The 72089-nt window shown below is 47.6% G+C and overlaps 1 protein-coding gene across 2 annotated transcripts; it reads right to left on the bottom strand.

Annotated features, from left to right (window-relative positions):
- Nucleotides 1–6238: 6238 nt before the first annotated feature.
- LOC311132109 (AT-rich interactive domain-containing protein 1A-like) lies at nt 6239–54042 on the bottom strand. 2 transcript variants are annotated; one of them, XM_084165304.1, is made up of 19 exons: nt 52898–54042; nt 36656–36883; nt 35216–35833; nt 34922–35038; nt 20029–20269; nt 19666–19755; nt 19253–19423; nt 17276–17600; nt 16210–16370; nt 15943–16043; nt 15456–15665; nt 15031–15235; nt 12689–12821; nt 12298–12455; nt 11713–11977; nt 11395–11491; nt 10297–11143; nt 9943–10073; nt 6239–9650 (listed from the first exon to the last, which is right to left on the bottom strand). In XM_084165304.1, the coding sequence occupies exons 1-19, from the start codon at nt 53804–53806 to the stop codon at nt 7788–7790; spliced, it is 6870 nt and encodes a 2289-aa protein (XP_084021430.1). In that variant the 5' UTR covers nt 53807–54042; the 3' UTR covers nt 6239–7787. The 2 variants fall into 2 exon arrangements, with proteins under 2 accessions (XP_084021430.1, XP_084021429.1); XM_084165303.1 differs by having other exon boundaries at nt 15934–16043.
- Nucleotides 54043–72089: the final 18047 nt, after the last annotated feature.

A 72089-nucleotide genomic window follows, 5' to 3' on the forward strand; every position in this document is an offset into this window, starting at 1 on the left:
GTTAGCTAGGCTAGGGGTTAGGGGCTAGGGTTAAGGTTAGGAGTTAGGTTAAAGGGTTAAGGTTAGGAGAAGGGTTAGATAAAAGGGTTAGGGTTAGGGTTAGCTAACATACTAAGTAGTTGCAAAGTAGGTAAAAAGTAGTAAGTAGTTCAAAAGTTGCTAAAATGCTAAAGTTGTCCATGATGAGATTCAAACACGCAATCTTTGGGTTGCTAGATGTTTGCATTATATGCCCACTGATCCACTCCGACCAACCACCTGACTTTCGTTTTTGCCTTAAGTAACCATCTGTCTTATGTAGCCATACCAAACGTAACATATCATACTAATTTCAATGGCCCGAATTTACATTTACTATGTTACGTCTAGTCTATGAGACAAGGCTGCCCGATTACATCCCTACTTAAGTAAATATGAACGTAAATATCTGCATGTATGAGACAGGGCAAGGTGAGACGCTCAGGTATATATTTTAATCAATTCAAGATAGGAAAGCGGCGGCGCTTTTGATTGGCTGCATACGGAGGTGTGTCTGTGTGTTTGTGTTCAACATACGCAGACAGGGACGGCTTGTTCAATAGGGCGATATGGGCGACGCACTGCCAAACGGGAAAAGGAAGGGATTTTTTTTCTAATCAATTATAAAAAAAAAATAATAATAATAATATATAATTTTTTTAAATAAATTTATAAAAAATTATATCACGGCAACAGCAGTTATCAGTGTTCACGTCTGATCTGACAGCCACTAAATGTCAAATCAGGCTAAAGTCGTGCTTCAAATGGCCCCGCCCGTTTTTTGGGCGATTTCAGTCAGGTTGAAAATCTCTCAGAAGTCTCTCATAGCCTGTCATGTAAAATCTATTTTTTTCACATTTCAAAGCTTTCAATACATTCTCTATGGGTGTCTGTGGGCTTGCACTTACGCGCTTTCGTCATACATAACGTAACCACGAATGAACGTAACTAAGAAAAGACCAGGTAGCAGCCTCAATCAATTCACTACTACTATCAAAATGGCTAGGCTTCAGTCCAACTCGATTGTGTCTTTGAAAGAAGTTCCTTTTTGTCGGCGAACAAATTAAGATAAATTGGCAACGAAACAATTAGGACCTCCCAGACCAAATTTAATAATTCAACAGGTTTCTACTAAAGGCGGAAAGTCCTACACCCGAGGATTTTCCAAAAATTGGTACGAACGAAAAAAGACATTGCCACTCACTCAACTGGATGACGAGGGATACAGGCTAGCTGTCCGCCGCCACAACGATGAGGTTAGTGTTGATAATCACAAGTTTACTGGATGTGGATATGGTGTAATAAAGGCAGTTTATTCAGAGGTAAATATATCTGGAATCGCGTTCACGGACCCGTTCGTCAAACTCTTAGGGAGCTATAAATTAAGCCCCATTACTTACCATATCAGATAAGAGAAATTGCTGCAGCTACATATATTTTACATCCTGGCCCTACATAGTTCACTATTTGCATCACTTACCAAAATATTACATGTGGTCATATATGCTTGGAAAGTGGAGATGCCATAGAACGTCAAAAAAGTAAACATTGCTGGAGACACATTGTCGTTTTGGAGAAGACATCGCGTTTGCTAGCGAAGAGATTTGTTGTGGCAAATGAACTTGGCCTGGGAATTGCCAGGAACCTCACGATAAGATATATGCATCAGCATTGCGAGTCTCATGATTCTATACGTATTGCGATTCGATACTGTGATTTTATTGCGCACCATATGTCTGTTGCAGAGGGATCAGAAAGCCATGATAACGAGTTTTGATCAGTCATGGAAATAAAAGTGCTGAAAACTAATTGGCTCCCAATGTGAAAAGATTGAGAACAAGCTATGAAGGAACAATAATGGTGTTTTGGTGCAGGTACAGCCAACTAGCGCTAAAATATTGCGATATTGTCAATACAGTATATCGTAAAGTATCACTATGTAACTCAATTTCTTTCACCCCAATCCCTCAAATTAACGGTAAATAACTGAATTGTTTGCCCCACATTTAGCTAAGATGATTAGCTAGCCAGCTAAAATGTTTTATTTAGTTAGCAGTCGCATCTACAATAGTTTACTGTCAATAACATGTCTCCAAAAATGACGTGGTGTCTCCAATTGTGTTGACATTTTACAATTGCAATGCGCATCCATGAGTATCCACTTTCTGTAGCTCAGCTGGTAGAGCATGGTGCTTGTAACGCCAAGGTAGTGGGTTCGATCCCCGGGACCACCCATACACAAAAATGTATGCACGCATGACTGTAAGTCGCTTTGGATAAAAGCGTCTGCTAAATGGCATATTATTATTATTATCTGAAGAGAGCCCCGAAACATTGTGTGCAGACATTTTATGCAATAAATGAAGTAGGTTCAATCTAGTAGTTCTGATCTTCTGATTGGTCCTGATGAGTTGGGCGAGGTCACCTCCAGGCTACTGTCACTGTTGCATTGGCTCTGAGTCGGGTTCTCTGTCTTCAAATGTTCAGCCTAAGAGAGGGGATTTTTGTGTGTGTGTGTGTGTGTTTAACAGTGATGATGTGTGTGTGTGTGTGTGTGTGTTTAACAGTGATGATGTGTGTGTGTGTGTGTTTGTGTGTGTGTGTGTCCTCAGAGCAAGAACTTGTGAGTTGGAAGAACTGAGAGGCCTATGGCGTGGGTGTTGTCCTTGGCCACCTGCTGACAAGGCTGACAAGATAGGACCCTTTTGTCCATTGTTATTGGATAGGAACAGAACTTATAACCAGCTCCTGACCTAAATAGATCTTAGCACAACATTTTACTCAACATATCATATTCCATATTCACTATAACAAATATATTTACTACGACATTAGCAAGAACCGCCACATCCTCAGCCGGCTAATCCAGTGTGTGAAGTTTTGCGGAGTGTTTGAGTTAGCTTTGCGAGGCAAAGATGAAACTGAGGGCTCCACCAACCCTGGTAAGCCAACACTTTTGAGATCAGTCAATAAATGCTTCTGGTATTGACTTATATGCTGCCCCTGTCTTCATGTTGTTGCTGGACATATCTTTTTTTTAAATGTGTGTAGGTCACCTAAATCATCAGAAAAATTGCCCCTCCTGAGAATTTTTTCAGGAGCCGCCACTGCGCAGCACACTATGTATGAGATATGAATGAACTACTAGCAGCATGAAGGAGAACCAACCATTAGATTTGTCATTTCACCTTGCTTAAAGGTAGACTCCGCGATACGACGTAGATGCAGAAAGTAAACAACATATTGTTGAAGCACTAGGCTCAACTTCTCCGATTTTTCGGTCGCCTGGCTACCACGCTGTACACAGCGTGACGCAAACCCGTGCACACGCGCAGATACAAACCCGTGCACACGCGCAGATACCGTGTGAGCGCGAAGTCAAAGACAGTGCAGTATGAAGATAGAAATCCCCGAGCACACTTGTAGGTGATGTCATGGTGACGTTGGTTATCTAAACTCATGTTTAGAAACTTGTCATCTGTTCTAACAGTCTCTCGCACCGAACCGCGCATGCGCAGGCCGTCAAATCAAAGGCACACCTTTAATATAGTTGGTTTTGACAAAAATGAAAACGTGTCAGTTTGTCACTTTCACGAGGTTGGAGTAATAACATGTTCAACTACTTAAGATATTGGCTCAAATTTAGGTTGTGCCTTTAGATTTCGAGAAAATGAACAAGGAATAATTTTGTACTTCTCTCATTGACTTCTCAAACGACAAACCTCGGCCTGGTCTGTTTCACAAGCGTTCCCTGAAGTCTTGCGATTTTGCGCCTCTGGGTTTAGAAACTCTGTGGCGAAGTGTTGAATCTGGCGACTACCCCCTCTCACTGAAGACACGGAAGTTCAAGGCCTACCGCAGTACTGCAGGCATTGTTAGCAGATAACAGGATCCCCCATTATAGTGAATGAAAAAATGCCAATCTTCGTGGTCAATCTTTGTGTAAATAAATAACACATTTGAAGACAATCATGGTAGCAATAATATATTCGAATACACCCAACGTGTCCTTGAACCGATTATCTTTTAAATCGCACACAGAATAAGTTATAAGGATAGTTTAGTTGCTAATGGCAGCCTGCAGTACCCTGGTTGGCTTTCAACTTACATTTCTCAATGAGAGGGGGCAGCACTGAGCTAGCCTGCAATGTCACTTCCTGGAGTAGCTCAAACTGCACATGTTATGTCTCCATGAGACCCCATCTTAACGGACTTAATTTGGCTTCAATGTGCTGTTGAGTCTTCACATACGAATGATGTCACGTGATCGATGGCTTTGTCCATTCATATATAGTCATTGCTCTTCACCAACTTCATCCTGCAGCCATCTCCTGCATTGTGGGAGGCTCTATTGTCAATCAATCATTAGGGTGTTTTAGTTTGACCCACGTGAACATGACCAAAAACATGACTGAAACAGGAACCAACTGGAATGCAGTGTTTGGTTTTTGCCAGGCATAATGGGACCCATGCCATGCAAAAAGTTATACTTTTGACTCATCTGTCCATAGAACATTCTTCCATGAGTCTTGACAATCATCCAGGTGCTTTTTGGCAAACAAGTCAACATTTTGGGCGAGACTGGTCCCATTATGTCTGGCGAAAACCAAACACTGCATTCCACAGTAAGAACCTCATACCAACGGTCAAGCATTGGTGGTGGTAGTGTGATGTTTTGGGAATGCTTTGCCTTAATTGAAGGAACCATGAATTCTGCTCTGTATTAGAGAATTCTACAGGCCATCCGTCTGTGAGCTGAAGCGCAGCAAGACAATGATACAAAACACACAATCAGGTGTACATGAAAATGGTTAAAAAACAACAAATTTGACATTTTGGAATGGCCTAGTCAAAGTCCAGACCTAATCCCAATTGAGATGTTGTGGCAGGACTTGAAGCGAGCAGTTCATGCTTGAAAACCCACAAATGTCGCTGAGTTAAAGCAGTTCTGCATGCAAGAGTGGGCCAAAATTCCTCCACAGCGATAAGAGAGACTGATCAACAACTACAGGAAGCATTTGGTTGCAGTCTTTGCAGCTAAAGGTAGCACAGCCAGTTATTTAGTGTGAGGGGGCAATTATAAATTTTTTTACACAGGGGAATTTGGTGTTTCATAACTTTGTTAATTAAATGAATAAAATAACTTTTTTGTTGTGTTATTTGTAAACTCAGGTTCCCTTTATCTGATATTAGGTTTTGGTTGAAGATCTGATAACATTCAGTAACAAAAATATGCAAAAAATAAAATCAGAAAGGGGGCAAATACTTTTCCCCAGCACAGTATATGTACAAATGAATGTGATACCAATTTATTGTACAATGTACACACATATATTTTTAGTTTGTGAGTGTGTGATATGTAGAAATGTTTATTTCGACATTATAAAGAACAACTTTTATAAACAATGGCAACAGTGCCATGTTGCACGGAGCCTTGCTGTTGGAAAATCACATCAGTGTCCGATTTTTGGCTGTCGCAGATTCACCTCCCGACTTCAGTGCTCAACTTTCGTCTACAGTCAGTTGCTTTTGCCTCTACCACTCAAAACGAGCTCAATGTCTCCGGTGCTGCTCGTGGCAACGTCATTTCACTGAGTCTACCTTTAAGCAATGTATTGGGCTCTATGGTAGTAGAACCTGGCTGAACCCGATTTGAGGTAGCTAACAAAAGCCTTTATTATGAGTTGAAGGCAGATGGCACACTTACTGTATGTACAGTTGTATGCTCAATAACATCATACGACACTATCAGCAACATCTAGGAGGATATGACCTATACATGTGGTAGAGATCAGTTGCATTGTAAGAATATAATATAATATGCCATTTAGCAGACGCTTTTATCCAAAGCGACTTACAGTCATGTGTGCATACATTTTTACGTATGGGTGGTCCCGGGGATCGAACCCACTACCCTGGCGTTACAAGCGCCATGCTCTACCAATTGAGCTACAGAGGACCACCCATACAGACAATATATGCATCAACTTGACTACAGCAGAGATCCTAACATCCAAAAGACGTGTAGCACACTGTAGCAAAATGCTTTGTAACGGAAAACGTTTTGCAACAAAAATGAAAGTTTTTAAAGTTCAGCTAGGTCCTGCCCTGTTTCGGCCCGTTTGCATCCGTTTGGATCCTAGTGAATACACACGTGGTGTATGACTGCAGGTCCACCAATAACAGACACGTTCAAAAGTCCATAATAAATAAATCCATCAAATGTCTTACGAAGATTTAATGTACATTTATTCGTAACACGTGGAACATATAGTATAAAGATTTCATAATGAAGAAATGATATTCAATAAGCCAAAAAAAAGGAAAAAATAGGAATTTACATCAAGTTTTTAGCTACATCGTCTGAAATACAAATATGCAGAATCCATATCACTGGAAAAACAAAAGAAAACAAAAAAACTAAATTCAAACGTTTTATTTCTTCATCAGGGGTCTTGCTTTGTTGATGTAGGAGCTGAAATGGAACCGTAGCAGACATGGCTTCTGTCGTGTTAGACTCAGCGGTACTGGAGACAAACTTGATCTGTGTGTGTCGCGGGGGTGTGTGTGGGATGAGGCGTTGCGAGGGAGTCGCAGCAGCGGAGTCCCTGTAGCGAGAGACAGGCGGGTGGGTCGGGGGTGAGGGGTCAAACGGTTAGGTAATCCCATGGCGAACTTGATGCAGGGAATTTCACTTGAGTGTAACCTTTAATTCATCTAAGATTAAAAATGGTGAAGAGCAACAAAAGGGTTAGAGAGAAAGAGAGAAGAGAGAGGTGTAATGTACAACATTATATATACACAGCAGTCGGGACTGCGTCTAGAGTAGAGGAGCAGTCCTAAGAGGGGACTTCTTTTATAAGGGTCAAGTCATACAATCGAGGGACAAAGAGAAGAGGTCGGGGTGTTGTAAGGTTCACGATACTTTGGGGGGAAAGCCTTTTGTCATCTCTCTCAGTTCAACATTAAACTAAATTCATTTTTTAAAACTACAGTTTGCTGCCAAGCCAGCGTATCTCAGTGTGAAACAGTATTATTACAGTATGTTTACAGTTGTTTTTAAGGTGTACAGTACAGGGAAAAAAAGTCCTACAATCTACTGCACAGGCCTCCCCGTTGAAGATGTCCGTCTGTCTGTTCACAGCTGATAACCTGGGTCCTGTAGGGCTGAGTATATAGCATCCAAGTTACAGCAGTATACCAAACCAGAGTCCAGGAGTCTGTTCCACCGTACATGAACCAAAAACGGGTTTTCCCTGTCCATGCCCGCCCTGCTCACCACCCCCCTGCCAACTCCAAGGGAGGAGAACCTGGGCACATATATCCCCCAAACTCACTGTAAATGAGACAGCAACTTTGGTTACAGTTTTTATGTTTTCTTTTTTGTGTCGATTTTTTAAAATCTTTTCATTAAAAAAAGTTGTTTCCCGCAGGGCAGCTCTCTCCCTCCCTCCCAAGCCAGGGTTCCATCTAATCTGTTTTATCACATCATATCCACGTTAGTTTCTCAGTTTCCGTGTTCCAGAATGATTAACTCCACCGCTACTTCAGTAAATCCGTCCTTTAAGTGAGAACCAGGGGGGTAGAAAGGACAGACAGTGGAATCCGAGGTGACTTTGCATAAATAAAAAAAAAGGACAGTCAGTTTTGCTCTTAGTTTTCCCACTCACACTCAACAGACACACCAAAAAAATAAAGGGGGGGGGGGGGGGGTGAAGAACGGGGTGGGGGAACAGAAAGAGAAAGCGAAGCTGAAACCCCCACGGCTGTCATGACTGGCCAATCAGAAAGAGTACGTCACAGATCACATGGGACACCAGAGAGTTCATGAGTGGTGAGACAGAGATGTCCAGTAGGCGGGACTCGTACAGGGTGAACTCTGAGTGGTTCTCCTCCACCTTAGCCATGGCGTGCAGGGCGCGGGCTGCTCGCCGCATCATGTCTACACTGGTGGGCTCAAAGTGCGCCCCCTGTAGGTGTATCAGGGAACTCTGGCTCTGCTGGTACTGCGTGGCCGCTAGACTGTCCTCCAGGAAGCCCAGGAGGTTACCTACGCTGGCCTTCTGCACAGCGATGGCCCTAGCCGCCATGCTGTCTCCCTGGGCCAGGTTGGCCAGTAAGACCACAGACATTTCCCTGCAGACGGCCACCTTCCTCTCTCCGACCAGACGCACCAGCGTCCCGTACAGCTTCTCCAGCCTGCTGAATGGCGGCGTGGCCAGGATAAGGTCCACATTGTTGTCCTGGATGCTCAGCTTGCTGAGGGTCTCCAGCACCAGTCTCTGGGGGGATAGGGCCCCGTGGGGCCCCAGCATGGGGAAGGGGTCCAAGGCCTCAGCTGAGGGACAAACAGCCCAGTGGAGCAGGCCGTCCAGCAAGGGCAGACAGATGCTCTCTGGGTAGATGGACAGGTCCAGCTGGCCGGAGATGTTAGCCAGAGTGACCAGGCAGTTCTCCCTGAGGACCTCCAGACAGTCCCACCACCACTCGTCCCTCTCACAGCTCACCCCCTCGTCCTCCTCCTCCTCCTTCTCGTAGGTGACGGGGGCCTGTTTCCTCTCTGGGTGGCGGTGGTGGAGCAGGACCAGACGGCCCAGCAGCAGCAGCAGCCCCGGGTGTTTGGACATCTCCAGGTCGTTGCCGGGGATGAAGGAGAGCGATCGGACGATGTTGGAGATGCAGACGCAGCGGCGGGCCAGGGCATCCTGCCAGTCAGACAGCGTGCTCAGCGGGGTCTCGTCCTTGCTATGAGGCTCGTCCTCCAGGATGGTGATGTTGCGTCGGCTCTGCTGCGCCTGGCGGATGGAGAACAAGAACTTCCCCCCATTCACCTTCTGCTCCTCGGCTGCTCCTCGCACAGCCTCCTCCGTCACCGAGCCCGGCCGGGCCGACAGGACGTCGTCAATGGTGGCGGTGACCGGGGCGGGCGTGGTTGGGGCGGAGGTCTTGGTGGTCTTCTCTGCAGGGGAGATGTTCTTCTCAGGGTGTTCTGACACCGTCACCTTCTTCCTGCTCTCTGTGGCTGACGGCGACACCCGTTTCCGCTGCTTGAGGAGGTCAGACCGGCTCTCGAAGTGGGTCTGGATGTGTTCCGTGGTGTCCCCCCCACCGATACTCCAGTGGATCAGTCCGCTGTCGAAGCTCTGCCGCCGGCCTAGCTTACTGGAACGGCAACCGGGAAAGGGGTCTTTCTTACGCACCATCTTGATGGGCAGCTTGTCAAACTTACTGGCCTGTTTGGGTTTCTCCTGGGGGAGGCTGGAGTCCTGAGGCGCAGAGGAGGAGGAAGAAGACTCTCCTCCTTCCCGCTCCTCCTCTGCTGTCGACTTCTCTGTTGTGGATTTCTCCTCTTTCTCCACCTCCTCCTGTTTCACCTGGACCTGCTGCGATGAGGTGGTGGTGTCTGCGTTGCTCTTCCTCTCCTCCTCCTCTTCATCCTCCTCTTCTTCCTCGTCCTCCTCCATGTCCTCCTGCTCAGGTAGCTCTTCATCGGAGCAGTCTTCGTCGGCAGCATGCGGGTCAACGAGCGTCCGCTGGCCAGGGTCTCCCACCTCATACTCCTTCAGGATGCCGAAGATCTCGATGAGGCAGCGTCTGAAATACTCCACTACCAGCTCCAGGAACCCAGGCAGCTGAGAGGAGACAGGATAGGACAGGCTGTAGTTAGACATCCACATCAATGACAAATATAATCACGCATTAATTCCTTATTCAGAGATGTGATCAGGACAACCTAGAAAATCTGGATGGAGGATAATGTCAGACAATACATATTGACATTTTGAAGTTTTATTGGAATGCTTCTTAGAGAAGAACACTATCAACTGGTAAGATAACTTCAAAATGTAATATTTTTTAAGTATAATATTAATATAATAAAATAATTATGGGTGTTTCATTCTAAGGCCTGTTGTTGTAACTCACCTGACAGAGGTTGAAAGTAGAAATGCTGTTGTCATCGTACAGTAGAATATTAATGGTGTCCAAGGCCCAAGTGCTCTCAGCTAGTAAGCCTGACTTCAGTGACATCATCACTCTCCAGGCCTCTGGGGTGCCTGAGAGAACACAGCAGAAAATACATCAGTGACTGATACAGGATGATGGCACCACTTTACTAGCATTAGATCACTTGAAAATTACAAATAGTTAGTAGTATAATAATAATAATAATAATAATAAATAAATATATATAAAGTGACTTTGTGCAAAGGGTCTGCTAACATTTAATCTCCTGAAAATGGCAAGTTTTGGGTGAAAAATCAGCCAACACTTGCATACCGATGTCTTTCATGGTGAGTCGTCCTCGGGGTTTGAGGATGGGTTGGGAGGCCTCCACCGACCCTGGGGGGAAGGCTATGTCCCGCCTGATGAGAGGGGGCTGCACAGGGGCCTGGCCTATGTGGGACGCGGGCACGGGGGGCCCCGCCTTCTGCATCTTGATGCCTGAGTGCATGTAGGGCGACTTGGAGGGGGACGTCCGGCTCTCCATGGGGCGGGGCATGGGGGCGGGGCTCGACACCTGGGAAATATGGTTCTGGGAGCTCTGATAGTTGGACTGCAGAGGTCTGGACATGGGGGGACCCGAGCCCCCCGGCCCCGGCCCGTAGGGGGATTGTCTCTGGCTGGGGTGTCCCGGCCACTGGCCCTCGTGGTTAATCCGCTGGTCGGCCCCTGGCATCATCTCCTCAGAGCGGTTCATGCTGTGGTAGCCCTGGGGGGGCCCCTGGCCAGGTCCTGGAGGCCCCTGGCGGTTGGGGTAGTTGGGGTAGCCCATCTCGTTGCGTCCCTGCCACATGGGGCCCTGAGGACCGTCAGGGGCCACCTGCATAGGGCTGCCCATCATTTGGGGAGGCATGGGGGACTGGGAGCTTGGGCCCCCGCTAGAGGGCCCCCGGTCTCGGCCGAAGGGGAATGGGAACTGGCCCTGGGGGCCAGGTGGTCGGCGGTCAGAGCCGGGGTAGCCTGCGTTGTACTGATTGTACATGTCCTGTTGGCCCTGTGGGGCCCCAGAGGGCTGGGGCCCTGGCTGTTGCTGACCGCTGAAGGGGACATTGTACATCCCATCCCCCTCATGACGCTTTGCTGGGGGACCGTAGGCCCCATCGCCTGGAGAACGCTTGTAGTTCTGAAGACAGACAGACACATTGTTAGCATCTCAATATCAAACTAATGGTATTGATTATGAATTCAATACATTTCAAGTTATTATATATATATATATTTTTTCCCCAGTCATATCGTATCAATATAACATACCACATTCATTACACTGAATAAGTTATACTGATAAATGCAAGTCCATTTTAACTGAACATTTACAAGGCTTCTGAAGCAGATATGGGTATACAAAGAGAGCAGTGGACAAAATGTTCTTACGGGTTGTTGCTGTGGAAACATTCCTGGCTGCTGATTGGGGTAGGGGCCACCAGGTGGCGCTCCTTGGCCAGGGTACTGATTACCATAGGAATCATGCCTGAAACAACATGCAAGGTTAACAAACTAACACTTTGGCAATTGAAATGCAGCAGAACTTATCGAAAATAACCTACACAGAAAACACAAAATAAGAGAAAGTAAATGCTTGAATAGATCACATAAGCTCACACCGAGATCAAATCCTTCTTGAGAAAATACAGTAACTATTTAACATGTAGAAGATCCATTATGTGACTTAGCCCAGTTTGAGGTACTGACCGTTGCACTGGTGGGGGTCGGCTGGGGGAGTACATCCCAGAATCAGCCCCTGAAGGCATCAGGTTGGGCTGGGGGGCTCCAGGACCCATACTTCCGTCAGGACCCATCCCTGGCTCCTGTCTCCTGTCATATCCAGGTCCGTAGGGGTACTGTTGTCTCTGACCCATCTGCATGTTGGGGCCCATTGGCCCTGGGGGGCCTCTGTTGAACTGCCCCTCCATACCACTGTTAGGGCCCGGCCCTGGAGTCATGAATTGCTCTCCAGCTGCAGAGACACAAAGAGTTTGGGTTAAATCTGTCTCCGCACCACGTGCTCTCACCACTGGTGTCCCCCAGGGCTCAGTTCTAGGCCCTCTCCTATTCTCAATATTGTATGGGACAAGTTTGTCTAGGCCACTTAGCAGATGCTGTGAACCCACAAAGCCACAATCTTGGTGTTGCTAGCTCCACATTCTTAACCAACTGAGCCACACATGATCACACAGGATGATAGACAATATACTCCAAGTCTTCGTACAGTATTCTTGTACAATTTCCTGTGACCTCCAAATAAAATGTCTAAAAGCCAGTTAACCCATTGCTCACCTTTCCTCATGCCACCAAAGGGGTCCTTGTTGGGTTCGTAAGGCCCCATGCGGGCCATCATCTCTGGACCACCCATCCCAGACTGGTAGCTGTTGGGGGTCATAGAGTTCCGTCTGGCAAACGCCGGGTCGCCCCCGTCTGCAAACGGGTCCTGCAGCCTATAGGGAAGGGAGATAGAGAGAGAGAAAGAGAGAGTTAATTACCCACAAAATAAACAAGCTAAATATTGCTTTCAATTGTGTTGTTAATCAGTTTGCTTCCCCTTGAATGGAAAAATCTATTCTGTTTTTGTTACCAACTCTTCTTCAGTGGAAGAGATGAGATTGTTGTCAGGTATAGTAGAGAGTGAGAGGATGTTTTGAGACAGTGGTAGAGAGAGTGTCATAGGTACCTGACTCCTGGAATGGGGGGCATCTGGCTGTGAGGGGTGGAGGCTGGGGTGGGGGGCTTCAGGTCCCCCCCCTCTGCCATGGAACTACTGGTGGACTGGGGGGTCTGGGGGCCCTGCAGAGATCCAGACCCAGCTGCAACACACACAGTAGAGATACGCACATTTTAGACAAATCCCACACAGCCTCAGTGGTAGTATAGAGGCTCACAGTGAGAGAGATCGCCTCAGCCCAGTGTTGAGGCTAAACCTCTCTCTCAAATCCCAGACTGCACACACAGTGCACAGAGGAGTCAGGCTGGCTTTGGGCACCCACACACAGAGGAGCTGAATCCTTCATCTCAGCATGCCTAGCTGCCGGTATCACAAAGTCACCAGGAAACAATGATCTAAAGTCAGCCTCCGTCAGATTACCACATGGCCCAGTGTGTTTGTGTTGCATGGCATGGGGGTGGCTCTCTTCCCTTGCCCGGCTCAGGACTTCTCACTATTAGCACGCCTGTCTGATGAGTCATGTGTTCCATTCATTAACACACACACAAACACACACACAGGAGGTCATTGGCAGGTCACAGTTATTCACATTTTCTCACTTGTCACATACAGCACCGCGCACATCAGTCTGCCCTCCCTCCCTCCCTCCCCCGGGGCAGGGACTTCCCTCTACTACAGCTGAAGAGAAGGGAAGGAGGAGGGAGGCAGAATCTCAGGGGGGAGCAAAAAAATGTGTGTAACTTTACACACACCACACACCCCTTTTCCCATTCATCATTTTCTGGCTCAGCACAAAGCTCCAGGGAGGGAGGGAGGGAGGGAGAGAGAGGGTTGCCTGTGAAGCCGTGGGCCAGGAACCAGACACTAGGCACAAGGCCCTGTAGTAGTAGAAGCAGCTAGTAATGGAGGGCATCAGACGATCCCCCTTTATCCTCGTCCCTTCCCCCAACTCCCTGACACTGACTCCCCACCACAGAGGATCTTCCTGCACCCCCATAACCTCTCCCTACCCCCCCATCCCTCCTCCCCACAGCATCCTTGGCTTGGCTGGGCCAGACCAGCAGAGCAAGACTGCTGAGGAGCACGTGGCTGGTTCTGGCATCATGTCATCATGGTGTGTCTGGCCAGGCAGCCTGGGGGATAACAGAGACCAGCCTCTCCAAAATAAATAGCATTTAGGGTGAGAACACCGACAAAACATAACACCCCCCTGACGAGAGAAGCAGCGGGGAGCAGATGACTGAGGACAGCCCCTTTTAACCTCCAGCATTAGACTGAGTTACCACAGAACAAACACACGGTATGTGCCTCTCATAGACAACCACAGGACGGCCTCAGCATACCAATATGTTTAGAATAAACTGAATGAGTGTTTGTGGTCTGAGGCGGCTGAGGGACGTTGACATCTAGGAGAGGACACATACCAAACAGACCAACACACACCAGGCTAAAGGACACGTCGATTCCCCACCTCGTCTTTACACACACACACACACACTTTGGTAAATGCCAGGAAGTATTCCCCCAGATATGCTCATGAAACTGTCGGAGGACACCACAGACACGCCTGTGACTTACTACCTTGGCAACGCTATCACTTACAGCTAGTTTATCCTAAGCCAAAACAGTGGTGATTTATAGAGGAAGGTGGCTCATATAGAGGAGATGATAAATGATGTTGTAAGATTGCCTTTTAACTTGACAATTAATAGGATACAGTAAAATATGCTAGTTTATGGCCCAGTTATATGGGGCAAGGAGGGAAATGAGAGATCTATGTGATAGAGAAATTAAACATTCATTCATTCATTCCAGTTGAATCAATGTGACTATCTATAACTCAAACTGAGCAGAGTCGGTATGGGAGGGAGGGAATGTGAAGTATTAGTTTGAGTGTCCAGCACTGACATGGGCTAGGGGGCTGATGCACACAGACACACACAAAGACAAAGACACACACACACAACACGGACCTGGGCTGGGGGGCTGATGCACACAGACACACACAAAGACAAAGAGACACACACAACACGGACCTGGGCTGGGGGGCTGATGCACACAGACACACACAAAGACAAAGAGACACACACAACACGGACCTGGGCTGGGGGGCTGATGCACACAGACACACACAAAGACAAAGACACACACACAACACGGACCTGGGCTGGGGGGCTGATGCACACAGACACACACAAAGACAAAGACACACACACAACACGGACCTGGGCTGGGGGGCTGATGCACACAGACACACACAAAGACAAAGACACACACACAACACGGACCTGGGCTGGGGGGCTGATGCACACAGACACACACAAAGACAAAGAGACACACACAACACAGACCTGGGCTGGGGGGCTGAATCTTGGGCTGGGTGGTCTTTTTGGCTTCGATGAAGAGATCCGGGGGCGGGTCCTCGCCACGTTCGATCTTGCACTCGAAGGCGTACAGACACTGGATGTACTGCTTCTTCAGAGAGCTGGCGGCGCTGCTGGACGTGCCCACGTTCAGGTTGGTGGACAACTCCCTCCACTTCTTATTCTTGTTCACCTGGTGGGCGGAAGGAGCGAGGAGAGATTAGAACACCACAGCTACCCAATACAGTCCAAACTAGGTAACTATGTGATGTTCATAGAACAACTCTAAACTGCTGTAGAAAAATGAAGTGACAATAAGACAAGATTATCAGGCAAATAATGATGTCGGTATACTAAAACACACAGATACACGCAAGCACAGACACACTAACACGCTATACACAAGCACTGACCTGTGTGAGGCCTCCTATCTCTTTGACTGAGACGTAAAGTCTGAAGAGGTCCAGAGGTTTGCGTCCCACGGCGGGAAGGTTGGTCATGCCCGTGGCCTTCTCCTCAGTGAACGCCAGGTACCGGTCTACCCACGTCCTCCTCTCCGGCTCCGGACCCAGCTCATACAGACGAGTTATTTTCTCATTGGTCGTCGTCGAAGAGTTTGACTTCTGAAAGAGGGAGATGGGAGGAGGAAGAGGTGAGGATTTGGCATGATATTCACCATTGACTTCAACTTACTTCCACTCATTAAGCAATAGTAGTAGAATCCCAATACTAGGTCAGCCATATTGAGTGTACCCATGAGGTTACCAGTCAAATTGACATGGTCAGAGGGGCTTTGACCATTCTAGGGATTCTATTTCTACACACAAACACAACCATGCAGCTCTCTCATTCTGACTGTATCATTCAGTACCACAAGTCGTAACCACAAACCTTCTTTACCTTCTTGGTTTCAGGTTTGGGCGTGCCGTCCACCTTGTTGTTCATCTTCTGGGCTGGGTTCAATTTGACATCGATGCCAAACTCAGGGCTAGGAGCCATGCCTGGCAGATGGAGAACAAATGTTACTTATTAGTTAAGTAACATTTCAATCCAATTCATTGACAATTCTATACCATTTCAAATATCACATCAGATGATATGCCAAAAGCAAAAATGTTGTCCACTTGAGTTGGGTGATAGAAAAATGTCCAGATGCAACAGACTCACCAGGTGTGTTGTTGGCCATGTTCCCTCCCATGGGCCCTACTCCGTAGGGTCCTCCCTGGTTCATCATGCCCTGCATGCTGTTGATAGCCCCCGGCCCCGGGCCGTACGAAGATCCTACTCCCATCATCCCCTGGGGCATGTTGGGGGGGTAGCCTGGAGGCCTGAGGGGGCAACAACAACAGAAATCCATTCACAATGGTTACGATACATGACACAGTTATAAAACAACATGGCAATATTCAAAACATAAACGAAAGAATATCGTCGCTGTCGGATGAAAACCTCGTAACGAAAACGTATTCAAAATACCTTTGAAGTTTCATAATTGTATGTTCGTCAATGGGAAAATATGGCTGTTTTTTCAATTTCCTGAAAAGTTTGTGTTTTGGAGATAAAAGGTTTTCATCCGACGAAATTAATCATTTCTAACAAACAAAACCAACTAAATGTCTGAATACTGTATTTCTCATCCCTCTCTTTACTTACAGAGGCCCACATCTGCCTAAAATCCCTTGTTATCTACTTCCCTTTTTACCTTCCCTCTCTGCTCAACATCCTCAGTGGACACCTGGGTTGTGTTCAGTAGGGCACACCATAGTAAAACACTTTAAAAAAGTAAAAAAATAAAGAGTATTTCTCCCTGTTTCAAAACGTTTTACTCCCTACTAAACAGGGCCGTCTTAACTCCTGATGTACCCGTCTGGGTCTCCGGGCTTCTCCACCTGTCCGTCTGTCTGTCTGTCTCTGGAGCTGTTTCTCTGCTCTGAGGCTCAGCTGACTTCCTGACTGAACAACTGTGCGACTCACTGCCTGGATCACTGTTTTCATAAGCCACCTCCATTTCCTCTCTGTCCCTGTGTTCTGTGTTACCCTGCCTGACTGGTAGACTGACTGGTCTACATCTTAGCTGTTCGGCGCACACCTGACCTCTCCTCTCACACACAGCAGACAATGGGGTTTTCTTTCCAACAAAGAGATGAACCATGTAATACTGAATGGCACGCAATGCTGAACTGTCTCCTAAAGCAGCAATACTGTGTCGTTGAGTGCAGACCAGGCGGCCTACCTGTTATGTATAGAGTTGGCTCCGGGGCCACCGTGGTGCATGGCGGAGGCTGCATCCGGAGGGCCCCCGGGGCCCTTCCTGTTCATGCCTGGAGGGGGGCACATCCCAGAGGTCACCTGTGGGGGCATGCCAGGGCCCATATTGGGGCCCATCCCAGGGCCGGGGCCGTAGGGGCGAGCACCCATCTGACCCGGACCCATCCTGCCAGGGGGCATGCCTGCGTACGGCGCCCCACCAGCCTGGCCTGGCATAGGGTTCATGCCCCCTGGACCTCCAGGGTAGTTGGCGTTGGGCATGCCACTGTAGCCGGGCTGTCTGGGGTAACCTGGAGGGTGGGGAGCGAGAGAGAGAAAGACATCAGGGGACTGTTCTAGAGGGCACACCGTCATTTGTCCATGTAGTACCTCCCTATTTCACTCAAGTTTCAAAATGTTGTATTTTTACTGTATACAACCCAGGTCTTACTCTAACACAGCAATAGTCCTAAACCTAAATAAGAAAAAGGACTTAACAGCTAGGCCTACTATTTGAGTTTAAAAAGGAGGATGTTTCTATTCAAGCAGATAGATCGATACCTGTGGTGAATCTTTAGGTTTCTATTCAAGCAGATAGATCGATACCTGTGGTGAATCTTTAGGTTTCTATTCAAGCAGATAGATCGATACCTGTGGTGAATCTTTAGGTTTCTATTCAAGCAGATAGATCGATACCTGTGGTGCATCTTTAGGCCTGTTGTATGTAGCCTGTGGTGAACCTGCCTCATAGAAACCTTCTAGCCTCCGACATATAGAAACCTGGCTGGGAGTTTCTGTGGTCCACGTCTAAATTTAACTCCACAGATATGGTCTCTCTCTCAGTTTCTGTTCTGACATGCTAGCTGATGACAGAGGGTGTAGATGCTGGGCTAGAGTCTGATTCGATGAGTAATCTGTCTCCATACTTCTTCAAAGACTGTGGGAAAAAAAGTCCTCTGAGGGAGAGAGCTAGAGAAAATCACATATTTTTATACATCTATTCTACATTCAAAATGCAGCTTCAAAAGGTTCTCTGTATCTAGGCTACCTCAGAAACACTGGTGGTTGTAGGACAATTGAAAAATCTTTTGGAAGATTAGAATGTTCTGATCTTTTTTAACGGTCCAGAGAGCAATAAAAGGCTATAAAGTACAGTGCTCCTACTATCTCGACAATCAATGGCTTTACGATCAGGAACGAGGCCTGTGTGTATGTTACAGCAATAGCACGTTAAAGCAGCAAAGGGGAGCACATGGTTACTACAGGGCTTCAGTAAGAGCTAGAATAGGAGGATCATATCCTGTTGACACTTTTATTTCCCCTTCTCTTCCTCCCCCACTCCTTTCACTAAGCTGTGAGAAAATCGTTCAGCAGCTCTTAACAGACATGGATACTTCGGGATTTTGGCAATGAAGCACTTTATCTACTTCCCCAGAGTTAGATGAACTGATGGATACCTTGTTTATGTCTCTGCATCCACGAGCCACTGCTAACTACAATTAGCGCAATGACTGGAAGTCTATGGTATTTACTAGCATGCTAGCAGTTACCATAGACTTTCAGTCATTGCGGTAACGCTAGTTAGCAACTGCGCTAAAGCTAGTTAGCAACTTCCTTCAAACAGCACGCAGAGACATAAAAAATTGTATCCATGAGTTCATCTGACTCTGGGGAAGTAGATAAAGGGCTTCATTGACAAAATCCTGAAGTATCCCATTAAAACCAAGGTGCATGTAGCCTTCCATCAGTGGTTTTACTCACATGGAGCACCAAAAAACAATGCGTAGCTGCTATCTGTTTGTATGAGGTCTACATAGTTGTGACCGTATCTTCCTAACATTTATTTAACCAGGTTAGTCTCCTTTTCAAGAGAGACCTGGAATCTTTTGGCCAGTCATCGTTATGCGGGACAGAACCAACTTAATGACTTCATTGTGTACGAGCTGTGTATACGGGGCTTCACCTTGTGGTCCGTACTGTCCGCCCTGAGGGCCGTAGTTCCCCATGGAATTGTTCTGAGGGTAGGGCCCCATCCCAGGATGCATCTGGCCTCCCGACGACTGGCGAGGGGATAAGGCGGAGCCAGGTTGCTGCGGTGACCCGTACGGAGGCATCTGAGGGTTACGCATGTACACTACAAAAGAGAGAGAGAGGATGGAGGACAGGAAAAAGTTAGCTACACTCTTTAATTTACACACAGCAGCCATAGAAGTGTAGTTTTCGTCTCCTAAAAGCCCATCGAGGGACGGGTGTTGAATGCCAATCTGTCCTTATCCAAACCATAAATAAGTAAGGTGATTTGTAGATCGTGCTGGCTGCCGTCGCCCGTGCCAGGGTAGTCGATCTCAAACACGACCTATATCTTTTCCTACTCACCCCTGTCCTGGCCGATGGCTGACTGGTTCATGGACGAGTGGAGGATGCCGTCTGAATGGACGCTGGGCGGCCGGGGAGGCATCTGGTTACCTGCGTGATCATCATCAGAGAGCACCGGAGAGATTCAGACCCACTGGGCATCATAACAAACAGACCATGCTTCTATATCTTACAACAAAGTGATGTTTTACACCGGCTTTAGGAAGCTGGACATGTACTATGTGATAGGATATTACTGCTTCCCTCTGGAAACCAACATCAGCGGCTCTATAGACCACTTATATATGCTAAACGTGTGCGTCTCCCTCTCTCTCTCTCTCTCTCTCTCTCTCTCTCTCTCTCTCTCTCTCTCTGTGTACTAACCTGGCACGGCAGCAGGTGAGAGGGGTCCAGAGCGGGAGGGGGTGACGCTGACAGGGGAGCCCACAGGGGAGGGGGAGGGCCCGCGTATGCCAGGCAAGTGGGGCGAGGTGTGAGGTGAGAAGGGTGACTGGGCGGGGTTACTCTGTTCCCCCTGGCTACTGGACACCCCCGACGTGCTGACGCCCGGACTCAGAGCCCCCTCCGTACCCGTCGGTAGGTCATCTATGGAACCAGACAGGTCCTGGAACGAGAGGAAGAGAGAGTTAGAACCACAGAATGAATCGAGAAACAGTATTTCTTTATTTGGAAGACATGGTTTTGGTTATTCAATAGACAGTGTGATGTTCACTTGGATATTGTGGGTTGTACGGTTCAGACATATTGTGCAGCAAAAGCCAACAGTCATCACATCTGTCCAAAGTCTAGAGGGGATCCACATGACCAGAATCAAGAGAAGAAGACCACAACCCACCAGCTCCCTTTAGAGAGAGGCTGTGTGATCCATCTCAGCAGAAACACTGCAATCCTGTGTTCAATTCAGAAACATCAGCGTCACCATTTATCCATCTGGCTATTCAAAATACATTGCGGAGATTACATTTTATCCAGTTCAGGATTCAGTCAGGCCCTAATGCCATGTGTGGTAATGATATTGGCAGGAGAGGTGAGGTGATGATTGTGTTTGAGCAGGAAGTTGAGTTGTTTACACACGCTGTCTGTAGTCACGTGGATCCCATGTGCTCCTCTCCTCTAACCGCTAGCTAGCTCATCTGACAGACATCAGAGGAGGAAGGAGGGAGTGAGGGAAAGGAGAGAAAAAAAAGAGGTGAAGGGAGGAGGTGGAGAAAAAACACTCACTGGAAGGTGGCCAAGTATTCCCACAAAAATCTCACACTGTGGCAGGCAGGCAGAGAGGCTGGCTGCGGCCCCGAAGCTGGCAGTTTTCAAGTTGAAACGGCGCCCGGTGCTATTTTTGGGCTGTGACCTGACGGAGCACCCGAGAGGGGCCGACAGAAGGAGGACGATGATTCAGCAACCCTCGCCTCCCATCCCTCCCTGTCTCGTTCTCTCTTAATGCCTCTCTCTCTGCCAGCACAGAGCTGTAAGTGGCGTGACCCACGCAAGAACATGGCATTTTGAGCATGAGCATGTGTGTGTGAGAAGGAGTGTGTGTCTGTGTATGTAATTCCACTCTATAGTAGTGGCCTTGCCTTGGACATTACGAGAATGTGTGTATGTGTCTCAAGAGTGTCTGCCCTTTCTGTGAGCAACCCAGGGGGGTTCAAGTGGATAATAAAACGCTCAGATTGGGGGCTTGATCAAAAAGTCAAGAGGCATTCCTGGTTAAAGAGCCATGTCAGGATCTGAACAGTGTTAGCTGACCTCCCCCACTCTGGGCACAGAACACATCACAAGACCAGTCATCTGACAGCAGGGCTGACGGGAGGCAGGGAAAGAGAGAGAGGCAGCCCAGGTAAAGCAGTCATTGGTAGCATTCTACCCAGGGCCCAGCCCCAGTCCTGCCTGCATGCCTACCTCCCTGCCTGAGGGCCCCACTCCATCTCAGAGAGATAGCAAGAGAAACTCCATCCCACCAAGGCCACAAGGCAGGTGTTATGGTCAGAGGTGAGGGGTTAATCCTCCAAGGCTGTGCTCTGTAGTCTTCTCATTGACAGGTCACATACAGTGAGCTCCAAAAATGATACAATGACTATGAGGTTGACGTGCAGACTGTCAAGCTTTAATTTGAGGGCATTTTCATCCATATCAGGTAAACCCTTTAGACATTACAGCACTTTTTGTACATAGTCCCCCCCATTTTAGGGGACCAAAAGAATTGGGACAAATTCACTTGTTTATTAAAGTAGTGAAAAGTTTAGTATTTGGACCTATATTCCTAGAACACAATGATTACATCAAGCTTGTGACTCTACAAATTTGTTGGATGCATTTGCTGTTTGTTTTGGTTGGGTTTCAGATTATTTTGTGCCCAATAGAAATTAATGGTAAATAATGTATTGTCATTTTGGAGTCACTTTTACTGAAAATAAGAATATAATATGTTTCTCAACACTTCTACATTAATGTGGATGCTATCAGGATTACGGATAATCCTGAATGAATCTTGAATAATAATGAGTGAGAAAGTTAGATGCACAAATATCATACCCCCAAGACATGATATGTGTGCGTCTGTACATTTCTCTCTCATCATTTTACACGATTCATTCAGGATTATCCGTAATCATAGTAGCATCCACATTGATGTAGAAGTGTTTAGAAACATATTCTATTCATATTTACAACAAAAGTGACTTCAAAATGACAATACATTATTTACCATTCATTTCTATTGGGCACAAAATAATCTGATTTGTAGAGTCACAAGCTTGATGTAGTCATTGCGTGCTATGAATATGGGACCAAATATTTAACTTTTACTACTTTAATACACATAAGTGAATTTGTCCCAATATTTTGGTCCCCTAAATTGGGGGGACTATGTATAAAAAGTGATGTAATTTCTGAACAGTTCACCCGATATGGATGAAAATACCTTCAAATTAAAGAAGAACAACGCTATTTGGCTGGCAGCCACATAATTAAATGAGCTTACAATGAAAAAGCAAGGTCTTTCTTGCAAAAACAATGCATGACCATCATATTTTCTAATGTTTAACATAGAAAGAATGCTACATTTCCTAATGTTTTGCTTGAAGTTAATCTTGCATTTTACCAGAGGAAAGTAGGCTACACCAAGAAAAGGAGGCTACATCGCCAAAAGTACCTGGGGAAAAAGTAGCTACACATGGGAAGGGAGACACTGAATGTGACAAGAGGTATGGTCCTCCTAGTGTGGGGCTTAGAGAGAGAACAACTGAATAACCAGTTATGGTGCACGACGCACACACACACACACACTGCCTCTTTAAAATTCCCCAATAATCTCCCCCAACCAAAACTGTCAGCTGTGATCCCTGGATACAGCCAGCGCTGTGTACACACACACACAAACACACACACACACACAAACACACACACATCCACAGAGCTTCTGCCTAGCTACACTACTCCCACTCCACAGCCAGTCATTGATTTTTTCCAACTCGATATTAGCAGCAGCAGAGAGAGAGAACCCTGAGAGAGAGCCCTGCTCTGCTCTGTCCTGTTAAATTGTGCTGACTGCACAGAGCTGCTGGCTGCCTGGACACAGAGAGAGAGAGAGCTTAACACTGGGCTGGCAGCACTCTACCTACTGCTGCCATTCACCAGATGGCCACTCATCACAGAGAGAGATAGAGAGAGGGAGGGAGAATGAGGTAGAGTAGAGAGAGGATGGTGCAGTAAAGAGGGGCTCGGGGCAAAGAATATTGACCAAAACAAAAATGACCAAATACAAAACAGACCCCTATCCGAGCCCCGACAACAACCCAAATATGTTACGTACTAAGGCTAAGCTAGCGCAACGAGGGAGAGAGAGTGGAAGCCAGTGCTGCAGCTCCTCTATAGCACCATCTCTCCCTCTGCTCGGTGGCAGCCATTTTGTGTTTCCAGCTAACATGGGAACTTCCATAGTGTTTGATTCCATCTTTTAAAACGAGAAAACAGCCAGACTAAAATAGAAAAGTGCTTGTAAGAAATGTCTACAGACAAAAATGTTAACAAAAAACGATTCTAAAATCCCTAAGGTCCAGTCTTAGGAGACTAATTTCACCCAGTTTTCATAGTAAGTAGCCATGTTGTGTCTAAAGCAGCCACTAGCATAGCCATACTGCTCCACAGTCTCCTGCTCCCATCCCAGTTCAAGTCACTCCACAGTCTAATGTATTCCATTTACAGATTACTTCAGTGAATCAATCAGGCTAAACTCCAGCCCATTAGTCTACACTACAGTCTGAAATGGAACGTTATTCCCTATTTAGTGCACTACTTTTGACCAGAGCTCTATGGGCCCAGCGAGGAGGGGCCCATAGAGCTCTGGTCAAAAGTAGTGCACTAAATAGGGAATAACGTTCCATTTCAGACTGTAGTGTAGACTAATGGGCTGGAGTGCCATTTTAGACACGACCCATGAGAAGCAGAAAGTAGGGGAAAGTAGAGGTGGTTAGTGTGAGTGTGCTGTGACATCACCAGTCAGTAAGATAATGTAACCTAGCTGCTATCTGGAGGCTAGGCTGTGACCTGGTAAGGGCCAGTAGTGTAACATGATCTGGCGACTAGTGGGCTGGTGGTCCTGGAAGAGTTCAGCTCACAGTCACCGACTCTCAACGACCCCCCCGCTCTCTCTCTCCGTTTCTCACTCTCTCCATTTCCCTCCGGCTTGCTTGCTCACCCTGTCTAGCTCATCCACTCGCTGCTTGCCAGGTTCTGTTCTCAGACCTCTGTACACACACAGACACACACACACAGGCTTTGGGGCTAATACACACACACACACAGTAGACGGGGCATAGGGACATGTACGCCTGCACATATGCTCTGTCATCCTCTCCAGAGAGGTGATGAGGGGACGGGGGAGGGAGGGAGGGGGAGAAAGAAGAAAAAAAAGCTTCCTGCATCTCTGGGGCTGCCATGGTAACCGTACTCCACGTGTGTTGACACATTAACACATTAGTGCCGACACCGCCCCTCCCCCTGGCCTCCCTGTGAGCCTGTCGGGGTCACGGTGCAGTCAGCTACTACAAAGAGGTGCCGTCATTGTTACAGGAAGCTCAAATAGACCAAAGCCATCCTCTTCCTCCCAGCTCTGCATGCACATTCAAGCGTTCAGCAGTGTTTGTTTACATCAGTTATAGAGCTACTCTACTAACTGAATACTAAACAGTACATTTACCTCTGGTTAATATGGGTTACGCATACTTACTATGGTAATGTCCTTCTCTGATCTTCTCCTTAGAGGTAGAATTACTTTTCCCATGACCCCATTTAACTATCAAACAACATCTCACCTGATTTCACTTCCAGTGATTTCTCCCCATTGCTTCAGTGCATATCCACTACCTGGACTCATAGATGCATGGTAGTCAACTGACGACTGCACTGCAGCCACTTTATAGGTTTAATATCACAACAAATATCTATTTTCATATTTGCCTTTCGTTCAGTAGTTTTTGGGGACCATTTTTGCATTCTGTGAGTATGTGGCTCCACCATAGACCCTCATAACGTCTGAACATACAGATACCAGCGTTAGGCTAGTGTTGAACACGAGAGGTGAGGAGTGTAGGCCAGGGGCACTGGGGTGACCCTCTATGGTCAGGGTAGAGGGTTAGGGATGTCCCCTGCGTGCAGGGCCAGGGTAGGGTGTTCTGGGTAGCCCAGTGTGGGTGTAGAGATAGAGAACCACAGTCCTAGCTCCCCAGCTCTGGGTTGGCTAGGCAGAGCTCCACCATAAGGGGGCACTCCCATCCCACAGTGGAGAAAGAGGAGTAGAAGAAGAGAGAGAGAAGAGGCAGGCCCCAGCCTCATACAGCACAGCAGCCATTACCGTTTCAGAAACAACGCTGCAGCATGTGAAACTCACTACCACCAATGGTACCTATACGAAGCTAACATACACACAACGCTATACAAATCGACGACAACACATTACTGTGGCGTCGACCGAAACAATCGTAGAATATCCTAATATTCAAGCAATGTAAGAGTGAGGGGAATATTTGATTACATCTAAATTCATTTATATTAAAATCATCCCACCTGCTAGTCTCTGCCCTGAGGGCAGTTAGTCAGTATACCCCAAACATAGGTGCTGTTCTCTCCTCTAGCCCATGCCACTCTACACCCCTCCTATTCTAAAAGGTATGTTCCCTCTACAGACCTAGTCCCTTCCCAGCCCAATCTCCCCCCAGACCAACATTAGCCTGCTACTTAATACAGAAGACCATATGGGGATTGTAATTAATGGACAAGATAGAGGAGGGAACATGGGAAGGGGAAATATTTTTAAAAGGTTGGTTTGTAAACATTCAATACCTGAACATTTGCCTAATTGAGGTTCTCTATTGGTAATAACACACACTGCAGCAGCCTGTGTGCAATACAGAGCAGAGGGGGAGGAGAGAGGTCTGATTGCTGTGAATAATGTGGCTAGGGCGTGTGTGGGGGAGGGGGAGGGGGGGGGGGGGGGCTTTTGTACTGTTCACAATGGTAGAGGAGAATCCCAGAGCTCTGCACAGATGCCCCAGTGAGGCAAGCAGCTGCCCTGGCCAGGGGTGCTAGGATAGGAGGGGCTGGGAGGGAGGGACCAGGGTCTGCCTAGCCTGCCTGGTAGTTGGGGCTGATCTGGGGGTCTGGAAGGGAGGAACGACAGCCTTCATGCCTGATACCAGGGGCTGAACTGGGGGGCTGGGAGGGAGGAACCACTGCCTGCCTGATACCAGGGGCTGGGGTTGGGAGACTGAGCATCTTGACTTGCTGCATCACTGCTTGGTATGGCAAATGCACCATCCTTGACTGCAAAGCGCTACGAAGGGTGGTGTGGACAGCCCAGTACATCACTGGGGCTGAGCTCCCTGCCATCCAGGAACTCTATATCAGGCGGTGTCAGAGGATGGGCCGAAAAATTACCAAAGACCCAAAGACTCTGCTACAGTCCGGCAAACGGTACCGGAGCATCGGCTCTCGGGCCAACAGGCTCTGAGACAGCTTCTACCCCCAAGCCATAAGACTGCTAAATAGCCAGATTGTATAGTCAATTAATGGTACACAAACTATTTGCACTGACCCTACACACACTCACTACACAACACACACCATATACACAACACACACCATATACCCCAAGAGACTCTTCCTAGAGCTGGCCGCCCGGCCAAACTGAGCAATCAGGGGAGAAGGGTCAGGGAGGTGACCAAGAACCCGATGGTCACTCTGACAGAGCTGCAGAATTCCTCTGTGGAGATGGGAGAACATTCCAGAAGGACAACCATCTCTGCAGCACTCCACCAATCAGGCCTTTATGGTAGAGTGCCAGATGGAAGCCACTCCTCAGTAAAAGGCACATGAAGGCCTTTGGAGTTTGCCAAAATGCACCTAAAGGACTATCAGACTATGAGAAATAAGATTATCTTGTCTGATGAAACCAAGATTGAAACCTTTGGCCTGAATGTCAAGTGTCACATCTGAAGGAAACCTGGCACCATCCCTACAGTGAAGCATGGTGGTGGCAGCATCATGCTGTGGGGATGTTTGTCAGCGGCAGGGACCAGGAGAATAGTCAGGATCGAGGGAAAGAGGAACAGAGCAAAGATCCTTGATGAAAACCTGCTCCAGAGCGCTCAGGACCTCAGACTGGGGCGAAGGTTCGCATTGCAACAGGACAATGACCCTAAGCATACAGCCAAGACAACGCAGGAGTGGCTTCGGGACAAGTCTCAGAATGTGTGCTTAGGTGGCCCAGCCAGAGCCCGGACTTAAACCCGATCGAACATCTCTGGAGAGACTTGAAAATAGCTGTGCAGCGACACTCCCCATCCAACCTGACAGAGCTTGAAAGGATCTGCAGAGAAGAATCAGAGAAACTCCCCAAATACAGGTGTGCCAAGCTTGTAGCGTCATACCCAAGAAGACTCAAGGCTGTAAACGCTGCCAAAGGTGCTTCAACAAAGTACTGAGTAAAGGGTCTGAATACTTATGTAAATGTCATATTTCAGTTTTTTATTTGTAATAAAACAATTTAATCCATTTTAGAATAAGGCTGTAATGTAACAAAATGTGGAAAAATTCAAGTGGTCTGAATACTTTCCAAATACATTGTGTGTGTGTGTGTGTGTGTGTATATATATATATATATATACACACACACACACACACATATATACACACACACAGTTGAAGTCGGAGGTTTACATAAACTTAGGTTGGAGTCATTAAAGCTTGTTTTTCAACCATTCCACACATTTCTTGTTAACAAACTATAGTTTTGGCAAGTCGGTTAGGACATCTACTTTGTGCATGACAAGTAATTTTTCCAACAATTGTTTACAGGCAGATTATTTCACTTATAATTCACTGTATCACAATTCCAGTGGGTCAGAAGTTTACATACATTAAGTTGTCTGTGCCTTTAAATAGCTTGGGAAATTCCAGAAAATGATGTCATGGCTTTAGAAGCTTCTGATAGGCTAATTGACATCATTTGAGTCAATTGGAGGTGTATCTGTGGATGTATTTCAAGGCCTACCTTCAAACTCAGTGCCTCTTTGCTTGACATCATAGGAAAATCTAAAGAAATCAGCCAAGACTTCATGTACATATCTAACACAAGTACCTCCTACCTCTGAACATTGATCTGATACTCCCTGTATATAGCTTCATTCTTGTGTATTTTATTTGATTCCTTGTGTTACTATTTTATTTTTAAACTCTTCATCGTTGGGAAGGGCTCATAAGCAATCAGTCTACACCAGTTGTATTCGGCGCATGTGACAAATTCAATTAAATTGTATTTGATTCTGCCTGCTTCTGCCTTGTTCTCCAGAGCAACGCCCCTCCTACCGACACCCAGCAACAACCCAAAGTGGACTAGAGGGCGCTGCCAAAGCCCTTCACTGACTGACACAACCACCGTTTCAAAGAGCAGAAAAACAAAGGTGGTTAAAATCAAAAAGGTTGTTACTTTAAAAAAATGAAATGAGCTGTTTTGGTGCATCTAAATTCTCCATATCCAAGCAACCACCACAGAGAAAGAGAGGGAGCAGAGAGGAGAGGACAGACAGACAGTGCTGCAGTCAGCCACAGCCTTTGTGCTGCAAAACTAGCTCAGCCTAGCAGAAATGGAGGGAGAGGGGAGGGGCGTGCTTGTGTGAGAGAGAATGTGTGCGTATGTGCGCACAAGCGCAAAAAGCAGGCTGGGTTTACCAGCTCCAAAACAATTCACTGAGGCAAATTCAAACAATACACATTGTCAGCAGATTGAATTTTCTCAAGTACATTAATTAAAAATCATGTACGTATGAGAGAGAGAGATGGGGGGGGGGAGAACGAGAGAAAAAGAGTAGAGAAACCGAGGGAGGCAGTTAGCCCAGGAATCTGAATAAGACACGTGGGCACAGGAAGCTTTGGCCCCAGAATAGCAACAGGAAACACGCCCAGGACACTGAATACTGCAATGACAGGCAGAGCAGAGAGAGAGGTTCGCAAAACAAGGCTGAGCCGAGCAGCATTACCAAAGCTGATTTACAGGGAGAGAGAGATTCCTTACAAAACAAGGACAAAAAAAGAAGACTATGATTTGGGGGATTATCACAACATTTAATCCATAGAATGATCCTTTGGAGGAAGGATTGTTTACATTTGTATCTAAAAGCATAATTTATTAATAATGAATCAATGCATATTTATGACATTTTGGCATTACCCAGAACTCCTTTAAGACTGCATAATGTTTTATGGAGTAGGTGCTACAAAGCAAACATTGGTGTCATTTGAAGCTTTACGGCTTGCTCTGTAATACGAGTAGTATTTTGATATAAATAACAATTTTCTTATATTAATTTATTTACAAATATAAACATGAATATTGAAAATAGACATTTTGAATTGGGAAAATGTTTCAACATCTTGTTGGACATAATATACACTACAGGCAAATTGAAGTTCCAGAGTGGGATCTCTGCTACCTTTAGAGTTAGGATCCAATTTATAGGCATTACCAACAGAGTGAATGTGGAAAATAGATTTTCACATTCTGCTGGTGATTTGCAGGATGTGCAATGATGTAAAATGAGGGTTGTGGTTGGTTACATTGCCTACTATTCCAATTTCTAAAATGGACCAAACCAACAAAGGCAAAAGAAGGGTTGGGGCTGAGTAGGGTTAGAAAAAGTGGACCGGCCTAGCTAGGCAGAATGCTCCAGAGCTGTGTCGAACACACAAGCTGTACTGCTGGAGAGAAGAGGAGTAGAGAGAACTTGGCACATACACTACAGGTCATGGGGACTGTTTGGGAGATGCGGGTGGTCCGCTAACAGTGATGCAAGCCACGAGTTCCTGTGTGAAGCAATCTAAGGGTGGGGCCCAATTGGGCTTTTCTCTCGCACACAAACACGCTGGACAACACAGACCCTGAATCGTAAAAGTTCTGAATCAACTACTTCAGATGAAACACTTGTTAATGAGAAAAGGGGAAAAGCGGAAGGGGGTGATGAAAAGAGAGGGCAGAAAAACAACAGAGAGCGAGTGTGTGGCCAACATGTGACCTTCCCCTCTCTTGCTCCTTCTCTCTCTAGTCCAGAGCTCTTTCAGTCAGTCAGTGCCCACACACCGACAGAGTCCATAGGATCCTTAGCAGCAGGGAAACAAGACCAAGACCAGTGGGAGTGTCAGTGGGATTAGCCCCACGTTGGGAGAGGGGTACAAAAGAAACTCTCAGAGGGCAAGGAGGAGATTAAAAAAGAGAGAGGGAAGAGAGGAGGGGGGTAGACTTTCCCATTCCCACAGAGGGCTGACATGGAGAGGAAGTGTCACTTCCAGGGAAAGTGAAAGAACTGCCTGGCTGGCTGACATTGACAACACTAAGAGAGACTGCTACCCTCCCCCTTTACACACCCCAGACGCACTGACAGACACACACACACCTACAGTGTTGTTTGTAGGTCTGGGTTTTTATGGGGCTAAAACAGAATTCTACAAATAATTATCAGAATATTTACTCTTTCTAAGCGTACTGCTTCCTATGTCATAACTATGTGCCTTATAAATTAGAATACAATATCCATAACCCAGAGGACTTCAACCTATGCTCCTACAGTAGTGACTCCCTGACCCCTGTATGTCTCTGCCTGGAGCCCACCTGAGGCCAAGCTGAGGCCTAGACGACCCAGGGTCAGTGCCTCCTAAGCAGGGTTAAATCCTCTCTCTCACGGCCTGGAAGGAGTCCACAGACCACCTCACCTCACCTCATGGTCGTCTTTGGTTTAGGTCAGGACTTTGATAGGCCATTAAAAAACTTAAATAATGTTGCTTTTAAGACATTCGGAGGTAGACTTGCTTGTGTGTTTTGGATCATTGTCTTGATGCATGACGGGACCCATGTAGTCCAAAAGGTCGGCTGAAGTTTGCCAAAAAGCACCTGGAAGCACCTGGATGATCGTCAAGACTCCTGGAAGTCAAAAGTGGAACTTTTTGGACAACATGGTTCCCGTTATGTCTGTTGAAAACCAAACACTGCATTCCACAGAAAGAAATGCATACCAATGGTCAGACATGGTGGTGGTAGTGTGATGTTTTGGGGATGCTTTGCTGGCTGTGGGCCTGGACGACTTGCCATCATTGAAAGAACCATGAATTCTGCTCTGTATCAGAGAATGTCAGGTCATCTAATCTAATATTAGGTTTTGGTTGAAGATCTGATAACACACAGTGTCAAAAATAAGGGGGCAAATCCTTTTTCACAGCACTGTCGGTATAAGAGAGCTGTAGAGTGAGATTGTGGACTGTAGGTTTTGTTGATGAGCACCATCTAAGGGCATTGGTGGTACTGTAGTTCTATAGCTCGGAGGAATGCAGTTGTTCAAAAGGTCAGCCGATCAAATATCAGAGGTGTTCATCTGAACCGGAACAACTTGGATTAGCTGAGAGGTCATTGATGGGAAAAACTAAGAATAATGTGTTCACCAGAAAGGGGTGTGTGTGTGTGTAACCTGGCTGAAAACAAACAAGGAACCAGCTCAACTCGTCCAGCTGGTTTCAACCTCGCTGCCTGACTGTTCTTCCATTTTCTCATGCTGGTTGTTGTTGTGCTACCAGGGCTTGACTACAGTCTGTCTGTTAGGCTTGTGAATTCCCACAGGAATATGCAGCAGACAGAAACAGACTGGTTGTCAGCACCTGGCTCAAACAGACCTGTCTGCATGTACAATGGCTGAGGAGGTACTGCCTTGCTAAAGTTAAATAATGTCCATCATGTTATGGTGAAATCAAATAGAAATGTCCACATTGTGTGAACAATTACGTTTTTCAAAGTCTCATTTTAAAAGGCAATGGACCTAAGCTATCCTAAAGCTTCCTACCTGACATTGCATAATAATAAACTACCAATGTGGTCTGTTCTGGTTGGGCTATCTGTTGACATTGGCTAAGGAAACACTGGCTTTATGATATGGCTGAGGCTATCAGTGTTGTATCTCTACTGTTCTGGCTGAGGTATTAGCCAGCCGTGTGTGTGTGTGTGTATGTGTGTGTGGCTGGCTGAAAGGCAGCATGGCTAAAGTTGGCGGGACTAATCTGCACACTCTGTCATGTGCACTCCACGGGGGAAGGTAGAGGGGGGGGGGGGGGGGGGGGCAGGCAATGTGAAATCTGCTTGTCCAGACCTCTGCCAGATTAATGGCTCTCATAGCCATTCACACACAGCCGATGGGGGGAATCCCCAGGAAATAACCTCCGGAGATAAATAAATAAATAGGATAGATAAATAAAAGAGGGAAACACATCCTTAGCGCGCGTCGCTCCCTCGCTCCCCCTCACTTTCATTATATCTCATTAATGATCACACTTTCTATCCCTGCTGCTTTGAATTAGGTCATATCTGTGTTCTCGGTCTAAACCTAGAAACAACCACAGATACTGACTTCTACTGGAGTGTTACTCTTTCACACAGAGAGACGAGTAGTGAAAGTTCAAAACCCTTCCGTTTCATAATCCTGGGACTTGCTAAACTGAGCATTTGCTAATTAAATAGGGGTGAAATAAAAGGTCAATTTCAAAGTGAAAAATATCAAATGAAAATAAATCACCTTTTATTTACCTCATGAACATGGTTTCACCTGCTTCTCTAGAGAGGTTAATTGTGCTTCAGTAAATGTTGCCTTTTATGCAACTCTACTCCTCTGTTCCTCCCACAGCTCCACCAACCTGCCCTCTCCTCACCTCTCCGAAACCTGATTCACCCCTACTTCCTGTGGAGTGTGAAGGGAACACTCATGTCAGAATAACTGTCAACCCAGGAGAGAGTGGGGTGAGTTTCTCCACGCTCAAGACTCAGTCTATAAAGACTGTGACGTGTGTGTGGGTGTGTGTGTTTATGTTCCAGCTAAATACCATGTGAACAGTCAAGGTCAACACAGCCAGCAGTGGACTGGGCTGGAAGAGGTGGATATGCTAAAATAATGTGCTGGGAAAAGAGGTCTGCTGAGTTGACAGCCTGGGAGGGAGTGTTAGTTGTGTGGTAGTGTGGTAGAATGTATGTACAGTTGAAGTCGGAAGTTTACATACACTTAGGAGGTTGGAGTCATTAAAACTCGTTTTCCAACCACTCCACAAATGTCTTGTTAACAAACTATAGTTTTGCAAGTCGGTTAGGACTTCTACTTTTGTGCATGACACAAGTAATTTTTCCAACAATTGTTTACAGACAGATTATTTCACTTATAATTCACTGTGTCACAATTCCAGTGGGTCAGATGTTTACATACACTAAGTTGACTGTGCCTTTAAACCGCTTGGAAAATTCCAGAAAATGATGTCATGGCTTTAGAAGCTTCTGATAGGCTAATTGACATCATTTGAGTCAATTGGAGGTGTACCTGTGGATGTATTTCAAGGCCTACCTTCAAACTCAGTGCATCTTTGCTTGACATCATGGGAAAATCAAAAGAAATCAGCCAAGACCTCAGAAAAGAAATTGTAGACCTCCACAAGTCTGGTTCATCCTTGGGAGCAATTTTCAAACGCCTGAAGGTACCACGTTCATCTGTACAAACAATAGTACGCAAGTATAAACACCATGGGACCACGCAGCCGTCATACCGCTCAGGAAGGAGACGCGTTCTGTCTCCTAGAGATGAACGTACTTTGGTGTGAAAAGTGCAAATCAATCCCACAACAACAGCAAAGGACCTTGTGAAGATGCTGGAGAAAAACAGGTAGAAAAGTATCTATATCCACAGTAAAACGAGTCCTATATCGACATAACCTGAAAGGCCGCTCAGCAAGGAAGAAGCCACTGCTCCAAAACCGCCATAAAAAAAGCCAGACTATGGTTTGCAACTGCACATGGGGACAAAGATTGTACTTTTTGGAGAAATGTCCTCTGGTCTGATGAAACAAAAATAGATCTGTTAGGCCATAATGACCATCATTGTTTTTGGAGGAAAAAGGGGAACGCTTGCAAGCCGAAGGACACCATCCCAACCGTGAAGCACAGGGGTGGCAGCATCATGCTGTGGGGGTGCTTTGCTGCAGGAGGGACTGGTGCACTTCACATAATAGATGGCATCATGAGGAAGGAAAATATTGTGGATATATTGAAGCAACATCTCAAGACATCAGTCAGGAAGTTAAAGCTTGGTCGCAAATGGGTCTTCCAAATGGACAATGACCCCAAACATACTTCCAAAGTTGTGGCAAAATGGCTTAAGGACAAGAAAGTCAAGGTATTGGAGTGGCCATCACAAAGCCCTGACCTCAATCCTATAGAAAAATGTGTGGATGGAACTGAAAAAGCGTGTGCGAGCAAGGAGGCCTACAAACCTGACTCAGTTACACCAGCTCTGTCAGGAGGAATGGGCCAAAATTCACCCAACTTATTGTGGGAGGCTTGTGGAAGGCTACCCGAAACGTTTAACCCAAGTTAAACAATTTAAAAGGCAAAGCTACCAAATACTAGTTGAGTGTATGTAAACTTCTGACCCACTGGGAATGTGATGAAAGAAATAAAAGCTGAAATATATCATTCTGATATTCTATTATTCTGACATTTCACATTCTTAAAATAAGGTGGTGATCCTAACTGAACTAAGACAGGGAAGTTTTACTAGGATTAAATGTCAGGAATTGTGAAATACTGAGTTTAAATGTTTTTGGCTATGGTGTATGTAAACTTCTGACTTCAACTGTATGTATGTGTGTGTTGAGTGACAGACAGGTAGTGTGTTGTGGGGGGGCTCACCGGTAAGCTAGAAGGCCGTCCCTGCATGCTGTCCTCTGCTCCACTCTTGGTGGAAGTCATGGGCTGGTTGGAGGGGGGAGCACTGGACTGGGAGCTGAATGAGTCCTGGGAGAGCTCCTGAAGAGAGAGGGAGGAAAAACAGATGAATGTGTGTAGACTGAGGAACCTACACTTCCTTTTTCCATATCAAAAGACATCGTCCTGACGTGTAACCCTGCCTGTAAACCTGAAGACTTGCGTTAGCTCCCCAAGCTAATGCCTAGGTCTTAGTTCTGCGGATAGGTGGTGTTTTACCTGTGGCGGAGGTGGAAATCGCTGGAAGGGCGACTGCTGCAGGGGTGGGGTCTGGGAGTAGGGTGAGGGTTGGCCCTGCTGAGACTGACCCTGCTGCTGGGGGGGTCCACCGTGGCCTGGAGAGGAGTGGTGGCCCTGGGGGCCCGGGGAGGGCTGGTGGCCTGGGGGTGGCTGCTGCCCACCATGGCTGGGGGGTGGCTGGTGGCCTGGAGAGGGCTGGTGGCCTGGGGGTGGCTGGGCCTGTGGAGGGGCCGCCCTTTCTTGCTGCTGCTGGGGGGGTCCTTGCTGCTGCTGTGGAGGCTGCTGCCCCTGCCCTGGGGGTCCTTGCTGCTGAGGGTAGCTGGGCTGGGGGCCCTGACCCTGGGGCACAGGCTGGCCCTGCTGGGGCCCCAGCTGCTGCGGTCCCTGGTTGTATGGCGGCTGGGCCTGAGGTGGACCCCCCTGCGGAGGCCCTTGGCCCTGGGGGTAGGGGCCGGGTGCCCCAGGCTGGCTGTGTTGGGCTGAGGGCTGGCCCTGGGAGGGGTGGACCTGCTGGGGGTAGGGGGCCTGCTGCTGGCCGTAGTAGCCCTGGCTCTGCTGACCGTAGCCCCCTGGACCCTGCTGCCCATAGCCGGCCATCTAGAGGACAAATAATGTAATCACAGATTTAGAGGCTTTACTAGCTACATCAGTGGTCTCAAACTCACATTCCACGGGCCAAAATGCGGTCCGCGGACCCATTTAATGCAGACCACTGCAAAAAATTGCTCACCAAGAAAATATAAAAAGGAGGTTTAGTCCCTGGTCTACATAAGAACACGGTTATTTTAGTCCTATTGAGACCAAGGTCTCTTTTACAAGGAAGCCCTGTATACACATAATTAACAAAATACAATGCAAAATATACAAAAATGACAAATAGATTTAAGAAAAACAATCAAATTGGACAGTTAACATAAAAAGGGGTTAACATAAAACATAATATATTTTTCTACATTAGGCTATATTAAATAAGATGAAATAGAAATACTCTATTAGCTGCCCATTATAATGTCAGTTGGTGGTCTTGTGAGGCTTCTCTGTACATAACAATACTTACAACACAGCACATACGTGTTGTATTGTTCTCAAGTAACGCAAAAGAGTAGCTGACCTTGCCCAGCAAGCACAGTGAGAGAAAACAAAAGCTGTGTGTTGTCTAGCAGGGCACGTACCCTCTCAAGGATTCAAAGAAAATATGAAAAGACCTGCATCAAACCCACCTGAAGTGGTGGTTGTGTGAGAGAGGTAACAATGAGACAGGACTTGTCTTCTCTACAGGGTGCTTAGAACACCCAACAGGCATGTGTGTGTGTCCATACTAACAGACCCATTTAAGCTGTGACTGCATGGAAGTGTGATGATCTTAAAAGAGTGTGATGATCGAGAGGGTGTGAGGATCAACAGAAGAGCGTTACCAACCTGTTGTCCGTATTGCATGCCACCCATGCCGGCGGGGGTGCGTCCCTGCATGCCCATGGGGTACCTCTGAGGCCCTGGGGGTCCGTAGGCCTGGCCTGGGTAGGAGACACCCTGTTGGGCCCCTGGAGGAGGGGGGCCCTGCCCCTGGCCTGGCTGCTGAGAGTAGGGGTTGGCTCCACTGTACCCCTGGCCTCGCATCTTCCCTGCCTGGTCCATAGGGCTGGGGGGCTAGAGAGAGGGAGAGGGCTTGTAAGAAACCAAACTTAAAGACATTCATACTTTCATTTCCATCTTTAACAAACATTGCAATCACTGTACTCCTGAATAAAATCACTTTTTAAAAAAATGTGACGTTGTGAGAAATTGTACACAAGCTAAGTAGGAAAAAAAACAACAGATGTCACTACGGAGTCCCATAACTCAGCCATGCCGCCGGTGGGAAAAGTGAAACCTATGAGGGTATAGCTAAAGAATGCTAACAAAACAGTCTGGCCGGATTAGTTTCCCACTAAAAAAGGGAAAAACTTGGCCATGAATGAATGAGCCCAGTCTATCCTCCCTCCTCCCTTCCACCCCTCTCCACCCCTCCATCCATCCCTCCGCCAGGAGCATTTGACTGCCCAGGAGATCAGAATGTCAGTGGGAGGATAAAGTTACATTCTGACGTTGGGGAGTGTTAAAAAATAATCTGGAGGAAATGGAAGTGTCCGTCTGTCTGTGGTGGCTGGAGGCCAGCCCGCCTCTCAGCTGGAGGGGAGAGAGACATCATGGGAGAGGAGAGGCCTGACCTTGGCTGCACCTGGGGTGGAGCCACATGGCTGGGGCAGCATCTCACACACTTGCTTGCTCACACACGCAGTCGCCTCAGTACCAAATGCAGTCGCCTCAGTACCAAATGCAGTCGCCTCAGTACCAAATGCAGTCGCCTCAGTACCAAATGCAGTCGCCTCAGTACCAAATGCAGTCGCCTCAGTACCAAATGCAGTCGCCTCAGTACCAAATGCAGTCGCCTCAGTAACAAATGCAGTCGCCTCAGTAACAAATGCAGTCGCCTCAGTAACAAATGCAGTCGCCTCAGTAACAAATGCAGTCGCCTCAGTACCAAATGCAGTCGCCTCAGTACCAAATGCAGTCGCCTCAGTACCAAATGCAGTCGCCTCAGTACCAAATGCAGTCGCCGCAGTAACAAATGCAGCCGCCGCAGTAACAAATGCAGTCGCCTCAGTAACAAATGCAGTCGCCTCAGTACCAAATGCAGTCGCCTCAGTACCAAATGCAGTCGCCTCAGTACCAAATGCAGTCGCCTCAGTACCAAATGCAGTCGCCTCAGTACCAAATGCAGTCGCCTCAGTACCAAATGCAGTCGCCTCAGTACCAAATGCAGCCGCCGCAGTAACAAATGCAGCCGCCTCAGTAACAAATGCAGCCGCCGCAGTAACAAATGCAGCCGTCGCAGTAACAAATGCAGCCGCCGCAGTACCAAATGCAGCCGTCGCAGTAACAAATGCAGCCGCCGCAGTAACAAATGCAGCCGCCGCAGTAACAAATGCAGCCGCCGCAGTAACAAATGCAGCCGCCGCAGTAACAAATGCAGCCGCCGCAGTAACAAATGCAGCCGCCGCAGTAACAAATGCAGCCGCCGCAGTAACAAATGCAGCCGCCGCAGTAACAAATGCAGCCGCCGCAGTAACAAATGCAGCCGCCGCAGTAACAAATGCAGCCGCCGCAGTAACAAATGCAGCCGCCGCAGTAACAAATGCAGCCGCCGCAGTAACAAATGCAGTCGCCTCAGTAACAAATGCAGCCGCCGCAGTAACAAATGCAGCCGCCGCAGTAACAAATGCAGCCGCCGCAGTAACAAATGCAGCCGCCGCAGTAACAAATGCAGTCGCCTCAGTAACAAATGCAGTCGCCTCAGTCTGACAGCAGTGTTTCCCCTACTACTGAGAGCTGAGGAGGGCTAGTTGGTATTGCTCCACTCTTATCTGCATTGTTGGAAAATAACCTGTATGTAAGCACTTCTCTCTTAGTCTACACGTGTTGTCTACGACGCATGTGACGAATAACATTTGATTTGACTTCAATACCTGTTGTTTAATTATACATCTGAGCCAGTGTGCCCCTTTGCATGTAAACGTTACTGGCGGCAACTACCAGCGTACAATCAGAGAGAGGATGCTAGTACAGCGAGAGGATGCTTTGAAGTACCAGGCAGCAGCACCTTGAGCCTCTTGGACCCCAAGACAGGTGGGCAACACACAGAAAAAACAACAGACAAAGCTTTCTCACTGCTTCCCACGGTTATTCATCTGTCATGTTTCCCCCCTCCCAAACCAAACCTCAGTCCCTGGTTATAGGAAGACAACCATAATATATTTATAGGCCAGACCAGAGAGGAGGGAGAGGGCAGTGTGCATGAAATGTAACGGTCCCTGCTGGATGGCGTTTGAACCTGGGCCAGAGACCGGCTCCTCTCCTCTCCTCTCCTCTCTTCTCTTCCTGCTTTAATAACGCCGTTTTGGCATCGTATGAATGACACTGGCGGTATGGGAGAGAGGCGAGGGAACTGGTCCCATGGGGGGTGGGGTCAGCATAAGGAGATAACATTCCATCCACTCCACATTTTACCTCCAGCCGGACCAGCCACCCCCAGGGCAGGCCTCACTTGCTCTCCAGGGCTACCCCAGGTTCACAGACAGAGAGTATGTGTGGTCACAGAGTGTGTTACTATACTCCCTAGGGTCATTACAGGACCCCACCACAGAAGGTATTCTCCTGTGACCGCTCATGCACTTTTAACCTTGTCTCTCTCTCAGTCTGCCTGGATGTGCAGAGGCAGCCAGCCACATGACCCTCTAGCTGTCCTCTGGCTAGAAAAGGTAGGCTAAATACTGTCTGTTTGCAACCACTTTCAAGTTTGAAGTATTAAAATGGTTTTATTCATTCAATTAGGTAAAAACAAAATCACCGCTATGATAGCTAGCCTATATTGCAGAAAAATACTATCGGTTTTCCAAGCCAACAATAGCTGTGTTAAGCTTCAGGACAGTTAGGTTATCACTCCAGGAGAAGCTTCAAGTAGTTTGAATATGTCCGTCCGGCACTAAACTAGAATGATCTGTCCTGTCAACTTCCTTCCCTCCAGCCACGTGTACCTACCTAACCTCTCTGTGTTGACATCTCCATGGCAACCACCTTTCTCCACTGTGTGTTCACACCTTAACTAACATCCTCCTGCAGTACCTGAGCAGGGGCTGCGTCCCAAATGGCACCCTATTTCCTATATAGTGCCCTACTTCTAACCAGAGCCCAATTCCTTATTATATATTCACAGGGCTGTGGTCAAAAGTAGTGCACTTTATAGGGACTATGGTGCTACTTCCACCTATTTACCAGCCTTCCTTTTTTTATGATCAACAAAACAGACATTTTTAGTCATTTAGCAGACGCTCTTATCCAGAGTGACTTACAGTTAGTGAGTGCATACATTTTCATACTGCCCCCCCCCGTGGGAAACGAACCCACAACCCTGGCGTTGCAAGCGCCATGCTCTACCAACTGAGCTACACGGACTGTGTAGACTGAAAAAATACAGACGGAAGAAATAAAAATATAAAACCAAAACAAAAGGAGGCAGGCAGTCATTAGTTTACTAGCCTCACAGGGGTGTAATCCAACCCCAGTCAGGTGACTGACCATCCTTTATACTATTCTTCCATTGATCGGTAAGCCTTTCCTTATATTGTTGAAGTTGTTCAAATGTCTGACACACACACACACACTGCCCTGTCTCTGAGTCCGAGGCCCTCGAGGATCCCCTTGAGGTGTGTGAGAAAGAGACGCAACAGAGAGCGCGAGAGAGAGAGCGAGAGAAAGCAAGATACTTGTCTTTTCATTCCCCTGGATGGAGGTCAAGGATTGTTATGGCATTCTGCTCCTTACCTCACCTACTGAGTCCTGTGCAACTGAGGAACAGTCCAGTGATTCTATGAATGAAGTGTGTTGCTTTGAATAGAGTTGCAGACACACAAAAGTTGGTATTTGTCATAATTGCCATCATTTGACGTCCTCTACCTTTTTCTTCATGATTAATTTTACAATGGCGTTAATAAATCCTACAATTTTCATAGACTCAAAGTATTGATTAGCAAAAAATAAATCAATGGTGCTACTGTAGGTAGGCCTAGCATTAGCTAGCGCTAGTTGGCGCTACATGAGCCAAAACTGTATTTTTCATCCTATAGCTTGTTCTCAATCTTTTTTTAAATAGTGAGCCAAGATGTTTTCAGCATTTTTACTTCCCTGACTGATCAAACCTTGATTTCTCAGGCTCCCTCGTCTCTCTGCAGCATACATACGGTGAGCAATATGTTTGGAACATCAAATCGCAATACATATAGAATTGTGAGAATCGCAACACATAGTCGGCACATAAGTATCGTGATATGGTATTGTGAGGTCCCTGGCAAATTCCCAGCCCTAATTCCAAATGAGTTTGCAGAGGCATGTTTTTGTGTAGCCTACATTCTGAGTTAATGTGCAAGTGTGTTCAGTTCTAAACTGACTGGTGACAGACAGACAGACAGACAGACAGTCTCTCTCTCTCTCTCTCTCTCTCTCCCCCACAACGTCCCTCCCTCCATCCCACACTGTCCCTCCCTACATATCTCCCTCTCTCTCTCTCTACCGCACACTGTCCCTCCCGCTACCTCTCTCTCTACCCCACACTGTCCCTCTCCCTCCCACTGTCCTTCTCCCTCCCTCTACCCCACACTGTCCTTCTCCCTCCCTCTACCCCACACTGTCCTTCTCCCTCCCACTGTTCTTCTCCCTCCCTCTACCCCACACTGTCCTTCTCCCTCCCTCTACCCCACACTGTCCTTCTCCCTCCCACTGTTCTTCTCCCTCCCTCTACCCCACACTGTCCTTCTCCCTCCCTCTACCCCACACTGTCCCTCTCCCTCCCACTGTTCTTCTCCCTCCCTCTACCCCACACTGTCCTTCTCCCTCCCTCTATCCCACACTGTCCCTCTCCCTCCCTCTATCCCACACTGTCCCTCTCCCTCCCTCTACCCCACACTGTCCCTCTCCCTCCCTCTATCCCACACTGTCCCTCTCCCTCCCACTGTCCTTCTCCCTCCCTCTATCCCACACTGTCCCTCTCCCTCCCTCTATCCCACACTGTCCCTCTCCCTCCCTCTATCCCACACTGTCCCTCTCCCTCCCTCTACCCCACACTGTCCCTCTCCCTCCCTCTATCCCACACTGTCCCTCTCCCTCCCTCTACCCCACACTGTCCCTCTCCCTCCCTCTACCCCACACTGTCCCTCTCCCTCCCTCTACCCCACACTGTCCCTCTCCCTCCCACTGTCCTTCTCCCTCCCTCTACCCCACACTGTCCTTCTCCCTCCCTCTACCCCACACTGTCCCTCTCCCTCCCTCTACCCCACACTGTCCCTCTCCCTCCCTCTATCCCACACTGTCCCTCTCCCTCCCTCTACCCCACACTGTCCCTCTCCCTCCCTCTACCCCACACTGTCCCTCTCCCTCCCTCTACCCCACACTGTCCCTCTCCCTCCCACTGTCCTTCTCCCTCCCTCTACCCCACACTGTCCCTCTCCCTCCCACTGTCCTTCTCCCTCCCTCTACCCCACACTGTCCTTCTCCCTCCCTCTACCCCACACTGTCCTTCTCCCTCCCACTGTTCTTCTCCCTCCCTCTACCCCACACTGTCCTTCTCCCTCCCTCTACCCCACACTGTCCCTCTCCCTCCCTCTATCCCACACTGTCCCTCTCCCTCCCTCTACCCCACACTGTCCCTCTCCCTCCCTCTATCCCACACTGTCCCTCTCCCTCCCTCTACCCCACACTGTCCCTCTCCCTCCCTCTACCCCACACTGTCCCTCTCCCTCCCTCTACCCCACACTGTCCCTCTCCCTCCCTCTACCCCACACTGTCCCTCTCCCTCCCTCTACCCCACACTGTCCCTCTCCCTCCCTCTCCCTCTCTATCCCACACTGTCCCTCCCACTCCCCCTCTCTACCCCACACCGTCCCTCCCTCCCTCCACCCCACCCCACACTGTCTGTCCCCCCCCCACTCTCCCTCCCTCCACCCCACACTGTCCCTCCCTCTCTCTCTACTCCACACTGTCCCTCCCTCTCTTTCCTCCCTCCTCCACACTGTCCCTCCCCCCCCCCACACTGTCCCTCCCTCTCTTTCCTCCCTACTGCACACAGTTCCTCCCTCTCTCCCTCTACTCCACAATGTCCCTCCCTCTCTCCCTCTACTCCACAATGTCCCTCCCTCTCTCCCTCTCCTCCACAATGTCCCTCCCTCCCTCTACTCCACAATGTCCCTCCCTCCCTCTCTCCCTCTACTCCACAATGTCCCTCCATCTCTCCCAACTCCACAATATCCCTCTCCCTACTCCACAATATCCCTCCCTCCCTACTCCACAATATCTCTCCCTACTCCACAATGTCCCTCCCTCTCTCCCTACTCCACAATGTTCCTCCCTCTCTCCCTACTCCACAATGTCCCTCCCTCTCTCCCTACTCCACAATGTCCCTCCCTCCCTCTACTCCACAATATCCCTCCCTACTCCAAAATATCTCTCCCTACTCCACAATGTCCCTCCCTCTCTCCCTACTCCACAATGTCCCTCCCTCTCTCCCTACTCCACAATGTCCCTCCCTCTCTCCCTACTCCACAATATCCCTCCATCCCTCCCTCCCTACTCCACAATATCCCTCCATCCCTCCCTCCCTACTCCACAATATCCCTCCCTCCCTACTCCACAATGTCTCTCCCTCTCTCTCCCTACTCCACAATGTCCCTCCCTATCTCTCCCTACTCCACAATGTCCCTCCCTCTCTCTCCCTACTCCACAATGTCCCTCCCTCTCTCTCCCTACTCCACAATGTCTCTCCCTACTCCACAATGTCCCTCCCTCTCTCCCTACTCCACAATGTCCCTCCCTCTCTCTCCCCCTACTCCACAATGCCTCTCCCTACTCCACAATGTCCCTCCCTCTCTCTCTACTCCACAATGTCCCTCCCTCTCTCCCTACTCCACAATGTTCCTCCCTCTCTCCCTACTCCACAATGTCCCTCCCTCTCTCCCTACTCCACAATGTCCCTCCCTCCCTCTACTCCACAATATCCCTCCATCCCTCCCTCCCTACTCCAAAATATCTCTCCCTACTCCACAATGTCCCTCCCTCTCTCCCTACTCCACAATGTCCCTCCCTCTCTCCCTACTCCACAATGTCCCTCCCTCCCTCTACTCCACAATATCCCTCCATCCCTCCCTCCCTACTCCAAAATATCTCTCCCTACTCCACAATGTCCCTCCCTCTCTCCCTACTCCACAATGTCCCTCCCTCTCTCCCTACTCCACAATGTCCCTCCCTCTCTCCCTACTCCACAATGTCCCTCCCTCTCTCCCTACTCCACAATGTCCCTCCCTCCCTCTACTCCACAATGTCCCTCCCTCCCTCTCCCTACTCCACAATATCCCTCCACCCCTCCCTCCCTACTCCACAATATCCCTCCATCCCTCCCTCCCTACTCCACAATATCCCTCCCTCCCTACTCCACAATGTCTCTCCCTCTCTCTCCCTACTCCACAATGTCCCTCCCTATCTCTCCCTACTCCACAATGTCCCTCCCTCTCTCTCCCTACTCCACAATGTCCCTCCCTCTCTCTCCCTACTCCACAATGTCTCTCCCTACTCCACAATGTCCCTCCCTCTCTCCCTACTCCACAATGTCCCTCCCTCTCTCTCCCCCTACTCCACAATGCCTCTCCCTACTCCACAATGTCCCTCCCTCTCTCTCTACTCCACAATGTCTCTCCCTACTCCACAATGTCCCTCCCTCTCTCTACTCCACAATGTCCCTCCCTCTCTCCCTACTCCACAATGTCCCTCCCTCTCTCTCCACTCCACAATGTCTCTCCCTACTCCACAATGTCCCTCCCTCTCTCTACTCCACAATGTCCCTCCCTCTCTCCCTACTCCACAATGTCCCTCCCTCTCTCCCTACTCCACAATGTCCCTCCCTCTCTCCCTACTCCACAATGTCTCTCCCTACTCCACAATGTCCCTCCCTCTCTCTACTCCACAATGTCCCTCCCTCTCTCCCTACTCCACAATGTCCCTCCCTCTCTCTCCACTCCACAATGTCTCTCCCTACTCCACAATGTCCCTCCCTCCCTCTCTCCCTACTCCAATGTCCCTCCCTCCCTCCCTCTCTCCCTACTCCACAATGTCCCTCCCTCCCTCTCCCTACTCCACAATGTCCCTCCCTCTCTCTCCCTACTCCACAATGTCCCTCCCTCTCTCTACTCCACAATGTCTCTCCCTCTCTCTCCCTACTCCACAATGTCCCTCCCTCTCTCCTTACTCCAATGTCCCTCCCTACTCCACAATGTCCCCCCCCTCTCTCTCTCCCTACTCCACAACATCCCTCCCTCTCTCCCTACTCCACAATGTCCCTCCCTCTCTCCCTACTCCACAATGTCCCACCCTACATCTCCCTACTTCACAATGTCTCTCCCTACTCCACAATGTCCCTCCCTCTCCCTCCCTACTCCACAATGTCCCTCCCTACTCCACAATGTCCCTCCCTCTCCCTCCCTACTCCACAATGTCCCTCCCTACTCCACAATGTCCCTCCCTCTCCCTCCCTACTCCACAATGTCCCTCCCTACTCCACAATGTCCCTCCCTCTCTCCTTCACACTGTAAGGAAACTCCTCCCTCTTTTGCCCTTTTTTTTCCCTCTTTCCCCCCAAAAATAAATAAATGCAATTAGCACATGGCTAATCTGCATAGAGGAAAGCCAGAACACTCTTGGCAGAAAAGGTTGAGCTGGGTATATTGTCTATAACCTGGGCCTTTGAGGGTGGTGGAAGGGTTGTGGAGGGACTGATGATATTTTTGCTGTGTGTGTGTGTATCGCGGCGGACTCAAATTGATGGGCTGGGGTCAGACAAACAAGTCCTGCTAATTTAATCCGCCACATGGCCTAGGATCTACACAGACTATTGTTCTGTTGTAAAGCCCTGCGCACACACACTGGGGCTCACACACTCAGTGGCTTCCTTAGACGGCTGTCACTGTCACTTAGGCCCCACGACTTTATGGTTGGTTTTGAGTATATCAAACATGGACGTTAAGCTACTTTTAACGGCTACTTAGAGCCTAAGAAATAACTTGCAAACCTACTGAATAGGCCTAATCCACTGAGCGTTCACACACGCTAAGGAAAAAGAATACTGACTATCACAGGCCCATAGCAAGAGTCGTTCAAACACTTTAAACTAACACAACCGCTAAGAAAAAACGGTCTATTAACAGTCGATTACCCGTTGATTTTTAAAGAAAATATTATGTCTGGTGGGCCAAACAGTCATTTGTCTGAGCGGGTTTCTCTGCAACCACCCATATCTGTTAAAGAGCTAAACTAAACTAAAGTTAAACCCATGCCATGTTCTCAATTAGCCACTTTTTCCCTTCCTTCCCACCATATCGGCTGGCCTGCCACACTTACAACAGCACTGGTTGGAACTCCAAGCTGACCGCTAGATGACTCTGGAATAAAACAAGAAAAACACCTCTCCTGCTTCCTCTCCTATGGTCTGCAGGGAGAGGGAGAGAGAGACACACTGAGGCACCACACTACTACTACAGCAGTACACACACCCAGATGTTCCTCCAGCTGTTCGCAAGAATTCTAAAGTTTTACAGGACAAAAGCACGAACTACAGGAAGCCACACACACACACCACAGTTAAGAAAAACACTTCAATTTAGCTTCCAACGGGATGAAACAAGGTTACCAGGCCTTTAGTTTTGAGCCTAAAACCTACATAAAAGATTAGGCTCTTACGAGAATCATTCTCTTCCCTGTGAGCTGATCTTGTCCAGAGGGGCCCAGTCATTTTTTCCTTCGGGCCGGCTGCTTTCACTTGGCACCGGCACGTTGGGCCACAATACAAATCACCTGAATGTTGAACTCTGCTATTAGACTAGATAGGATACTCTTCTTCAAATGTAGTATTTCCCAAATATTGTCTGTAAAGGACTGTCTGGCCTAGGTTGAGAGAACAAAGCTGTAGCCTTCACACACCAAACACAATAAATCCTCAGACTTTCTTTATCTTTTCAGCAACAAAAATTGAAATTTTTCTGTCTTTTTCCTTCGTCTATCGGCAGCATGATATCTGGTCAGAGACAGAAGATATTCAACAGGATCCTCCACTGCAGAACAATAACCTGTCACTGTCAGACCAGACCCATCTTCTAGCCAAATCACCATTCCTGTCCTGAAGAGAGGCTAGGGGTGCTGGTGGTTGGACTGAGGAAGAAATGAAACAGGCTCACGCAATGGAGTACAACCCAAGATTTGAATAACTCTGCTTTTTGATTGGCCAACCATCTACGTCCCCCCTCTGCTCGAATTTCATTGGCCACGCCATTGTCACGAAAACAGAAGTTAAGACATTTGCAGCTAATAAGGAATTATTTAGGATTAGGTTTAGGGGTAATGTCATGGTTAGGGTTAGTGGTTAAAATCAATAGGCTATGTGGCCCGTTAGGCTAACCTTTATTTTAACCCGTAGAGTGGGCCTGTTTTATGCATCAGCCAATGAGGTAAGACAATCCCATGACGTCCCAGCCATATGGCCACATGACGTCCTCAGTGTTTATACCAGCCTGACTATCAGCCACGATGACCATCAGCCACGATGACCAGAGGCCTGGCCAGGATGACCCCTTACGATAATAAGTGTCTCCTGAGTGGCGCAGTGGTCTAAGGCACTGCATCGCAGTGCTAACTGTGCCACTAGAGATCCTGGTTCGAATCCAGGCTCTGTCGCAGCCGGCCGCGACCGGGAGACTCATGGGCGGCGCACAATTGGCCCAGCGTTGTCCAGGGTAGGGGAGGGAATGGCCGGCAGGGATGTAGCTCAGTTGATAGAGCATGGCGTTTGCAACGCCAGGGTTGTGGGTTCGATTCCCACGGGGGGCCAGTATAAAAAAATAAAATAAAATAAAAAATAAAACATGTATTCACTAACTGTAAGTCGCTCTGGATAAGAGCGTCTGCTAAATGACTAAAATGTAAATGTAAATGTAAGTGTGTCACTCGGTCACTATACCTCCATTTATTTTATTTTTTTAGTCATTTAGCAGACGCTCTTATCCAGAGCGACTTACAGCTAGTGAGTGCATACATTTTCATACTGGCCCCCCGTGGGAAACGAACCCACAACCCTGGCGTTGCAAGCGCCATGCTCTACCAACTGAGCTACACGGGGCCAGAAATAACCAGCTGAACAAGCTGGTGGGGCCAAGCCAGCCAGGCAGGCAGAGAGGAACAGAAGGTGCTTAAGGAACTGACTGGGTCACTAGCCTAACCCACTAACACTGTTAGTCACACAACACCTGACTGACGGTGATGTCATTCACCCTAGTCTCAACTCAAGTACCGGTAGTTGGTCGCCGTTATAGGTAAGCACGCCTCAGAAGAACCGTTGGACTGGTGAATTTGCACATCCAGTACTTCAATGGAACAAAGCAATAACAGTTAGCAATACACCACTTCTCTAAGCAACAGTTAGGCCTGAGGCATGCAAATTCTTGGGTCGTGGAGAGGTTGATGCGTGGCGGGAGATAAACGCTGCAGCCTGCCACACCTACACCTAGCCATCATGGTGGTGGAGGCTGAGACCCAAGGAGAAACAGTACTAAGAGTTTTCAGAGCAGTAGAACAACTTGTGAGTTATGTAGGCACCTTTCCCTGCCAGTAACTGTACCATTTAACTTCTAAAATATAATGGTCAACAATGGTATTCCCCAAAATGCATTGTAAGAACCCTCCAACGTCTGCTTTCCCACCCCTCATGAAGCCAATGGCATTTTAGCACAGAGAGCTAGCCTGAGCCATGAACAGAGCTGTGTATGAAAAGCTGTGAAGTACAGTAACATCAATCTACCTACCCCCCAGAAACAACAGCTGAAACGCCATTCCCCCCTCAGCAGCCACACATTTAAAGGTTAACCTGTTTCACCATAAAACACACGATACATCATGCAAATGAAGTCTGCAGCGCCACGCTAGCTAGGAGAGAAGCATATTACTATTCTAATCTAGTGCATTTTAAATAATTTATTTTGACATTTAGATGCTTTAATTACCTTTACTTTCCAACCTGGACCAGAGCAACAGTCCAAGTTTGACATTTTGTCCAAACATAAGGAGACGAGAGGAATTTGACAGAATCTTGAATGGGTTTGCCCTTTTTTATTGTGTGTAGTCCTAAATAAATGCTAGCATTTCCTTTTTAAGCTGCACATGGACCTCCAGTCCATCTTGTAAGCTTCACCTAGTGGTAGACCACTAGCATGGCCCCAATCCCATACCATTGCTCTAACGGCAGTGGCTGGTACAAGTAAAAGAAGGAGAGTGAATGATTTGAGGATACAAAAAACGGGTAAAAATTGAACTGATGAAGGCAGGTAACAACGGTGGACACAACGTGTGGAATGAGAGAATAATGTAGGGTCACAGGAAGCAAAAAAAGAAAACGAGAGAGAGAGAGACTGTCCTTCGTTTGCGCCACCTCCTAGACGGTTGTTTCAGGGATAGAGAAAGACTTCTGTACTGTGTCACTGAAGAGAAGAGACGGATGGCTGGTGGCACGTGGAGCAGGTCACAGAGAGAGGATCCACCTGAGGCTTGTGCCACGCGGGAACACAGACACACACTGCCAAGGACATACACAGCTGTCACAGGCAGCCAAAGATCATTCACAAAAACATTCCCCGCCCCCGGGTATCACTGACACTCTTTCTCCCCCTCACACACACACACACACACACACACACACACAGGATCAGCCCGTCACACGGGGCACACACAGTGTCGTGAGGCAGCGTGCTGTCCTGGCTGTGTGGCGTGTGGATAATCACTACTCCCTGGCTACAGCAGTATTTCTCAACTCAGGTCCTCTCGAGTACATCTTGGTTGCAGAGATTGACAACATTCACCTTAAAATCAGTAATCATGCTCCTATCAATATTTACCTATAAGATTCCACTAACTGGTAAAGTCATCACCCGTCAGTATGGGCAGGCTAGTTCCTAACGCAGGGAAACTGAGACCAAAGCCGATCAAACGGAGACGTCGCTTGGACTTTGGTCCACTGTCTATCACATCAAGGCCCCTCAGTCAAACTTCAATACCACAGAGAGACACGAGCGCAACCTTTCTCTAGCTGAATGTGCTGTGTGGCCCACTACCATATGTCCATGTTGGTAGATACAATTATTTCAGGGTTTTTATTGTCACAAAATAAATGGACACTAACCAGATTTAATTTCAGCCTGATGCGTCTTGTTCTCTCCCAGAAAAGGGCTGGATCCGTCTGTCGGCGGACATCACAGTCAACCGTTAGGCTAGGTTTTACAACCAAAAGGACCAATTAGCCACGGGCAACATTAGTTTAGACATCTCTCACAGCTTCATCTTTGCCTCAACGATCTTCATCAAGCAATTGGTTTCTCCATCAATCAATAAATTAATTTGCCCTTTTAAAAGCAACATTTGTCAAAGTGCTTTGCCGTAATTGGGACTAGACCCCAAAAGAGCGAGCTCAGTGGAAAGGAAAAACTTTCTCCATCCAGCCCCCTAACAACCTGGCCATAGAGCAGGGAAATAGACAGTGGTGAACTCTGTCCACAGATCTATAGAAATACATGAACTCCAAATACAGAAACAACTGAAAGGCATTAAAAGTCAGTAACATAGTGATATTGTAGCCTAGGCAGGCACAGCATATTAATGAAAAGGCATCCAGAAGGCTGAGGAGAGGCATTTCTATTCTTGTGTAACAACCGTTAAAGCATGAGTATGTGAGCAGCACAATTCAAGAATAACATGTCAATCACAGATTGGATTTTAACAACATAACTTGATTTAACACAAGGCTCTTAGAGGAGATTACCACTTGAAACTGCATAATTCTAATTTCTTCGACTCTCCAGCATCTCCACATGCAGAGCCGTGGCTGAATGAATCACAAATTGCAGTCCTGGGTTTTAAATTGTCCACCACACAGCCTGCATACAGGAGAATTAGCAGGAGTCTGCAAACACCTGAGAGAAAGAACAAAGGTGTCTTTAAGACAGGTATTCCAAGTGGCATCATGAGAGTTCCTGGGGGAGAATAATAAAACGGCAAAATTCAATTGGTGATACAGCAACCGAAAAGGGTTAGGAACCACTGAGCTAACCAATAACTTGTTTAAAAAGTTTTTATAACCTAACCTTGAATATCATAAGAACATTTAAGGCTAACACGTGCAAATGACAATTGCCAAGAAACAGAAATCAACAAATTCCAGCTAAACTTCAATGGATATAAATGACAAATAGGCCTAGCTAGTCAATATTCAGGAGGTCAACTCTACAGATAGAATATGATCAACCACGTGTAGGCTAAAACCGGAATACACCATTAGTCTGTTGACTTGGTTACACACTGCAGCATCACATGTGAAAGTAATCATAGTAACCCAGTGAACAAAGCAGTGACACTTGGCTGACACCTTGGCTGCTTGTAAACACTACAACTACTGCAGCCGGTCAGATTCTCTCACAGAACACCAGCCAGATTCTCTCACAGAACACAACACATTCTGAAACTCACTGTAGAACCACAGAACACCAGTCAGACTAACAGAACCACAGAACTTCTGTCTCCCCTCTTAGAGATGATCCTAGATCAGCTAGGAACACTATTATAGCATGGGGAAAACAGCCACACCTACTCCCTCTGCTGTTCCAGAGTCAGCACTAGAGTTCTGCCACCTCTCCAACCTGTCTGTGGAGCTGTACATGCATATATAAGTACGAACACAGTATTTTTGCATGTAGGCTATGGCAAAGACTTTACCTAAATGTACGCTAAACAAATACAGCTGTACTGTATTATTATTTGAGTGGCAGGCAATACAGTCATCATGCAAATTACTGCAGAGGGACTTACACAACATCATGTGTTCAATGAAAGCATCCATAAAGTATATTTTGCACAGTGTTGTTTTATTTAGCATGCTTGGACACAAAAACAACATTACAGCTGAAATGTAGGCCGCTGCATGCTGACCACAATACAAATAAATATTTTGTTTACATATCATTTAGGCTAAATGTCATGCGACAAAAACCGTTAAACAGGCTAAAGTGCGTGAATTATATATGGAGTAATGGCATCTTGACACTGTCAGCGTGCATGAGCTGATGTGGGTGATTTCTGCAGCGTTACATTGGACGCAATTATAAATGGCCAGGAGCAGGGGATGGGGAGCCAATCAGATCTCAGCTAGCATGTCAACCTAAGACCAACTGTCTCCTGGCTTTGACAGAAGGATTTTACCTCCATAATTCAAATCCCAAAGCAAAGCAATCTGCTCGTACTCAAATCACTGGCCGTGTTTACTAGCGGTACAGAGACAACTCCGAAATACAGCGGCAAAATATAACGTCTCTCTATCGTTAGCTACAATGTAACAATCAGAAGAATCAGACGATACAATGTAACAAGCTCGCAGTGAAAATGTTGCAACTGAAGGATAGTTATTTGCTACATTTACAAACGTCGACCACAGTAACTTTCAACGACAGACGTGTACTTATATACAATCCGCTCTGCTTGCTTCTAACAAATTATTCCAATATGATCGAACGTCATGTGTCATTTAAATCTTATGTAAAATTGGTGTGAAAGCTTGCAACAAACTTCAGGGCTACATGGAGTGGATATAGCACAAAAATACATGTTTGCAGGGATTCGTTAGCTACATAGCTAACTGGAGAAATAACTGTGTCATTGCGCTTTATACAGACTTGAAGCAGCACACGCTTTGCTAAGAAATGAAAAAACATATTTAGCCTCCCAATTTCTCCTCTCAAACGTGTGTCCCCTTTGCCCCTGACCAGACAGTAGCGTCACATCTTTACCAGCTCAGTGAGTTTGGTATTTTAGCACAGACATGGCTTGTTTCTCTGTTTAAATACTCTTATAGGAGGTGGTGTAGGAGAAAACAGAGGCAGCCATTTTAGAGAGCTAGCTAGCTACATAGGCAATGGCTGTTCCATTGCAACCCTTCACTACTACACAGAGCTGTCTGCAACTTGCTCAAAGTGCACCAGTACTGAGAGAAAAGTTTACCTGGTTTCTGTTCAGAGGTTGTCCCGTGTTCCCTGGGCTCATAGGAGGCGGATTGTGGGTTCTTTGTTGCCAACCCGGATGGCCCCCACCATACTGACTGCTGGCCATATCTGCTGCTCCCTTGCTACCCCCTTCCTGGTTACTATAGTCTCCTTGTGGGTAATTCTGGTAGGTCCTCGTTGAGCTGGGAGACGTTAGGAGCTGATTTAAAGTCGGGGTAGACGTGGGCTGTAGGTTTCCAATGTTATACCTCTGATTATTGTACGAGGCAGCCATAGCTGTAGTTCTGCCTGCTGGCTGTTGCTTGCCTGGCTGCCCCCCAGCAGCCGGGGGCTGGTTATTACGCGGGGAATTTATGGCGTATCCTTGGCCCTGATAAGAAGTCCGGTTCGGGAAGGGGCTGTAGTTGTTGAAATGGTTGGGGAAGCCGTGTTCGTGTGAGTTGGGCGGGTATTGGTCCATCATGTTACCTGGCTGCACTGCCGGCCCCGCTGCAGCTGCCATGCCAGGGCTTTGTTGTCCGCCATGTTGATGAAAAGGGCCCCGGCTGTAGTGCTGGTTGTAACCGTAAGGAGGTGGAGGGAATGAGCCCTGGTGGTGATGGCCTATCCCGGGGTGGTTATTCCCCTCCGGTCCCCCAGTATCATTCTGGCTGTTATTATTATTCACCCTGGACGAATTCCCGTTCCCGTTCTTCATGTCAGACTCCCCTCCTCCCCCTACATTTCCAGCATTGGCCCCGTCCTGCAGATCCTTCTGGCCCGGAGATCCGTTGTCAGATCCCGGTTCCTTATTTACATGTTGTTTCTCTCCAGGTACCGACTCCTCCAGTGGGTCCCGATCCGGCTTTTTAAGTTCGGATGGCGGGCTAGTGTTGAGAGTGGCGACGCTAGCGACCTGCGCGGCCATGATATCCCTCTCTGCCTCTCTCACAGCGAGTCACTCACAATCGAGCTCTCTGAATAGCATTGAACTTAAATACAATTATTTATAACAATGTACCCGTGTCCCGGATCATTCCCCCTACCTCCGGACCGAATCCGGCATCCACTCCCGTCTCCGATTCGACTGGAAAGTTACTGGAAGAATATAAATACGGATCCAGGGAATTTAATTAACCGACAGAAAATGTGGGGAGGCTTCTCTTACAGAACGAGAGTATGAGCAGGAAACCGACCAAACCAGCACGAGGCTCTGCGAGACACAGCCATTTTACTGAAGCGTTCAGATGAACGCAAAACACGGAGCGGATTCAACCAGTAGGTAGCAGGGATAACGGATGTATTTTGTTTATTTTGAAGGGGTTATAGACCTAGAGACTATAGCAGAACATGAGAAATAATGTGATTTATAAACGGAACATAATTCATAACATTCAGCATTTCGGCTGTTTTGTGGACAACCACAGAATCTGTAAATCATAAATTATTTTCATTACAGGCTATAGATTTGTCTCAAAGCTTCAATCTGCATAGTTATAATGCATTTAGTTTTTCATTTTATACAGAGTAGACACACACATGAAGATGTTACTGGGAGACTGTATAATTTTATACACAGTATAAGTATATATTTATAATTGCATCGTATCAACAATATATTCATACAGTTACAGAGTCTTAAGATTGGGATTGACTCCTGCCATGTGCTGAGAGAGAATGAGAGAACTAGCAGAAGCAGAGGGCTTGATCTGTGGAGAGGAAAGCATTAAATTACAGTGTGTGTGTGTGAGAGAGAGAGAGAGAGAGAGAGAGAGAGAGAGAGAGTAATGTTTACTGTTCATTTTTGATTGTTTATTTCACTTTTGTTTATTATCTATTTCACTTGCTTTGGCAATGTAAACAAATGTTTCCCATGCCAATAAAGCCATTTGAATTGAATGGAATTGAGAGAGAGCGAAAGAGAGAGAGAAAGAGGGATAGAAAAGGAAGAAGGATGGGGGATGGACTGAGCCAGTCACAGAGCAGGAAGTGAAGATAAAAAAAGAGAAAGGCAGAGTGAGAGAGTGAGAAAAAACAGTGTAGGCCACTGAAGAATCCTACATAGAATGTTATATCTATAGCAAAATTAACCATTCAAATCTGTGTGTGGTTTCGTAGAATAGCCTATAGGATAAATCAAGAGGACATTTTGAGAAAGCATAAAGTAAATAATCAAATGAGAACAGCCACGCTCTCCTCTTCCCCACTCTGCTGCTCTCTCTCTCTCTCTCTCTCTCTCTCTCTCTCTCTCTCTCTCTCTCTCTCTCTCTCTCTCTCTCTCACCCCCCCCCACCCCCTCTCCTCATTCTCTCCGCCTGCCTGCCTGCCTGCCTCGTGTTCTCTCCTAGCAGCAGCAGCCTCTCTCTGCTTGCAAAAGCAGCAGAACTTTGCTATCAGCGCGTGGGGGATGGGCAGCGCAGGCAGCACAGCACACAGCTCAGCACAACCCTTTTCTCCTCTACAATGCAGGGCTTTCTGGCGACGAGTTACAGCAGCCAGGCTCATACTACTGACTAGCATGGGAAAGGGATCCCCTTAGTTTAAGTTTTGTTTAGGTTTTTTTTCTCTGAAATGTGCATTAAGGGAGGAAGGACAGACAGGCTGTAAAAGGAGGGAGGGAGGTGTGGGGGTGGGGGCCAGCAGCCTGCCTGACTATATTGGCTAGGGAGGGAGGAGTGTTGCTGTGTGCTGCTAGAATATAGAGAGGCAGACAGAGGAGAGGAGGGGGTTGGGATCTTTCTCTTATTTCTTTTCAGCATAAACTTGGTGTTTATTATAAGGGGCCCTGTCAATTTTTTACCCCTCCTGTCCTATTTTCCACCCTGCCCCCATTCAAATCAAATCAAATCAAATGTTATTGGCCACATGCGCTGAATACAACATGTGTAGACATTACAGTGAAATGCTTACTTACAGCCCTTAACCAACAATGCATTTATTTTTTAATAAAAAAAAGTAAAATAAAACAACAACAAAAAAGTGTTGAGAAAAAAAGAGCAGATGTAAAATAAAATAACAGTAGGGAGGCTATATATACAGGGGGTTACCGGTGCAGAGTGAATGTGCGGGGCACCGGCTGATTGAGGTAATATGTACATGTGGGTAGAGTTAAAGTGACTATGCATAAATAATTAACAGAGTAGCAGCAGCGTAAAAATATGGGGTGGGGGTGGGGGGGCAGTGCAAATAGTTCGGGTAGCCATGATTAGCTGTTCAGGAGTCTTATGGCTTGGGGTAGAAGCTGTTGAGAAGTATTTTGGACCTAGACTTGGCACTCCGGTACAGCTTGCCGTAGGGTAGCAGAGAGAACAGTCTATGACTAGGGTGGCTGGAGTCTTTGACAGTTTTGAGGGCCTTCCTATCCAGAGCGACTTACAGTTAGTGAGTGCATACATTTTTCATACTGATGCTCTCGATGGTGCAGCTGTATACTTTTTTGAGGATCTGAGGACCCATGCCAAATCTTCAGTCTCCTGAGGGGGAATAGGCTTTGTCGTGCCCTCTTCACGACTGTCTTGGTGTGTTTGGACCATGATAGTTCGTTGGTGATGTGGACACCAAGGAACTTGAAGCTCTCAACCTGTTCCACTACAGCCCCGTCGATGAGAATGGGGGCGTGCTCAGTCCTCTTTTTTTCCCTGTAGTCCACAATCATCTCCTTTGTCTTGGTCATGTTGAGGAGAGGTTGTTATCCTAGCACCACACGGCCAGGTCTCTGACCTCCTCCCTATAGGCTGTCTCATCGTTGTCGGTGATCAGGCCTACCACTGTTGTGTCGTCGGCAAACTTAATGATGGTGTTGGAATCGTGCCTGGCCATGCAGTCATGGGTGAACAGGGAGTACAGGAGGGGACTGAGCACGCACCCCTGAGGGGCCCCTGTGTTGAGGATCAGTGTGGCAGATGTGTTGTTACCTACCCTTACCACCTGGGGGCCAGGATCCAGTTGCAGAGGGAGGTGTTTAGTCCCAGGATCCTTAGCTTAGTGATGAGCTTTGAGGGCATTATGGTGTTGAATGCTGAGCTGTCGTCAATGAATAGCATTCTCACGTAGGTGTTCCTCTTGTCCAGGTGGGAAAGGGCAGTGTGGAGTGCAATAGAGATTGCATCATCTGTGGATCTGTTGGGGCGGTACGCAAATTGGAGTGGGTCTAGGGTTTCTGGGATAATGGTGTTGATGTGAGCCATGACCAGCCTTTCAGAGCACTTCATGGCTACAGACGTCAGTGCCACGGGTCGGTAGTCATTTAGGCAGGTTATCTTAGTGTCCTTGGGCACGGGGACTATGGTGGTCTGCTTGAAACATGTTGGTATTACAGACTCAGTCAGGGACATGTTGAAAATGTCAGTGAAGACACTTACCAGTTGGTCAGCACATGCTCGGAGTACACGTCCTGGTAATCCGTCTGGCCCTGCGGCCTTGTGAATGTTGACCTGCTTAACAGTCTTACTCACATTGGCTATGGAGAGCGTGATCACATAGTCATCCGGAACAGCTGGTGCTCTCATACATGCTTCAGTGTTGCTTGCCTCGAAGCGAGCATAGAAGTGGTTTAGCTCGTCTGGAAGTCTTGTGTCACTTGGCAGCTCGCGGCTGTGCTTCCCTTTGTAGTCTGTAATAGTTTTCAAGCCCTGTCACATCCGACGAGCGTCAGAGCCGGTATAGTACGATTCACTGCTATTATAGTCTGTTACACCTGGTTTTAAATATATTTTGTCTGCACACTTCTTTATAGAATTTAACCTAATGGAGAGAATTGTCTCTGTAGTGGTAGGGACTCATCATTGTCCTCACACTGAGAACTGCTCCTTAGTGGGTCATAGAGCACGCCGTACTCGTTCCTCTGGTTGCACATACAAACACACCTTATAATATATCTGTATTTATTCTGCTACAGTATTATTAGTTCACATAAATATACTTCTACATTATAAATCATTGATAATGCAACAAATTCATATAGTGGTTTGTGGAATCCATGCAAGACAAAGGCCTTTCAGACATTATTAGTCTTCATAAAATATTTGTTGGACCATTTGAATATAGAAAGATTCACTCCAAACACCCACTCAACTATCATGAGACAGAGGCAGACTCTCTGCTTTGGATGGAACTTCTACAACCATCCTCTAGGCTTTAGAATCTCAAGTCATCAACCACCCGAAATAACACTGGTTGAATCAGGTGTTATAAAAGGCATTATGAAGTGTTATGAAGGTGTTATGAAGACTACTTAGATTAGACTCCTTACACAGTCACATCTGTCCTAGGATGGGGATTTAGGAGTATTTACTCTGTACCCCACCGTGTAGCTGACCATGATGCATCACCCCCAGCCTGGTGGCCTGAGTTCCTCCACCATCACCACGAATACAGACCTGGACACATGCCAGGGGAATACAGCCAGGAACTACTTTTTCTTTTGATATCAAGTATTGAATGGAGGCCTCTATGAAAAAAACAACAACAAACAAACAATGCATCAAGGAACAGCATTATTTCAAAATGTTGAGTAAATGGTAGGTCGATGGGAGAAACATAATGCTATGATAAAGAAGATGTATAATGTGAAGACATTGGTTGGAATGAATGATAAGAGATTATTTTAATTTATTTATGCAATTGTCAGCAAGAGGGCCTGCGCTCAGAATTGCCTCAGCATCACAGGCCTTCGCTAGGAGAGTATACAAAAGAAGAACAAGAAGAAGAAGAAGAAGCACATTGCTGGAGAATGCTCTGTTCTGGCGTCCATTATCCACTGTTACAACCCCTGACCGTGATCCAAAGCTTAACAATGCATCATTCCAACCACATACACTAGACTGAACTGTAAATTATACTCAAAATTCATCATCATGAAATTAAATTCAAATTCTTTGGGCTTTTTTATGAGCTTAAAACCTACACCAATCTGAGTGCAACATCGCTGGCCAATAACATTCTGCAGTTCCTTCCAAAGAGTAAGTGATTTAACAAAGTTCACCCAGAGGCCTTGTTGAGGCATTCATAGCTAAAAAAAATTTCAGTCGGTGTCATAAAGCTATATAGACGTTTTTGTATAGTACATTTATTTGTCTATTTTTTGACCCAGCCGTGCGATGGTAAAAGTGTCAGTCTTGAGGAAGTTAATTGATGACAGATCATTGAGAAGTTTTTTTTTCATCCCTAGGGATCTAGTCTGGGAATGGAGCCATTTGATTGCCAAGACAACCCAATTATGTGGAGTGGAATTTCTTAACAAGACTGGAGTTGAGTTTGGAGTAACTGGGAGACACACAAAGACACACACACACACACACTTGCATTCATTACTGAAAAAGCAGCCCGCTAGTTCAGCCTGCCAAATATACGGACTCCCACAAGCACAAACACGAGAGAGAGAGAGAGAGAAAGAAACATACATTCATTCAACAACATGCTGTCATAGACGCACATGCTCACAGTAAATGTCAGGGACACTCCCACACAAGGCCTGCTACACAGGCTTGCTCACACGTGCACAAACACACAGACCCAAACACACACACAGACATAAAATAAGACGCACACAAAGTGCAGTTGGGCTGTGTCCAGTTGGTTGCCAGGCAGCAGTAGAACACATAGTCTGGAGTGTGCAGAGGAAAGAGGGAAGTACCATTTTGAGAACTGTCCAATGGCTGTCCGGCTTACTCCCTGTAGGGTAATGTACATAAGAGCTCAGACTTGCATATACAATTCAAATACTTAATCTGTTTTAAAAAATGAATACAATGCATCATGATGATATTAGAAACAGGTTACTATCAATTATGTAATCTCTTGGTTAGTATTCTCAATCTCAGCATCAAATAACTCACACCAAAAAGAGTTTGATTTGATACAAGGGGATCAAACCATGTGTGTTTTTACCCTCCAACACACCAGCAGATTTTATCACCAGATACTAAGCAGGCATCAAATCCCTATCATAGAAAACAGTGTGAGGCTGCAGGTATTCTGTATACAGTTAGAGATGGAATCCTCTCAGCTCCTAATGTGAAAATAGGCTAGGACACACACAAACACACACCTCCACGCATCCTGACAGGCTTTCACAACAAAGCTAATAGGACATATTCAGTTTACACCAGTGCACTTTTATCTGAGAATGACTTTTTCTCTGGAGCTATCATTTGCTTTGGGGGCATTTCTGATGTATTTTCATTCTTAAGAATCCCTAAATATACTGTATGAAAACTGCAGGCACACACACAGGTTGGAACACAGACAAGCATGCATGCATACACACACCTATCTAAACATTCAATTTATCTCACAGTGTGTGTGTGTGTGAGAGAGAGAGAGAGAGAGAGAGAGAAAGAAGGAAGGGTACCCCCGGTCTAAACAAAGCACAGAGCACGGCAGCAAGGTTAAGAGCACTCACAAAACATGGTGTCCTCCTCACAAGGACAGAGAAGTGCTCTAGACAGTCTTTCAACCGGGATTAAATGAGGGAGAGAGCAGAGAGAATGGAGAGAATCGTCTCTGTAGTGGTAGGGACTCATCATTGTCCTCACACTGAGAACTGCTCCTTAGTGGGTCATAGAGCACACCGTACTCATTCCTCTGGTTGCACACACACACACACATACACACAAACACACCATGCAGCTTGTTCCTCTGGTGACAGAACACTCAGTCGATCCCTGACAATCACACTGAGCACACTGTCGTCAGAAGGGGACTCAGCAGGGCCAAAATAAAGATGAGAGAAGGACTGATGGGCAGCACAGAGGAGTGTCAAGTAAAGAAAGAAAGAAAGAAAGAAAGAAAGAAAGAAAGAAAGAAAGAAAGAAAGAAAGAAAGAAAGAAAGAAAGAAAGAAAGAAAGAAAGAAAGAAAGAAAGAAAGAAAACACAGCAACATAAATGTCACGGTTTCGGCCGAGGCTGCCTCTCTCCCTTGTTCGGGCAGGCTTCGGCGTTCGTTGTCTCCGGAATACTAGCTGCCACCGTTGTATGTTTCATGTTCGTTTGCTTTTGTCTGTTTGTTGTGACACCTGTTCTCGTTTAGCGTAATTAGTGTCCTATAAGTTTCTCGTTGTGTTTGTCTAGTGTTGTGTGTTATTGATTTTGGTCTGTCGTGTGTTGGGCTTATTTTCGCTATTTCGCTCGGTTGAGCTTTCCTCCACTGCGTTGGAGTGTTACGCACCTGTTAGTGCGCTTTTTGTTTATTCGCCTTCGTGCGTAATTTTTGCCTTCGGGCAAGTCGTGTCATATTTTCCTGTTTGGAGATTGACTAAAGTCTGTTGGACTATCCTTCGGTGTTCTGCGTTTGATTCCACCACTACACCCACCTACAGCACGCGTGACAGAATAACACACCATAAATGGAATCAGCAGGAGCCGCAGCAGCCCAGACGACGCTGGAGGACCAGGTCCGGGAACAACGGGACCAGATCCTGCAGATGGGGACCGCACTGCAGGAGGTGATCACCACCATCCGAGGCTGGGGAACGCCTCCACCGCCACCCTCCCTGCCAGCACCATCGGCCAGTCCGCCCATTCCCGCACCAGAACCCCGAGGAGTCCGACTCGCGCTCCCGAGGGCCTACGATGGGACCGCGGCCGGGTGTCAGGGATTCCTTCTCCAGGTGGAGCTGTACCTGGCCACCGTGCACCCGGCGCCCTCGGGACATGAGAGCGTGTCCGCCCTGATCTCCTGCCTTTCCGGGAAGGCATTGGAATGGGCCAACGCGGAGTGGAGGAGGATCGACGCGGACACCATCACGTACGACGAGTTCTCCCGCCGCTTCAGGGCGGTGTTTGACCATCCCCCGGAGGGGAAAGCGGCGGGGGAGCGTCTGGTCTTCCTCCGGCAGGGGAGGAGGAGTGCCCAGGAGTTCGCCCTCGAATTCCGTACTCTAGCGGCAGATGCAGGGTGGAATGATCGGGCTCTCGTCGATCACTACAGATGTAGTCTACGAGAGGACGTCCGTCGGGAGCTGGCCTGTAGGGACACCAGCCTCTCGTTCGACCAGTTGGTCGACATGTCCATCAGGCTGGATAACCTGCTAGCTACCCGCGGACGTCCCGAGGGGGGTCCGTCCATTTCACCCTCCAGCGCCTCCGAGCCGTGCCCCATGGAGCTCGGGGGCGCTGGCGCTAGAGAGAGGAGGGGTCGGCTTACTAGGGGGTCCATCTCCTGCACCAACTGTGGTCGGGGAGGACACACCGCGGCTAGGTGCTGGGGATGGCCTCCTAGGGGAGAGGACGACAGGTCCCGCACTGGGGATTCCTTCCAGGTGAGTAGGCGCCCCACTCACCCAGAGCTCTCTGTTGCACATTTCTGTATACCTGTGAGTTTTCCACAGGTAGCACCTCATTCCCAGCATAAGGCGCTGGTAGATTCAGGCGCGGCTGGGAATTTTGTTGATAAGAAGTTTTGTTTAGCCTTAGGGATTCCCCTTCTTCCTGTTGATGTCCCTTTCCCCGTTCATGCCCTAGATAGCCGTCCGTTGGGTGCGGGCTTGATCAGGGAGGTCACTGCGCCACTTAGGATGTGTGCGCAGGGGGGTCATCAGGAGATGATTCAGCTATTTCTGATTGACTCGCCTGCGTATCCGGTGGTGCTGGGCATGCCCTGGTTGAGTACCCATAACCCATTTATTTCATGGCAGGAGAGGGCTCTGATGGAGTGGTCTGCCCAGTGTGTGGGTCGATGTTTGGGCGTTTCCGTAGGGGCTACCTCGGTGGAGAGTCCAAACCAGGTGCCCGCATTGCACGTCCCCCCTGAGTATGGGGATTTGGCCATCGCGTTTAGTAAGTCGAGGGCGACGCGGTTGCCACCCCATAGGCAGGGAGATTGTGCGATAGACCTCCAGGCAGGAGCTGCGCTCCCACGGAGCCATGTGTATCCTCTGTCTCAGGAGGAGAAGAAAGCTATGGAGACTTACATAGACGAATCTCTGAGACAAGGATACATACGGCCTTCCACTTCCCCTGCGTCCTCGAGTTTCTTTTTTGTGAAGAAGAAGGATGGGGGTTTACGCCCGTGCATCGATTACCGTGGTCTCAATCAGATCACGGTGAAGTACAGTTATCCACTCCCGCTGATTGCGACCATGACTGAGTCCTTGCATGGGGCGCGTTTCTTCACTAAATTTGATCTCAGGAGCGCGTACAACTTGGTGCGCATCAGGGAGGGCGATGAATGGAAGACAGCCTTTAGTACCACCTCGGGCCATTACGAGTATCTTGTCATGCCATACGGGTTGATGAACGCTCCGTCAGTTTTCCAATCATTCGTGGATGAGATCTTCAGGGACATGCAGGGGCAGGGGGTCGTTGTGTACATAGATGACATTCTCGTGTACTCGCCTACCCGTGTCGAGCATGTGGCCCTGGTGCGCAGAGTGTTGCGGAGGCTGGTGGAGCACAACCTGTATGTTAAGGCAGAGAAGTGTCTGTTTTTCCAGGAGTCGGTCTCCTTTTTGGGGTATCAGTTGTCTGCGTCAGGGGTGAGGATGGAGGTAGACCGGGTGTCAGCCGTGCGTAATTGGCAAACACCAACCACTGTGAAGGAGGTGCAGCAGTTTTTGGGGTTTGCGAATTACTACCGGAGGTTTATCCTGGGTTTTGGACAGGTGGCAGCTCCCATCACGTCTCTCTTGAAGGGGGGTCCGGTGCGTCTGCAGTGGTCTGCCGAGGCGGACAGGGCGTTTGGGAGGCTGAAGGACCTGTTTACCTCGGCTCCAGTGCTGGCGCATCCGGATCCCTCTTTACCATTTCAGGTAGAGGTGGACGCGTCTGAGGCCGGTATAGGAGCCGTGCTTTCACAACGGTCAGGCGCGCCACCTAAACTCCGCCCCTGTGCCTTTTATTCCAAGAAGCTCAGTCCGGCGGAGCGAAACTATGACGTAGGGGACAGGGAGCTGTTAGCCGTGGTACAGGCCCTAAAGGTGTGGAGGCACTGGCTTGAGGGGGCTCAACACCCTTTCCTCATTTTGACGGACCACCGTAACCTGGAGTACATCCGGGCAGCGAGGAGGCTAAACCCTCGGCAGGCTAGATGGAATATGTTTTTGACCCGGTTTACATTTAAGATCACGTACATCCCTGGGTCACAGAACGGTAAGGCAGATGCGCTGTCTCGGCGGTATGACATGGAGGAGAGGTCCGTGGAGCCCACTCCCATACTGCCGGAGTCGTGTCTGGTGGCACCGGTAGTGTGGGAGGTCGATGCTGAGCTCGAGCGGGCGTTACGCACCGACCCTAGTCCACCACAATGCCCGGAGGGTCGGAAGTACGTTCCGCTCGAGGTTCGGGATCGATTGATCTATTGGGCTCACACGTCACCCTCCTCTGGACACCCGGGTATCGGCCGGACAGTGCACTGTCTTAGTGCCAAATACTGGTGGCCCACGTTGGCAAAGGATGTGAGGGTTTATGTTTCCTCCTGCTCGGTGTGCGCCCAGTGTAAGGCGCCTAGACATCTGCCTAGGGGTAAGTTACTACCCCTGCCCGTTCCACAACGACCATGGTCCCACCTCTCGGTGGATTTCCTTACTGACCTTCCTCCTTCACAGGGGAATACCACTATACTGGTCGTTGTGGACCGGTTTTCTAAGGCCTGTCGTTTGATCCCCATGCCGGGCCTTCCTACCGCCCTGCAAACTGCCGAAGCCCTATTCACCCATGTGTTCCGGCACTACGGGGTACCCGAGGATATTGTGTCTGATCGAGGTCCCCAATTTACCTCCAGAGTCTGGAGAGCTTTTATGGAGCGGTTGGGGGTCTCGGTGAGCCTCACCTCGGGTTACCACCCGGAGAGTAATGGGCAGGTGGAACGTGTGAACCAGGATGTGGGTAGGTTTCTTAGAACATACTGCCAGGACCGGCCGGAGGAGTGGGCAAGGTACGTTCCCTGGGCCGAAATGGCCCAGAATTCCCTACGCCATTCCTCCACTAACCTAACCCCTTTCCAATGTGTGTTAGGTTACCAGCCGGTTCTGGCACCTTGGCAGCAGAGCCAGATCGAGGCTCCTGCGGTGGATGAGTGGGCGCGGCGCTCGGAGGAGACATGGAACGCTGCACACGTCCACCTGCAGCGGGCCCTCCGACGTCATAAGGCGAGCGCCGATCTCCACCGCAGTGAGGGACCGGTGTACGCACCTGGTGATCGAGTCTGGCTCTCTACCAGAAACCTGCCCCTCCGCCTGCCCTGTCGGAAACTGGGTCGGCGGTTTGTAGGGCCATTTAAAGTCCTGGGAAGGTTGAACGAGGTGTGTTACAAATTACAACTACCTGTTGAATATAAAAGTATTAACCCCTCGTTCCATGTGTCCCTTCTCAGGCCGGTGGTAGCTGGCCCACTCCAAGAAAGTGAGATCAGGGAGACTCCTCCGCCCCCATTGGACATCGAGGGGGCACCGGCGTACTCCGTGAGGTCCATCTTGGATTCGAGACGTCGGATGGGGGGTCTCCAATATCTAGTGGAGTGGGAGGGGTACGGTCCGGAGGAGCGGTGCTGGGTGCCGAGGAGAGACATTTTGGACCCGTCTCTCCTGACGGAATTCCATCGTGGGCACCCGACGCACCCTGCTCCGCGTCCTCCGGGTCGTCCCCGAGGCCGGAGTCGGCGCACGTCTGGAGCCGCGCGTCAAGGGGGGGGTACTGTCACGGTTTCGGCCGAGGCTGCCTCTCTCCCTTGTTCGGGCAGGCTTCGGCGTTCGTTGTCTCCGGAATACTAGCTGCCACCGTTGTATGTTTCATGTTCGTTTGCTTTTGTCTGTTTGTTGTGACACCTGTTCTCGTTTAGCGTAATTAGTGTCCTATAAGTTTCTCGTTGTGTTTGTCTAGTGTTGTGTGTTATTGATTTTGGTCTGTCGTGTGTTGGGCTTATTTTCGCTATTTCGCTCGGTTGAGCTTTCCTCCACTGCGTTGGAGTGTTACGCACCTGTTAGTGCGCTTTTTGTTTATTCGCCTTCGTGCGTAATTTTTGCCTTCGGGCAAGTCGTGTCATATTTTCCTGTTTGGAGATTGACTAAAGTCTGTTGGACTATCCTTCGGTGTTCTGCGTTTGATTCCACCACTACACCCACCTACAGCACGCGTGACAATAAAACTGACTCTATTTTGTTTGGCTCATGTAAAACAGACATGACAGTCATTATACTCCTTGGTTTCTATATGATACACAGAGAGGAAAACTGATTTGAGGAGCCAGGTCTGTAATCAATGGTAGGGGACAAAGGAGTTGGAGTTTGTTGTGTCGAAGAAAGACCTGTCCATTGAGTGGACGGCCGGCCAGTTGGACTGGTCAGGCCGGGCTGGGCAGCATGAGAGATGTGATGCCAAGCTGGACAGTATTGACACAGTGCAGATTGAATAATTGAGCTGCCAGTTTTAGAACAGCCCTTGAAGCTGTGCAAATCAATCTGAATCATGACAGACTGAGAAGATGAATCGGACCGCTAGTTGCCCACCAGAGGAAATACAAATAATCTATTTAGAAGTTTAGGATTTGATAGTGGTTGGAATTAATCTTAAGATTTGAGTACTAGAGCCTACAAATCATCATCCAAACAGCTCCGTCCTGCAGTACTAGTCATACATTTCTACTGCATTGCATTACTATTATTGTTCCCTGAACTGCCTGAGTGACAGCTACTGTGTAAAAGTGAGAAGAAACTCAATTAAAATGAGTAGTAGTATTGCAGACACTGCCAATATGATCATTCCCTCTTTGTTATAGCCTATTGTTTACATTTTAGTCATTTAGCAGACGCTCTTATCCAGAGCAACTTACAGTTAGTGAGTGCATACATTTTTTTTTTCATACTGGTCCCCCGTGGGAAACGAACCCACAACCCTGGCGTTGCAAATGCCATGCTCTACCAACTGAGCTACACAGGACTAGATGTGTTTACAGATGTGTCTTTATGCCTCTGAGTCTCTAACGAGGTTTACAGTGTTTGTGTTGTTTGGAGTGTGAGCCGGAGCGCCACAACAACTCACAGAGGGCACAGATAAAGGGACATTCAAAATACTATGAATATATTAGCAGTAGTAACTACAGTTTGATCCGAGATATGTGCAGGGGTACAGAGAGACGGACACGGATGAAAGAGAGAGCGAGAGCGAGAGAGCGAGAAAGATGTACAAGGAAATACATGTATGCATACAGTGGCTTGCGAAAGTATTCACCCCACTTGGCATTTATTCTATTTTGTTCCCTTTTATTGTGAAACAAACAAGAAATAAGACAAAAAAACAGAAAACTTGAGCGTGCATAACTATTCACCCCCCCAAAGTCAATACTTTGTAGAACCACCTTTTGCAGCAATTATAGCTGCAAGTGTCTTGGGGTATGTTTCTATAAGCTTGGCACATCTAGCCACTGGGATTTTTGCCCATTCTTCAAGGCAAAACTGCTCCAGCTCCTTCAAGTTGGATGGGTTCTGCTGGTGTACAGCAATCTTTAAGTCATACCACAGATTCTCAATTGGATTGAGGTCTGGGCTTTGACTAGGCCATTCCAAGACATTTAAATGTTTCCCCTTAAACCACTCGAGTGTTGCTTTAGCAGTATGCTTAGGGTCATTGTCCTGCTGGAAGGTGAACCTCCGTCCCAGTCTCAAATCTCTGGAAGACTGAAACAGGTTTCTCTCAAGAATGTCCCTGTATTTAGCGCCATCCATCATTCCTGGATGGTGTTCTCCGGGTGATGAGAGGTGTTGGGTTTGCGCCAGACATAGCGTTTTCCTTGATGGCCAAAAAGCTTCTTCCATATGTTTGGGGAGTCTCCCACATGCCTTTTGGCGAACACAGCTTTGCAGCTCCTTCAGGGTTATTTTTGGTCTCTTTGTTGCCTCTCTGATTAATGCCCTCCTTGCCTGGTCCGTGAGTTTTGGTGGGCGGCCCTCTCTTGGCAGGTTTGTTGTGGTGCCATATTCTTCAAATTTTTTAATAATGGATTTAATGGTGCTCCGTGGGATGTTCAAAGTTTCAGATATTTTTTTATAACCCAACCCTGATCTGTACTTCTCCACAACTTTGTCCCTGACCTGTTTGGCGAGCTCAATGGTCTTCATGGTACTGCTTGCTTGGTGGTGCCCCTTGCTTAGTGGTGTTGCAGACTCTGGGGCCTTTCAGAACAGGTGTATATATACTGAGATCATGTGACAGATCATGTGACACTTAGATTGCACACAGGTGGACTTTATTTAACTAATTATGTGACTTCTGAAAGTAATTGGTTGCATCAGATCTTATTTAGGGGCTTCATAGCAAAGGGGGTGAATACATATGCACGCACCACTTTTCCGTAATTTATTTTTTAGAATTTTTTGAAACAAGTAATTTTTTTCATTTCACTTCACCAATTTGGACTATTTTGTGTATGTCCATTACATGAAATACAAATAAAAATCAATTTAAATTACAGGTTGTAATGCAACAAAATAGGAAAAACGCCAAGGGGGATGAATACTTTTGCAAGGCACTGTACAAACAGAGACCGAGGAGGAGAGATTGGGAATAAACTGAGGCAGTGACATTGTCAACATACAGAATGCATGCAATGCTTTCAATGCTGTTAGAATGCTGGAGAGGGAGGTACAAATCAGGTGTGGAAGTGTCAGACCAGAGGCAGGCTGGTCAGGCCTGTTACACCACCAACCACATGATCTTCTCTGGATCTATTCAGGTCCTCCACAGGCTTTGTGCCTCATTTTCCCTTCGACACACACCCTTCCACACCCTCCTCTGTGGGCCTGGGGACCATAGCCATGGTGGCCCCTCCACCATGGGAGAGGTGCAGCTGTGACAGTGTGACAGGACCTGCCGCCGCGTGGGGTCGACGGCACACTTCAGGAATGACCCCTCGCACCCATGCTGGGGGTTCCCTGTTCCCATACCACCACACTCCACCCACCCTCCCACCACACACATAAACACACACACCGTCCGCCACCACCCACCAGTCAACTGTGAAAACAAAACTTAGTCCTGGCTTTGTGACGTCCCAGTGGGGGGGACATCAGATAAAGGAGCACAGAGGCTTTGGAAGGAGAACTATTATCTAGACCTGATGATTGGCCCCGTGACCTGGACAATGTGAAGGCTGTGTGTGTGTGTGTGTATGTGTGTGTGTGTGTGTGTGTGTGTAAAGAGGGGTGTAGGATTTGAGATATTTGCATTGAAATGCTGAAAAAAGAGAAAGAGCGACATTGAGCTGAGATTGCTCCTTTGTAGGCCTTTCGCTGACTGATAGCTGATTGACTGGACACGCCTCCTATCTGAAAACCTAGAAATTAGAGAGTAGACACTACAAAGCAGATGCTGCCATCTCTCTCTATCCATTGAGTACATCCACTGAGAATAACCAGCATAAATGGCTATAGTATATGATTACTATAATGTATGACAAAGCAAACTTAGCTTACAAATGACATTGTGTCTGTTGCTAACTATTGCCAGATGAGGTGGCAGAACATTATTAATGAATTCCTTTAAATATGACCATAACATTTGGAACACAAACCGGCTTCTAGAATTTGGAACATGTAGGATTTGGAACATGTTCACGTTTAGAGGAGAGGATATTTGAACTGGAACCTTGAGAGAGACACTGCTGCCTCGGCAGGGCTGAGCTGAACATAGCTGTTGCCAAATAGGGCATTTATAAAAGGTTGGCACAGACCCCTACAGCATGGAGGCTGGCAAAGGCATGATGCCCACATACTCAGAGTGCTAACCAAGGGTTTTGTTTGGCATGTGTCACCGTAGTGTTCTGCTGCCTAGCTGTGGCTCCAACAGGAGAATAACCTCTGAGAAACAGAGAGAGAGATTAATTAATAATATCATTTTAATTACAGTAAGAGTGCAACACTAACAGTGAAATACTCCAAGTCACTTTGGAAGTGAGTGTCTTCTAAGTGTCATATATCATAAATAAGTGTTTGAATGTGAGTCCTGAGAGGACTATGAAACGACTAATATCAGTCATATTACTTCTCTGCTGTGACAGTGCCTTGTCCACGAACCTGTGTCTCCACTGGAGGATTTAGCTGAGTGCTTCTCAAAGAGAGATTTTGATATCTGGTGTCTATGATAGCAGCAGGCGGCTCATTACACAATCCTCAACCGGGCTGTTACAATAAAGTGACTTATAAGAACACAGACAGTCAGGGACAATAGCTATGTTTCATTTCACACACCAAGGAGAGAGACATTAGTTTGCTTTCCTTCCTGCGTTCATTTCAGCAAATCAGTAAGGAGGAGGAGGAGGGGAGAAATATAGCTGTTATCATAGCCTGTTATAACTCTGTTCCTTTTTAGAGAATGCAATTTAGATAGAAAATGAAAATGAAAAGAGGGGAGGTGGTGGATAATGGATGAAAAGAAGAGGCTCCACCCCCAGTAGACCTCTCTATCTGTCAGTCACGAGGAGTAATGCAAAAACAACATATTAATGGTGTCGGAGGGGGGGTCAAAACAATGGTGCATTCACAATCACAGTATCTTACTACTATTTGTTTTGTAACATTATATGTCTATTGTTGTGTGAGAGGGAACTGTATGAACACAGAACAGAAACATTGAGCAGGAGGCGAAGGGGAGGCTTGGTTTGCCTGTATAAGGCACTTCTTCCACTGCAAGAGAAGAGCGAGAGAGAGAGGGAGAGGAGGCCCAGCAGACTAGAAAAAAATGCACAAGGCCAGTTATGCAGAAACCCAGATTTAATGTAAGGCTTGGCTCCCTGTTATAACTGGGAGAGAGAGGGGAAAGCTGGCCTGGATCAGGCCGATGGATGAGAGGGAGGCAGAGAGAGAGAGAGAGAGACAGAAGGGAGCATGGAGAAAGAGAACGACGCCTGCCACAGAATCAGTCTGTCATCCAAAAGGATTGGTGGTGAATTTAATAATAACACTACTACATATTTTACAATTGCTGGAGCATTGATACTTGTCTCAGGTGAAAATGTGTCTGTCTATAACGCATGCTGAAGAAATTCATATCAACTTAATTTAGTAGTATTAGCCGTGCCGTGCCATCACATCCCCAGATTGTATTCCCATTTGGCCATTTATGTAATTTGAAACATTAATATTCAAGGCTATGAGGAAGTGTAATACATGGGCAGCCCGTGTAATCTCTACTGGTGGTCTTTACTCTGGCAATACATTTAACATCAACCACATAATCAAGACAATAAATACTGTTCTGCCACACAAAGCACAGTGTGAAAGGAAAGGGGAAATTACTCCAGCCTCTAGCCGGGTCTGTGTGCTTTAAGCTGTAAGCGCTGCGTCCGTCCCCAAATGTGTGACTCTGGATGCATCTCAAATGGCACCCTATACCCTATGTAGTGCACTACTTTTGAGCAGGGCCCATGGGGCTCTATTAGGGCTCTGGTCAAAAGTAGTGCACTATATATATAGGGAATAGGGTGCCATTTGTGACGCAATTTCTGTTTGGCTTGTTTTCTCTGCTGGAGATCAGGTAGGGAACCCTCAGCAGCGGCTCCTCACCCGCAGCTTAATCTCAGCCACAATCACCCTCAGTGACAGGGGGACAAAGCCGTCCGGCAGACCGACAAGGCTCTGCTATTATGTAACCATCGACAGCTGGGCGCTACAGGGAGGGGTAAACCCCAGCCCCATACCCAGCCCCGTCCCTGTCGCCACGGCAGCACGCTCTCCGTGTCAACCAGACAGATGTGACAATCAAACAGGGGACTGACTGAGGGGAGAAGGCCTGTGCCGAAACTAGCCATGCACCCTAACTCCTAGCCTCTAAGGTTTATGGGTAAAGGGGACACAGGGAATGGGTTAGGGGATTTTCTGGATAGTAGCATGGGGTTTCTGACGGGAGGGGCCGTCCAGTCGCAGAGTGATGTAAATACAGTCTAAATCAACATAACAGCACGGCTGACCTTTCCTCCAGATCATCCAATGAATGTCATCGAGAGATACAGGAAAACCTTCAGAGATACAGTTTGTCTACATTATAATTCCAAGGCTGTTCTTCCCACTCTCCAAATGTGACCATACTGAAGTTTACACCAGCACTGACTGAAATGTAACCACTATGCTTATTTTGCATTAAATCCTCCTCCTGCTTGCGCGTACACAATGATTTTCTGAGGTAAAAGGACTAAGATCAGCTTGCTGGATGAGAGAGAGAGAGAGAGAGAGAGAAAGAGAAAGAGAGAGAGAGAGAGAGAGAGAGAGAGAGAGAGAGAGAGAGA

The sequence above is a fragment of the Coregonus lavaretus genome (assembly GCF_964263955.1).
Source record: "Coregonus lavaretus genome assembly, chromosome: 7".
NCBI lineage: Eukaryota > Metazoa > Chordata > Actinopteri > Salmoniformes > Salmonidae > Coregonus > Coregonus lavaretus.

Excerpts from the sequence above, each read along its gene's own strand:
- LOC311132109 (XM_084165303.1), bottom strand. The coding sequence starts at position 53,806 with ATGGCCGCGCAGGTCGCTAGCGTCGCCACTCTCAACACTAGCCCGCCA. Across the intron at positions 35,039-35,215 it reads GATTTCCACCTCCGCCACAG|GAGCTCTCCCAGGACTCATT; the intron begins GTAAAACACCAC and ends CTCTCTCTTCAG. Across the intron at positions 12,822-15,030 it reads GATTCAGCCCCCCAGCCCAG|CTGGGTCTGGATCTCTGCAG; the intron begins GTCTGTGTTGTG and ends TGTGTGTTGCAG.